Consider the following 69,888-nt stretch of genomic DNA (forward strand, 5'->3'; position numbering starts at 1 on the left):
GCTCAGCCAAATATGACCATGTGACATGTTTCCCTTTATGTCTGTGATGGTGTGTGGAAGTGAATCCTGATTCTGTTTCCCAGCGGAGGGGGTAAAAGGACCGTCGTAGACCTAAAGCTATTTTGTTATGACTGCAATTCTAGAAATACAGAAGATGATAAAACATGACGGGTGGCAATAATGACTCAAACAAATGTATATTCTTGGTAAAAGGTTTGGCTAATACGGGTTTGGTTACATTCTGGATTTTAACTAAAATAAAGATGTTCTTCTCTCTCAATTTTTCTGGACCTGATCATAAATAATCTTGGTTGAGATTATTTGAGTCATAAAACGTATTTAAGGATTATTTTAGCCTTTGGATGGGAAATAGGGCCTGTACAAGAGCTGACCACAATAAAAGAGAAATGTGCCATGTGAATCCTGAAAAAGAAGAACTAAAATTAGTCATGTTTCTTTTTCTGAATATTTCATCATAGGAAAACTTGCCAAATTCTCAAAAGACAACACAACCCCTTAGAGCAGGGGTTCCCATCCCCCGGTCCGCGGACCGGTACCGGGCCGCGAAATAGCTGTGAGTTTATCGTAATATTTGCAGAATTATAAATATATAAAAATATTTTATCATAATATTTTTGTCAAAAAGTGTTTAATTTGTGCACCTATACCAGTCATATTATTTCATCCAGTAGCCTAGTTAATCTTTCACCAGAAAACCGTTGAAAATGGCTTTTATGATGTTCCGAGGGATTCGGCGGCTCAGGGTATCAGCCTCTCGTGCGCACGAGAAAGTTACCGGTGCCGGAGACAACCATTTAATTGCAGACTGTTATGTTTATGTGGGGAAATGGCAGTGCATACATTATTTGAGATATATTTCAAACTCAGACTTCATTTTAAGGACATGTCAGGTGTAGAGCTATTTGTTTAAGCACCGGATTGGCAAAACAGGAGAGTCTGTAAACCAGTCTGCCTTGATCTATGAATTCGTGTCTGGGACTCTCACGGTCTCTGTTGCCCGCAGCTGTTTTATAGAAGGAAAACCTCCTTCACTTCATGAAATGGCTGCAGCATCAGCAGGCAGCGGGACCCGTATACTCCGCCTCTGAGTGCAGCACCAGCGCGCCGAGAGCGGTGCCTTTTTACGCACCGCCTTCGCTGAGTTTACCTTCATCAGAACAGCGAGTGACTGCAGGCTACTGTGTTAACCACACACCTCTACACACATCGAACTGCCAGATTACTCCCCCTTTTATTAGTTTTATGAAGGAGATGTCCAGTCACCAAGGCGCATGATCAACCTGATCTCACCATTACATTACATTACATTACATTGCATTTAGCTGACGCTTTTATCCAAAGCGACTTACAATAAGTACATTCGACCAGGAAGACACAACCTTGAAGAAAACAGAATCATATAAGTACATCAGGTTTCATAGAGCCAAACATTTCAAGTGCTACTCAACTGGCTTTAGGTAAGCCAGTCCTTTATTAGTATAAAAGTGCTTCGTTAATAGTTCTAACGCTCGAAGTGGAGTCGAAAGAGATGAGTTTTCAGTTTGCGCCGGAAGATGTGCAAGCTATCTGCTGTCCTGATGTCAATGGGGAGCTCATTCCACCATCTTGGAGCCAGGACAGCAAACCCACGTGTTTTCGCCGATGGGAACTTGGGTCCCCCTCGCAGCGAGGGCGCAACGAGTCGTTTGGCTGATGCAGAGCGTAGTGCACGCGCTGGGGTGTACGGTTTAACCATGTCCTGGATGTAGGAAGGGCCAGATCCATTCGCAGCATGGTAAGCAAGTACCAGTGTCTTGAAGTGGATTCTAGCAGTTACCGGAAGCCAGTGAAGGGAGCGGAGGAGCGGAGTGGTGTGGGAGAATTTAGGAAGGTTGAAGACCAGACGAGCCGCTGCATTCTGGATGAGCTGCAGAGGTCGGATGGCACATGCAGGTAGACCAGCCAGGAGGGAGTTGCAGTAGTCTAGGCGTGAGATGACGAGAGCCTGGACCAGAACCTGAGTCGCTTTCTGAGTCAGCTGGGGACGTATCTTCCTGATGTTGTAAAGCGTGTATCTGCAGCAACGGGTTGTAGCAGCGATGTTTGCAGTGAAGGACAGGTTGTTATCTAGGGTCACACCCAGATTCCTTGCAGTCTGAGTCGGGGAAACAACTGAGGTGTCGATGTTGATTGTTAGGTCAAGAGTGGGACAATCTTTTCCCGGGAGGAAGAGCAGCTCAGTCTTGTCAAGGTTGAGCTTGAGGTGGTGCGCAGACATCCACTGAGAGATGTCAGCTAGACAAGCAGAGATGCGTGCAACGACCTGGGTCTCTGAGCAGGGAAAGGACAGAATTAATTGGGTGTCATCAGCGTAGCAGTGGTAAGAAAAACCATGCGGGCTAATGACTGATCCGAGCGAGTTTGTGTACAGGGAGAAGAGGAGGGGACCAAGAACAGAGCCCTGAGGGACCCCCGTAGTTAATTGACAAGGGTCGGACTCAGACCCTCTCCAAGTCACCCTGTAGGTAGTCTTTCAGGTATGAGGTGAGGAGGGAAAGTGCAGAGCCTGAAACTCCAAGTTTTTGGAGAGTGCGAAGGAGGATCTGATGATTCACCGTGTCGAATGCAGCAGACAGGTCCAATAGGATGATGACAGAGGAGAGGGATGCAGTTTTGGCAGTGTGCAGTTCCTCCGTGACAGCAATGAGAGCAGTTTTCTGTGGAGTGACCTGCCTTGAAACCAGACTGGTGCGGATCCAGAAGGTTGTTCTGATTGAGATAACAGGAGAGTTGTTTAAAGACAGCGCGTTCAAGTGATTTAGACAGGAACGGGAGGAGAGAGACAGGCCTGTAGTTTATAACATCAGACGGGTTGAGAGTGGGTTTCTTTAGGAGAGGGTTTACTCTTGCCTCCTTGAGACTGTTTGGAAAGTGACCAGAAGTTAGAGAAGTGTTGATGAAATGGGTGAGAAACGGTAAAATATCAGGAGCGATAGTCTGAAGGAGGTTTGAAGGGATAGGGTCCAGAGGACAGGTGGTAGGGAGGGCAGAGGTAATGAGGGTAAGAACCTCACTTGGAGAGAGAGGGGAAAAGGAGGTAAGTGTGTTAGTGGAAGGAGGGTCTGGTGACCCTGCGGTGAGTAAAGGTGAGTCAGAAAAAGAAGAGCGAATATCATCAACCTTTTTTTCAAAGTGGGTAACAAAGTCGCTTGACAGAAGTGAGGAGGGGGGAGGAGCTTTTGGAGGGTCCAAGAGGGTGGAGAAGATGGAAAATAGTTTTTTAGGATTGGAATAGGAAGATTGGATCTTATCTTGAAAGAAAGTGCTTTTTGCCTGAGAGATCGAAGCAGAGAAAGAGGAGAGGAGAGCCTGATAGGTTAGGAGGTCGTCACGGTGTTTGGATTTCCACCATTTCCGCTCTGCTGCCCACCAGAATGCGTGACTCCACCACGACTCCTTAACACCGCATTGCGTGGTGGAGTCACGCATTCTGCTCCATTTACGTGTCGGCACCACGCAAAAAAACCCAATGTAAAGTGAATGAGGCTCCTTTGTCGTGGTGCACACACGCATTTCTACAACGTCCCGCAGTGAGCTTTTATTCTATAAAACATTTTTAAAATCTACTTTATAGCTTGTAGTAACTCACGGGAGGCTTTTTTTAATTTGATTTGTATTCATAATAATTTTTATTTTTCGTCAGAATGTAAAAATTACATTAGTTACGATTTTTTTTTCTCAAAAAACAGTGCATTGTGTGTAATACAACTGCGATTTTTATTAAATTAGTTAGTTTTTAAGGAAGGCCAGAGCTCATCAACTCAAAAACACCAGATTATCCTTGTTAATTACACAACATTGATTGGTTTAAATTGTGTACAATGCTTTTGTATTTTTCCCCTTCGATTAGGAGAAACGAATATTTTTTCGGAGTTTTTGTATGGCAGAAGACACTACACTACCCAGAATCCTCAGCTATCGTTTGGGACTACACCATGTGCTTAGCTTGACAAACCCCGTGATCAGTCCTCAAGCTCTGTGATTGGATGTTGGAGTGGCAGTGCGCGAATTTTACACGGAGCGTCAAAAAGCACCTTGAAATGGAATGAAACCCATCGACGGCACGCTATTCAAAACAGGAATCGAACGTGTCCTATCCCCCCCCACACCCGTGTTTTTGAGTTGATGAGTAGTTCAGATATCACTGTAAAATCAATCGACAGTAAGGAGAATACTTACTTCCGGGTGTAAAATTCTCCGTTATCCAATGGGAATGGACGCTCGTAATACAATAAAGGGGACATGATCATTATCTTTTAAATAACGTTAACTAAACGGAACAATCTATTTGACACAGGTGAAGCTCTGGCCTTCCTTAAAAACTAACTAATTTAATAAAAATCACAGTTGTATTACACACACTGTTTTTTGAAAACAAAAATTCGTAACTAATATAATTTTTACATTCTGACGAAAAATAAAAATTATTATGAATACAAATAAAATAAAAGAAGTCTCCCGTGAGTTACTACAAGCTATATAGTAGATTTTAAAAACGTTTTATAGAATAAAAGCTCACTGCGGGACGTTGTAGAATGCGTTTGTGCACCACGACAAAAGAGCCTCATTCACTTTACATTGGGGTTTTTTGCGTGGTGCCGACACGTAAATGGAGCAGAATGCGTGACTCTCCCACGCAATGCGGTGTTAAGGAGTCGTGGTGGAGTCACGCATTCTGGTGAGATCAGGTTGCGCATGATATGTGTGTGTGTGTATGTGTGTGTGTATGTACTCTGCTCAGCTCTGTGTGTTTGTGTCTGTCCGACACCGGCATTTGTTTTCAAATGACCATGAACAGTAATTTACACACATCTGGCTAACTCCATAGGTAGCATGCGGGTGTTCCCAAAATAAATTAGTTTAATCTTAATCTCGATGTAGTGCTAAATGCTGTCGGACATGCATCACCACGTCCACACCATCATAATATCTTCTGAAAACAAATGCCAGGGACACACACACACACACACACACACACACACACACACACACACACACACACACACACACACACACACACACACACACACACACACACACACACACACACACACACACACACACACACACACACACACACACACACACACACACACACCACACACACACACACACACACACACACACACACACACACACACACACACACACACACACACACACAGGCGTCCGGACACCTCCTTCATAATGCGCCTTCTCCTCGTTTCCCCAGCATTCACTGGATTATCCGTAAATCGTAAACAAAACCAAAACGTTGATTTATTTTCCCGTTTTGGTTTAAAAACTGAATAACGTCGGTTTTTTGGTTTTCCGTTTTTACGAAAAACCAAAAAACGACACCGGTTATTTTTTAAAACGTTGTTAATATGTTTTGGATGCATATTGTTCTAGTATTTGTTCAGGCTGTTACATACAATTAGCCTCTGTTGCTACCTGCTGGTGGTGAGTAAATATTAAAATCAGTTAAAATTGACAACCGGTCCGCGACTTTTTATGTATCTGCCGGTCCTTGGCACAATAAAGGTTGGGAACCCCTGCCTTAGAGCACATTGTAACAGCCCTGACATCAAATAAAAATCAGAATAAGTAAAATCATAATGCTCAGTCTTTCAGCTGGTTATTCAGTAACTGCCAATAACGGAAAACAACAAAATCATATTTTCAAAAGAAATATTTACTACATTTTCAAGGAACTACTTCAATAAAGTACTATAAACACATTTTAATTTAAAAATGAACTCTGTAGTTGACATTTCTAGCAATATTTTCCCTTGTAGTACTTGAGTTGACCTTAATGCTGTATGTGGTTTGTATGTATCACCCCCCCCCCCCTTTACCAACTTGTTGTTAGAAAGACTGAGAACATGGAAAATAGTCGTTAAGTTAAAACACATCAAGAGGCGTTTGATGTGTGCCACTCAAAAGTAATACAAAAGTTACTATTATTGTATACAGAAAGATAAATGAGCAGTACATCAGATCCTATGATACTACACATTTTGGTTGAGTGCAAATTATAAACTATATCATTGTCCTTGTCTCATCTTATCGTTCCACTTTATGACACAAACTAAACTTTTTCTAGGTGTTCTAAGAATTTTCCCATTCAAGACATGAGTTTGAAAGTAAAGACGCTGCACGGAAAGACATTTGGACTTCCATCTGAAGCGACATTTAACCTTTCTGAAGAGAAGGATCATGATTTAACACCTGAAATGTTGCATCGTGATAGAAACATTTGAAAAGAAGAACGGTCAACATACGAAGCTCCTAATGTTTGTTAAACTTCATTATTTAACGGGAAAACCAACGATACACATCGACAGCGTTTTGACAATTGCGAACCTCCTTGAGAGTGAAAACTATGATTCCTAATATAACACCCACAAATTAATACCACTCTTAAAACACACTTACATTTTTAAATTCAAAATTCAAATGAAATTCAATGACCTCATCCATTATTCAGTTGAAAAACACACACAAAGAGGAGAAAGTCCTCTATATTCACATATTACTCCTCAAAGACGAAGTTAAATACAAACTAAAATCAAATACTAAATGTACAGAGGAAGGTGTTTTTCACTTTGTGTGTGAACAGTAGAAATAGTGTTCACATTGTGACAAACAGTGCAGGTCAGTTCAGTAGCGTAGAGTTATTCCTTCCTCAGTTCTGCGTCCTCCTTCATCTTCTGCTCCTGCACGCGACTCCGAGTGGAGCCTACAGAGACCAATCATCAAGATGTTAGAGGACCAAAGATGTGATTGACAGCAAGGACACATGAAGAACATTTCATATAATATATAAAGCGGTTTGCACTCACTCAAATCTGTAAGCCTCTGTATGAGAGTAGACTCTCCTCCAGGTTTGCTGTAAATAAAATCAAAGACAGTGAGCCCTATTCATGTTTGTATGCCATGATACATTGTGCTGTAAATAAAACCCTGTTTGTGACCAACCTGCCATCGGCTTCATCTTGCCCGTCCACGTCGAAGCGTAGCCTCTTCAGGGGCTTCGGACCGGAGCCCATGTCCAGAGCCCTCTTAAAGGAGCGGTCGCTGCTGTTCACCATCTGGTTGATCTTCTGGAAGCGGTTGGACAGCTGCAGATGGAAACAGACAGATAGAGTAAGTGAGAGAAAAAATAAATGGAATTGCAGATTCATTTGAATGAAATGCTCAGTGATTTTAAAAAGAAGATGGACGCACCCCGAAAGATTCCCCGATTGAAACCAGCATTCTGTGGAGGGAAAAACACCAATGAGAGAAAGTTGTGTGAAGATCGTGTTTTTACTCCATAACTATGTCAATGATCATGCTACTTCACAAGTGCAGTTGGGATGTTATCCGGTTTGCCCTATGTGGATAATACATGTTCTGCAGTGTTTGATCCAATACATCAAAATCTAAATTATTAGAAAAAAATAAAGTATAAAATTGACTAAACTGAAAATAAATGCTTATTTTCTCATTAAAAAGAATGGTTACATGACTGTTTTATTAAAGGGTTACAATTCTGAAAAGACATGATTATATGGTAGTGAGGGAATGAAGTGATTTATCAAAGTAAAAGTGGAAACTAATTAGTAATATGTAATTTTATGGCAGTTCTTTAAAAACACTTTTTTGACTCACCTGGAGCGAGGAGTCATGATCCCCGGGGACATGCGGGGGTTTTTCAGAGGGGAGATGTACACGTTGTTGCTCCCAGGCACCCGGAGGGGGGAGTTGGGGAACTTGTAGGGGCTGCATGGTATTTGTGGGATCGGAGAGAGGGTGGGTGGCTAAAAGAAACAGAACAGCAACAATGAGAGGGTTTGTTAGCCGTGTGAGTTTATCAGATTATGAAGGTATCAAAGTCAAACTGCCGATCCAACGTGGTGGAGGGGGGGGGGCTCACCCTGGTGGAGGCGTACTGCAGGATGTTGGTTTTCAGCCTCTGCATGAACACTTGGTTGTAGAAGACAATGATGGAGTCGTAGTGGCCTTCGGAGATTAACACGTGCTTAAAGGTCTGCAACATAAAGGCAGACACAACAAATGTTCACAGAAACATTGAAATGAAGATTAAAAAAGCAACAAAAGGATAGTTATTAGCATTAAAGGTGTCACCTCCTGGTTGGTGTTGGCCATGTTCTTGTACGCTGTGACGATGGTCTTGAAGCGCAGATCAACGCTCTTCACTTTACATATGGCATACATGGCTGACATCATCAACTGCAGGAGAGAACAATGAGAGGCGGTTTAAAAAACAGAGACAAAAAAAGGCAAGAGGAAACAGACGGGTGTATTTAGGGTACAACAGACGGGTGTATTTAGGGTTACCTGGTCGAGGTGGCGGTCTCTCATCAGCTCGTGCTCGTGCTGCAGCGTGTGCTGGAACAGAGTCCATATGATGGGCTCCAGCTCGGGGTGCGAGGACAGCAGGTAGGAGCACAGGATCTTCAGCCTGCTGTAGGCCAGGCGGTACACTGCAGAGAGAGGACACCACAGAGACGGTTGGAAATGAATTCACTCGATTTTTCACCTTGTGTTGTATGTCTCCACGGGAGGTTCCCTAGATATTTGTGTGAAATAGTCATAATTAGCAGATTAACTACTGACTTCAAAAACATGCTTTGTGAGGTCACAGTGACCTCAATCTGACCAAGGGAAAACAGTTTTTCTGACAGTGATGTTGATCAATGAGAATAAATATCTTCGGTTGGAAAGTCAGCTTACATTTTTTATAGAAGAGGCTGAGAGAGTTGGACTTTGGGAGTCGTGCGTTCTGGGTCGAAGGCTGAGAGGAAACCTGAGAGCTGGGCGGGGCGGGGGAGTCAGGAGGCAAAACACGGGAGCCGGGACGCATGGGGGAGAGGTATCTGTAGGGACAATAGGGAAACCGCATGTCTTTTACATCATAAACATTAAAGATAACAATATGTTAAAATCACACAATGGGAGGTTTTAGTAAAACAGGTTCAAATCCTCAGAGAGAAAGGCTCATGGTGAGTTAGTCATGGAATTTAACAATGTCTTTTTACTAGTATGATGCATGCAAGTTGCACACTATGTGACTTGTTGTAATGACTCATAGTGGTTTCCCAACAGCTTAAGGAAGTGATAGGGTCTAATAAAGTTCTCAGAGCTGGCTGCAACTGCCAGAGAGATAAGTAGGTCGTGGTGGACTCACAGGTCGGCTGCAGTGTGGTTGTGCTGCAGCGGTTGGCTGAAACTGGCCGGGGTCTCCACCTGCTCCGCGGCGCCGCTCTCATGCTCCTGTGTTAGCAGCTCAAACAGTGGTGAGCCCTGCAGAGACACAAACAGGATTATATATAAATATATTTACAATATTTTGCAGCCTCTTTCATGGCTTACATGTTTATTCAGAAAAACATTTACATTTTACACACCTAATTTCCTTTGCAAAAACACACCTGTCAAATTATAACTAGGGGCTGCTGATATGTCTGTTCCTCATTGTAACACAATTTACCCAAGGACACTCCCTATAGCATCCTCTCTGATTTGACTGATAACCGAAAGACCCTCTAAATACCAACGTATCCAATCCTGCCTACACACTGGAAATATCCTCAACAATTCTCAAACAACATTCAACTCCAGATGAAATGACATACAGACCAGTGTAGTACTGGATTATCAGCATCTTTACACCAGGCCGAAACTCAGTGTTGAGATCATGCAGGGCAGTGGGTGCGGTTTACTACTCAGCCATTTGCACAGCGGCTGCAGGTATAAACCTGTCGTTAGCACATTCTTTGTGCAACACATGCCACACCCGGCTGTAGCGGATGACACATTTTGAAAGTACACTTGTATTCGATTGCTATGACAGCATGCATAGCGGATGCCAACACTGCAATGTTTAGGAAACTGTTTATTTAAGTACAATTTTAAGATTTGGGAGGTTGATCTAAACACACCTCTATCAGTCAAGAAGAAAATAACAATGTCAGACTACATATCCAAATGAGTGTAAAAACAAAGCAGTGATGGGAGGACTTTGACTCCGGTGGACGCTCCTCCCTGTGTGTTTACAGCCCAGTAGATCGTTGTGTAGCAGCAGCCGTGCAGTCTGCTAAGAGGATTCTGGTTTCCAGTCTGGCCGGAGCAGAGTCAAACCTCTGGAACTCAAGAGGAACAAACACCATGCCGCGCGGGGCTGCTGCAGGAACTGACAGGAAACAAAAGAAGGGAAGAACCACTCGAATGCTCACGCCGTTGAGGAGAGGCACACGATTCTACTCTCACGGGGGATCAGAGCTGTGAAAGACTGGGAAACGTTCTGAACGAGGACTTCTGACTGCAGGACTTTCACTTTCAGAACATAAGGACTTTGGATACTAATACAGGTATTTTGAGGAGTTGCCGTATACTTTCTGGTATATAACATAACCACACAAACTGAGCCTTCTTTAGTCTTCAAGGACTGCATTTCCTACCCAAATGAAGCGTAACATTTAGCTGCCTAGAGCACATGGTTGGATTAAGAGACTGGATTTTTATGACTGACACAAGTACACGATTGAGGAGCACATTTTAACTCTGTAAAAGTTACAACCCGGTATAAAAATGGATAACCACACCGCAACCACACCAAGCTCCATTCACATTTTCATGAATTGCAGCAAGAATGACGGCTTCAAGTACACACTGTACAGCTCGGTTTTCAGCGTGGTGTTTGTTGTTGGTCTTATATTTAACATGGTGGCTATTTACATTTTTGGCTGTACACTGAAGCTGCGGAACGAGACCACGACCTACATGATAAACCTTGTGGTTTCAGACTTTCTCTTTGTCCTGAGCCTGCCTTTTCGGATTGTTTACTTCATTAGACGCGATTGGCTGTTTGGAAGCGTGCTCTGCAAGATCTCTGTGGCCCTGTTCTACACCAACATGTACGGCAGCATCCTCTTCCTCACCTGCATCAGTGTCGACCGCTTCCTGGCCATCGTGCACCCGTTCCGCTCCCAGGCAATTCGTACTAAGAGGAACGCCAAACTGGCATGCTGCACAGTGTGGGTGTTGGTTCTTTCTGGAAGCATTCCCACTGGCTTTCTTTTGGACACCACTTCACCCAAAAATGCCAACTCCTCTTCCAACTTCTGCTTTGAAAACTACTCTGAAAATCAGTGGAAGGCGGAGCTGTCCAAGGTGGTGGTGTTTATTGAGACTGTGGGTTTCATCATCCCATTGTTGCTCAATGTCTTCTGCTCCATAATGGTGCTACGGACACTGAGGAAACCCCAAGTCCTCTCCCGCAGCGGGACCCTCAACAAGACAAAAATATTAAGGATGATCTTTGTGCATATTTTCGTCTTCTGCTTCTGTTTCATTCCCTACAATATTAATCTCATATTCTACGCCATGGTCCGCTCCAAAGTCCTAAAGGGATGCAACGTAGAATCTGTGGTCAGAACCATCTACCCCATAGCGCTGTGCATAGCAGTGACCAACTGCTGCTTTGATCCAGTCATTTACTACTTCACTTCAGAGACCATTCAGAGCTCCATCAAACGCAAGTCCACAGTATGGCACAACGGGGCGAGGCTATTCGAGAGACTACAGATGGACAGCTCACAAAGCAGTCCAAACACAACACCCAAAAGCCTGGCCCTGCAGTCTCCGAGAACCCAAGAGTATCACAATGAGTCCACAGTCTGATGTCGACTCCATTATGGAACATGATAAATAATGAATTGATTGCTGGTGATTTCAATCTGAGGACGTAGTTGACCTCAATAACAACACATCAACACAACGGTTACTAAGGAGTTACTCTCATCTACTGGACGCCACAGAGCAGAGACTTTAGACTTGGAGTTAAGACACTGATCCCTTTTAAGTCGATAGAAGAGTGGAACAAGTCAAGGAAGAACAGGAAGTGCGTCGCAGCATAGATACTCTTGTGTGGGCTACCAGTTCACAACACAAGTTTGAAAACAAGTGTGTATTAGTGGAAATGACAGGTGTGTGTTTTAGCCATGGTAATGTGCACTGGGCTGAAAATAAGTTTCAGCTTTTGCACAGATGACATTGTAACTGTAGTCTTATTTTCCAGAGCAGATTCTCCTTTTTAAAAAGTCTGCTTTGGCAATGCTGAACAAGTATTACAACCCTTTTTGATGTAGTGTACATTTTACAAGTATGTGTGGCCTGATTATGGCTTTGAACCACTTTATGGAGAATTGCGTCTATAGCAGCTTTTTCCCCATTCACTGAAAGCGAATAAAAGCGTTTTTAACTTAAAAGGTTTTGAGTTTGAAATTCGTAACTTGTTCGATAGTGTGGTGATATATTTGACAGTATCAGGGTATCAGTTTTTCATATGAAACACTTTGGGTGCAACCGAATGGTTTGTCGAGACTGATTAGTCATACAAGCACCAGCGACACAACCACAGGTACTGTGCGCTATGAAGGCACCTGGTACAATGAGTCAATATTTAACAGATGCACATTGCACCGGCCAGCACAGCACTAACACTGCAAATGGCCTTATCTCAATAGGTGGTTATATCTGTAGACATGCTGGGATGATGACAAAACTTGAAGCCAAATTTGATGAGAATTATTTAAAAGATCTCAGCTAGGCTGGCTACACATCGGACCATTATGTCTGTTGAAAACAGCTGAGAGAAAGTGGAATATGCTGCAGCTTGAATATTTGTTCATTCTTGGAGAAGCTGTGTGCTGCAAGACTGAGCATTGCTGCATTCCTCATGTTGCCCGAGGGTCTGCAGTGACAGGGGTAGACTCATCACTATCGCTGCTGTGGATTGTGAAACTTCAGCAGGCGAGCAACAACATGCCTCACGAGGGAGAAGTGCGTTTACAAAATAAGGCACATTAATGGTTGCTGCAATCCTGAGAAAGTTCAGGAAAATAACTTGGAATGTAAACTTTAAAAGAAGAAAAGCAGTCTTTTTTTGCCATGTTTGGGCTGTGTTGATTACATCACTTAAATAGACTTAATAGAAAGAAGCAGCTGGACCTTTTCCAATCAGCATAAAAGCAATATTTTAGTGGATAACTGGTTTTAAAGCAGGGTAGGTCGTTCAAATGAGGGTTGGTTTGATAATCACACAACCATGTTCCAGTTTCTCAATCAAGACATGTTGTCTTCCCCATATATTACTTGTACATTTCCATCTAAATGTGTCTGATAAGGACCAAGTGGTGTACAGTTAAATGGTAATGTTTTTTATTAGCCTAATATTCACCAAATCAAGATGATTCAAACAGAGCCTAACATAGCTTTAAATAAATTCAAATTTTGTTTTGGAAAATCTGATGTGAAAATGAAATAGAATCCCTTTTTACTGCATTTTGATTTGTTTGAATAATTCAGACCTACATTACATGAAAAGGCTATTATCCACTAACTCAGATCTACACACTGACTTGTTGATCCCTGCCAGACCCAAGGCTGACACACAGGACACACTTTCAGTGAATTATTGCTATTCCTTTATCTGCACAGTTAATGATTACCTCCAATCAAGCGTGTATGTTTTTAACAAGAAGCCATAAACATGACACCCACCATGACAGTCATGAAACAACCTGTGCTTGATTGTAAGGCTGATCACAAAATGCAGTCAAATATGAAAAGTCGTTTGTTGAAAATAACAAGTCTTTCCTCAAGCCAACTGTGTGATGAGTCATTTTAAAGCTCATCAAATGTTTTTATATCAGGTAAATAAAACAAACTACAAGACATGCGGCTAGGAGAGGAGGGAGAGGAGAGGGAGAGAGAGGGAGACCCTGACCTGTGAGTAGGTGTAGGCGTGAACTGCTCCCATCAGTAGCATGTGCACCGTTACAGCATCCTAACAAATGATCCAGAGTCTACAAGAATCACTTCATGACTGCGACTTCATACTGGTGAGTTTATCTTCCAATATCCTTCTCAGTTTTATATGCAAACACTAGAAAATACTTCAATATTTCAATTTAATGAAATGAAAACAGCAATTTACTGTATGAACCTATCAAGATGTAGTAGAAACTTAACAGTTGAATCCACAAAAAGTATCTAATGAGAGAGAAAATGTAATGCTTGAGAATTTCTTTGGCTTTTAGGGCTAAGGAACCACCGAATAGGATTTGATCTTAGGACACAAAACATGCTTTGCAATTCTTAAAACAGCATCACGATCATTTCAACAGCTCATCAGACACTCAGTGTGACAAGTGAAGGATTATACAGGAGTTGATTTCAGATCAATAATGCAGACAACATAAATATGAAGGGAGAAAAAGTGTTTTGAAGAAAATATGTTTCTCAATGCCTTGGGTCATAGAGAAAAGAAGTCTTGTTACTGAGGATTCAAAAGAAAATGAAAATGTAATCGAGAGGCTACCCGAGAGTTGACTGAAAGTGATGATCGATGTTCATGGACTCAAAACAGTCTCACATTGTGTATTTTAAAATGTATCTTAATAATATTATTCTTCAGTCATCGGTATTGTTTAACACAATAGTTATTTTGGGACTGGAGTGTTTAGAGAATTACGTAAAGAGGACAAGGTAGAAAAAGATCCTGATGACGTTATGTATTCCAAACGCAGGAAAAAGAGGCATTTGTAAAGAGTCCTCACAATCATACTCTTACCAATAAACACTCAAACATACTTAGCTGGATATTTGATAACGCATCGCAGACTAAAGCCTAGAACTGACTATCAAGGTAAATCAACAATCAACTTCACCAAATGTGATTTTACTGCAGGGGAACAGTGTTAGATGGTGAGGTGATTCTTTCCCCCCCCCCCCACTGCATGTAATGAAACTACATGTTTGCTTGTTTTATGAGCAGGAAGTTGCAGTCAAAACTTTATTGACAGTTAGACTATATCCTTACATATGAAATATATATATATGTTAGCTGAAGCTGTGTATTCATGTCACCTCAACATATTTACATTCCATAAAAAACAGCAGTTTAATAAGGTTTTACAAGCCACGGGTTTAACTGCCATTAAACCTGTTCTTTTCACTCACTGTATGTTCACTTTAATCTTATCTCCTCCAGGGATAGGAGTGACACTGCGTTAAGTGTGCTGGAAAAGTCAATCATTTTAAGACATGGACGTGTGGAATATGAGTGATGTGGCAGCCAAGCCTGTGTCCCCTCTGTCTAACTGCACGTTGGACACCAGCTACCGCTTCACCTTCTATCAGGTGTCCTACAGCATCATCTTCCTGCTGGGGTTGGTCACCAACAGCCTGGCTCTGCGCAGACTGTGTCTGTCTCCCTGCACCATGAACAGCACAGCCATTTACATGGTCAGCCTCTCTGCTGCTGACATGTTTTTTGTAATCTCTCTGCCTCTGAGAATATTCTACTACCACCAGAGGGCCAGAGCCAAGACAGGAGACTTGTCCAGTTGGACTTTTAGTGTGGCGTACTGCCACCTCACTTTCACCCTCAAATACATCAGCCTGTACGGGGGCATCTTCTTCCTGGTGTGCATTGCTGTGGACCGTTACTTTGCCGTAGTGCACCCGCTGGCCTCTACGCTCCGCAGGCTGCGTGTCGCACAGCTGGTGAGTGGGGGGATCTGGTGCCTGGTGCTGGGGCTCAGTGTGAGTCTGCCTCTGCTGCGCTTTGCAGCCGCTCACCAGCACCAGCCCTGTCTGCTGGACCCCTCCTCCCAACGCCACCGCAAAATCATCCTGGTAGCTCTGGGCCTAGTCTTGGGCTCATTTCTGCTGCCCGCTCTGCTTCTCCTCTGCAGCTACTGCAGGGTGCTGAGGGTGCTTCGCCATCCGAGACACCGCTCTCGCAGCCAGCGCCGAGGACGCCAGCACACTCTCACCATCATTTACTGGGTGCTCGGCATCTTCCTGCTCTGCTTCGTCCCCTATCACATCAACCTCCTGGGATACACTCTCACACACGTGGGACTGCTGCCCTATTGTGGCCTGGCAAAGGTGACCAAGGCGGTGCACCCCGTGGTGCTTTCACTAGCAAGCTCCAATTGCTGCCTAAATCCACTCATCTACTATTTCTCCAGCAGCATGTTGCACAGGGAGGCGCCCGGGGGAGGCAGTGGCAGCTAGTGACACGGATCATTGCTATCATTATCTTAAAAGCACTCGATTATGATTCATTCAATTGTCCAGGACTTTTTCTATTCTACTACTACAGCATCCTGTTGCTCCTACTGTGTCTGCAGTTCTTCAGAAGTTAAACTAAGATAACTCTGTGTGTGTTGAACATGTACTCTGTATTATTGTAAGGAATTATAATGTTTGTGTGTTTGCTTTGGTGCCATGCTACTATAAAGAAGAAGCACAATGACAGCTTAGTTATTTTGTTTTGTGTACTCCGACAGTTTAATGTGCCAGTAAAATATTGATATGTCATGACTTTTTTTATATGTAGTGAATGTAACATGTTGCCTCATTTTCCAGAATGCTGCTCGGACCTTGTAAAGTATGTTGATCTTGTTTATGTAATTCTTACAATGTAGTAATAATACCTTAGAAAAATAATTGTGTGTATTTCTTTCTTTGGCAAATGATTACAGATGTAATATTGACATGTTATGTATGCATTAACCTCTTTAACATCCTGGGAGATTATTGCTAGCATACTGTAGTGGTGATGAGAGATCAAACTCACCGGCCTCCATGCAATCCTCTCCATGATGAGGTTCTCGCTGGTCTCCAGATGTTTGACGATATCTTTGCTCAGAGTGGGCTCCGCCTTGATGAAACTCTCGATGACTTTGTAGAAGTCGAACGCAGAGAGGTTGACCACATCCAGGATCCAGGGGAAACACACGTTTGTCTCAACGGGATCACCAGAGCCCCCGTGGTTGTATCCTCCAGTCTTAAAACTGCTCTCTAATCATGAGAAGAAAACAACATTATTACAACTTGCTACAGATAACTGTAAGATGCAAGGAATTATATATTAAAGTTATTTCCCATTTAGTTTAAAAATTACCTCCATAGGTCGCCATCACTACCTCCAAAGCGCAGGCGAGCAGTGATGTGTGGAACGTGGAGTCATTGAGGAGTTTACTGGAAGTAAAACCATTTGATTTAGCTCAAGGCAAATAACCCTTAAATGCTTATCTATTCTTCACCTCAAATAAAAATATATATAAAGCATGCATGAACAAGTCATTACAATGACTGATTTCATAGTTGGGATTTAATAAAAACACATACCTGAAATTCTGCACGGAAAGTCGCTTCTCTTCCTATAAAATGGGAAGGGAACAACATGAATACGTTATTTCAGACATGTATAAAGTCTACAGATCATGGTAGTTGCCTTCATTCAGATATTCTCTTTGCTCTTTAAAGCATAGGAAGTAAAAAAAAAGGCAAAACAAGTAATTGTTAGCAAATATAAAGTAGATTTATCAATTATGGATTCCTAAGATACATTGTTTTGGGTTATACTGGGAACTGCTACATTTAAACTTACCTAAGTGTTTCAAATAAATAAAAACAATGCAAATACAAAGTAAGTAAATAAAAAACAGTTGGAAACTTAATAAGTCAAACAAATCAATTACCGATTTCAACATCGCTTCCATGACTTTGTAATACAGTCTGACGCCGAGTTTAAATCTCTGAAAGAGAAAAGAATACACACAAGTCAGTGACAAGATTATTTAAGCACTGGAGTGTTGCCATTGTTGCTCATTGTCTTCTTCGGTGTTGGTTTATACCTGCAAACCGAGAGCGACACAGTGCAGGCCGACAGCCTGGCCAAACCTCTGGCTGAACACCTGCCCGAGGGTCTCCAAGCGCTTCAGCACGCCCTGCGTCGGGTCCACGGTGCAATTCTGATCACAGGTGAGAGGAAAGCAGGTCCAATTAAGTTAGTAAAAGTGCAGTTTCATGGGGCATTTTAATCAGTGGCAACCCCTCTAGAGACTCACTTTGAAATATGTAGCCAGGTTAGTGGATGGCTGATCTCCACTGGAGGTGAGGTCCCCTCTCAACTGCTGGATGGAGTTCATCGCAGCTCTGATGGGACAAAACACAAATCAGACAGTGCTGAAGGATGGACATTAGAAGGGAAAGGAGCCGTTTTGAGCTCTGCTACTAAAAACTGATTTTTATTACGTCACATGGGGGAGCAACTTTCTCGGACTCCTTCCTTTTGCCCAATCCGCGGTAGTAGTTTGTAGTTTTGAGCGGTTGTGATTTAGTGAGCTGGTATTGTTTCGGTAATTTTACATTGCATTTCACAATTTGTAATCATGGTGAGCTTGTGTTTGTGCAGGTTGCACAAACTCCAGCCTGTCAGGACATCGAGTCCACAGTTTCCCTCACAGGAAAAGGACCGGAGCTAGCTTTCGTTCCTGGGTGCGTTGTGCGAGGTGCATCCACCTTCCTGCAGCACATACTCTCCACAGCTGAAGCCTATCAAGCAAAACGTTTATCAGCAAACCGTATTACATCCCTCTCCCCCCCTTCGCTGCTCTCTCTCTCCCCCCTCGCTGTTCTCTCTCTCCCCTCCGGTACACAGCACCGTAAGACGTAGTGTGGAGTTGCATTAGGTAACGCTGTGGTGGCTGTACTGCTCCAGCCGTCTCCTTTGTGTTTGTTTGTTTGTTTGTTTCCCCCTGTCTGTGTTGTTTTTGTGGGCGTGGTGGCTGTCACTCCTGGCTCAACCTCCACTCACCTGCTGCAATCAGCTGTGCACCCTCCCCGACTACACAACTGCTTTCCATCAAGCCATTTACAACGGCATATCAACGGAGACTACACAACCTTTCTCCGCCAGATCGTCAAGTATCAGCCGTATCTCACGTCTCCCCTCCGGTACACAGCGCCGTAAGACGTAGTGTGGAGTTGCATTAGGTAACGCGAGATACGGCTGATACTTGCGCATTAGTTTCTGTTATGGATCAGTATCAACAGTCCTGCCAGTAACGTTACTATATTATCAATACTACTTTAGTTATAGCCTGATATATGATAACTTATAGCCAGTGGCGGCCGGCCCATAGGGGCGCCGCCCACCCTCTTCCCACATGTTTGATTGTCATTAAAAATTAAACATAAATAAAAAAATATATTTAAAAAAAAATAGTTTTTATTTTATTTTTAATGAACAAGGTAAATATTATATAATTGGTATCAGTAAAATGTATAATCTACAATAAAATGTCGTCAAATTTTTTTTTACGATATCTAAAGTTACTGATAAGTCACATGTTTCCTGCCTGGCCGCAGCGTGTATCATTAGATAATTACCCTCTCTCGTCCGGGCGGTAGAAAGGAGCCCTCAGCCAGAGCAGCAGCAGCCAACAAGCTGACTGTTGCTATCTGTAAACTATGCCGCCGAAACATAATTTCAGCCAATCAGCGTCGTCAGATCTGATGCTCAAAGGGCGCCGTGTCAGCGCCCTGGCCTGTGTGTCTGTGAGTTGTTTGGACTCGTATCCAAGGTGACGCTACAGTAGTTGTCGAGGATGGCTGCGTCTCGGTGCTAGTGGATCGCCGGAGCTGTAGATTAACATTTACATGCTTATTGTAGTTGTAAGGGCAATGCCTGTAGCACCATGGAGCATATGTGTGGGCTGGACCAGAGCCCTAGAGCTAGAGCTCTGGGCTGGACCTGTATTTTACAGGAAAGGAGTGAGCAGAGGGTGGAGTTGTCGATTCTTGTTCAGTTGTCATCTTCCTCACCCTCTCAAACTTTGAGTTGCGCGCTACAATGGGAACCAAACAATGGTGTAGCTGTATTAAAGTCCGAGTGGAAACAGTCGTGAGTAAATCTGATTTTGTCAGAAATCGGGAGAAATATGACCCCGGGAGGAAACCGGGGAGAGGGCAATGAAATCGGGAGTCTCTCGCGAAAATCGGGAGGGTTGGCAAGTATGACACACACGCACGCACGCACGCACGCACGCACGCACGCACGCACGGTGGGCCCCACCCTCGGGCTCCCTTCCGGTATAAATAGGAAGGAGGCCCGACAATCTGCTCCCTCTTTTCTTCAGCACACCGTTACTGAAGCGCAAGAGACACTTCAATTGCAGAGTAAAAATGAGTAACAATTGTGTGAGAGATTGTCCCTCATGTGAATCTGGGTTCATAATGAGTTATGACCAGCACGCAGTATGCGAATCCTGCCTGGGGTCAGAGCACGCTTACGCGGCTCTAAACCAGCAGGTAGCATGCACACACTGTGCCCGTCTCCCCTCGGGCGACAGGAAGCGGAGAGCGGACGCTCTTGCTGCTGCGGCCGAGGAGGACGATTGGCCCGTCCAGGCTTACGAGCCCGCGGACGGGGGCCGAGTGTCCCTGGGGCCGAGTGCCGGGCAGGAGTCCGACAACTCCTGCCCCGCCTCCCTCCACGGTTCACCGTTCGGTTCTCCCCTCCCTCCTCTCTGCCAGCCGAACATGCTTTCCCCCTCTCCGTCACCACAGCGCTACCGGCGATAGGTGGCATCCTAGGGGAACTGCCGGAGATCATACGCAAGGCGGCCGCCTGCAGAGATCTCCCCGTTCCCCTAGCTCAGGAGAGGTGTGCTCCGGACGACATAACCAGAGTTTTTTCGCGGGTACAGACGGTCAGGAGTGACCCGATCTGGCCACGTTTCCCGGCCATCAGGAGGTTCCAGGAGGGGGCAGCGGCGAACCCGAGGACCCTGAAGGCTCCGATGGCCACATTTGTTCCCCTCAAGGTGGAGGGGTTCACAGATGCTGGTTTCCCAACCACCCCTTCTCTGGAGCCGAGCTTGACGGCGTTTTTTGGGTAAGACAGGCCAACATAATCGCCGGACGGCGCCCTACGTTGAGCTCCCCCAGGGACCAGTAGGCTATGTCGCCGCCAGGCCGACCGGGTGCACCAGTGTGCCTTTCAGGCGGCGGCGAATAACATCGCGCTGCTCTCCAACTCGGTGGTGACACTGGTAGAGCAGTCCACCACCGAGGCAGAGGAAATCAGCAAGGCGGCCAGCACGGCGCTCACTCTGTGCGCGTCTGTCGCTGTCTCCTAGGCGAGGATTTCCACGTGGGTGACACAGATCCAGCGCCACCTCTGGCTGCAGCAGGCGTCTGTTACGGAGACGGCCAGAAAAGTGCTACTGGACGCTCCAATCAGCCCGGACGGGCTGTTCGAACCCCAGTTCCACACCATGGTGGAGTCCATGAAGACGGCCGCGGAACAGGCGGACGGCATTCGCCAGCATGTACAGCTGGCTCCAGCCTGCTGAGCGCCCACAGCGGCACCAACGCCCGCAGCAGCCGCAGCATCCACGCCGGCCACAGCAAGCGCCTCGGCATCAGACTCGCCCTTCGGCGGCTGCAGGGGCTCTGTCCCACGTCTCCGCTCCCCCGCCACCCCAGAGACAGGGTCTCCCGGCGGCGAGTCTAATGGGGCGTTTCCACTGCAGCGGGTAGCTCGCTTTAAGCGTGCCGAGCCGTGCAGGGCCCGTTTTTGGTTGCGTTTCCACTTGGCCTAGTACAATGGGGATAAGTGCATCCTCCCTTGCTCGCCTGCAGATGGTGCAAAATGCAGCAGCACGGCTACTAACTGGCACACGCAAATACGAGCACATTTCCCCCATTTTTTCTTCGCTCCACTGGCTGCCCGTTCATTTGAGGATTCATTCAGGATTGTTGCTTTTATTTGCTTTCAGTGGTCTATTGTTTTTATTATATGGCTGTTATATATTTTTTAATTATTACGTTTATTCTGCTTTGTTTTGTGTTTGTATCTTGTATTTTAAATGTATTTATATTATGTTGTGTGAGCTTATCTCTCTGTACAGCACTTTGGTCTGTAGGTTTTAAAGTGCTATATAAATAAAGTTTGGATTGGATTGGATGATGACAGCCGGAGTGAAACGCAGCGTGTGGAGGCTTCCTCGCAGCCCTTTCGCCTCACGGGCAGCGGCGGCGAGGGCAATGGCGTGGCTCGTCACCATGACGACCATTACAGCACATCACAGAGAAGCCAGAACGGGGGAATGAGCAGTATTCAGGCTGAGTGCCCCCAGCGCCACGGCGTCAGGGCTCGCTGCAGAAGCCTGCTGGTTTTAACCTATCGGTTAATAAACTGCAGAGCTCGCTAATTAAGTCGGCTGCCACTAATCTGTTGATTAAGTAGACAGCAGGGCTCGCTGCAGAAGCCTGCCGGTTTTAACCTCGGTTAATAACCTGCAGAGCTCGCAGCATTCCTTTTTCCGAGATACGCCTCCTATACACGGTTGTGATGCCCCTGTGGGTGCATCAGTAGATAGGGTGTGGCTGTTCTGTCTGTGCTGCATTGGCTCCAGTGATTGCACCGATTGCAGTAACTCAGGGCACCTGGGTCTGGTGCTCTGCAGCTATTTTAAAGCCTCTCTGCTCCTGTCTGCTCTCTCTCTCTGTTTTCCTGCAGGCACCCGGCTCTGATGAGTATAACCAATGTGTTGAATTGACCAGTGTTGTGCAAATAAACACCGTTACCTACCCGTTGACATGTTGTGTCTCCTTTTTGTTGTGGCCTTTTGAGCCAGGTCGCAACAAATGGGGGCTCGTCCAACGGGTTATTTATTTAAAAAGTTTGTGTAGTGCTCATTGAGCAGCTGATTCATTGTTGTGGTCCAGCTGTGTGCTGGCTCTGCGCTGCTATTTGGGGGACACATCATGTCTTTTGGGTTTCAGGATGCTTTAGTGTGTGACATGGCATCAGGTTTTGTGTGCCAATCAGAAGGTAAGATATTGCTGTTTGTTACGCTTTTGTAAAAGAGATTTTCCCCGCTAGGCTTAAGTGGCGTTTCCCCTTGGGTTCCGTCTGTTTTGTTTTTTTCATAGTGTTGTGGCGACGTGGTTGGTGTCAGCTGTTTTCGGACAGCTGTCTCGGGGGCACAACCGCGTGATTTCTTGGTGTTACCTGCGTGCAGGTCGCTCCATAAATCCGCCGGGTTCCAGTGCGTAATTACCCGCCGCAAGCCACATGAAGACTAGGTGAGATTAGGAAGATTTTGGTAAGGCAGTTAGGGGGGAATTCTCTGTTGGGTTTTGTCTTTTCGCCCAGGCGTGTTGACAGTTGAGTACTTTGCTTTCTGATTGGGTATAGGCAATATATTATGGCTTCTTTGTTAGCGTTTGTGGATGCGCCCTCAGTATCTTTCTTGGATGGTTGCCAGAAGGCGCAGTTGATCGAAATAGCAGAGCATTATGAAATTGCTGTTGTAGGGAGCAAGCGGAAACATGACATTAAAGCTGTCATCGTGTCATCTTTGTTTGAGCGGGGAGTGTTACAGAAGAGTGAGTCTGGTGTGGCAGGGGTCGGGCCAGTAGTGGTTCAGACAGCTGGTTTGACATTCGAACAGCAAAAGGAGCTTTTGGCCATGCAGTTTAATCAGGAGAGATTGCAGTTGGAGATGAAATTGGAGCAGGAGAGATTGCAGTTGCAGTTGAAGTTGGAGCAGGAGAAGTTGCAGTTGGAAATGAGGGGTCAGCAGCAGGAGGTAGAGAAGCGTTTAGAGGTGGAGAAGGTGCTGGAGGTGGAAAAGATGAAATGTGAGGTGGAACATGCTAGATTACGGCTGATGGGAGAGGGCAAGTTTTCTCCAGGGGAGGATGGTGGTGCTAGGTTAGCATCAGGCAGTGGCGATATAATTTCTTACTTGCGATTAGTGCCGAAGTTCAATGAGCGTGACCCGGACATTTTTTTCACTCTATTTGAACACATAGCAGAGGCAAGAAACTGGTCAGATTCGGACAGAGTGCTGTTACTTCAGTGTGTACTCACTGGGCGAGCACAGGAAGCCTATTCAGCTATTTGTGGCGAAAATACTTTGGACTATGATAGAGTAAAATCAGCGGTGTTGAAATCTTACGAACTGGTTCCTGAAGCGTATCGTCAAAGGTTCAGAAGTGGGGTCAAGGGAGATAAGCAGACACATGTGGAGTTTATCCGTGATTTAACTTCTCATTTTCAGCGGTGGTGCGCGGCAGCAAAGGTTGCAAGTTTTGACGGTCTTTGTGAGCTCATTGTCTTGGAACAATTTAAAAACATTCTCCCTCAGCGTGTGGCCACATATGTGAATGAACAGAAACCTCCCACCGCGTTTAGAGCTGCTGAATTAGCGGACGATTTTGTGTTGACACATAAGGGCAGTTTTGCGGAGAAATATTCTAGGGGTGATTGGAAACGTGGAGAAGACAATGGAGATGCCCGTGCAAAGTTTTCACCGGGCTCCTCCCGTAGATTTGCAGGAACAGGGCGACCCGAGGGGGCCAAAGTGGACCAATGTCACTATTGCAAAGGTGGAGGTCATTGGAAGGAGCAGTGTCCATTGCTGGAAACGAAGGGGAAGCCTCGTTTGTCACCACATGCTCCAGCCATGTGTTGTTCTGCCATGTTGGTTAAAAAGCCACAGGGTGTAGGATCGGGCATGGTGCCTGATAAGAAGCTGGTTTGTGCCGACTTGGATGTGGGTTCTGTTTTTGGGCCGTTCATAACGGAAGCCGTTGTGTCAATAGTTGGTAGTGACAAGTATGTTCCGATTAAGGTGTTGCGTGACACAGCAGCTAGATACTCATTTATTGTTGAGTCAGTGTTGCCTTTTTCGTCAGAGACAGAGACGGGGGATTTTGTGCTGATGAGGGGAATGGAGATGGGCTTGATTCCTGTGCGACGTCATACAGTAGTGCTGGATTGTGAGCTGCTACGGGGAGTTGTGTCTATCGGCGTGCGTCCCGCATTGCCACTTGATGGGGTACAGATGATTTTGGGCAACGATCTTGCTGGTTGTGTGGTGTGGGCAGGTGTGCCACCGCCTGTGGTGGTTTCCAGACCGTTGGCATCTGTAGAGCCAGATAAGAGTGGTTTGCAATTTCCAAGTGTGTCTCCTTTTTATACTATTACGCGTGTGCAGAGCCGTAGGATGTCTACTGACCTACCTGTTTCGGAGTCTGGAAAAAGTGGCCCAACACGGTCCTTTGACTTTCAGATCGAGACAAAGGTGAAGGAGAAGAAAGAGAGGAAACGCCGCAAAGCGAAGAAGAGGAGGCCGAAGGAGGTCAGCGCGCCCAAGAGGCCGATGAGCGCCTACATGCTGTGGCTCAACGCCAGCCAACCCAAGGAGGAGTGGGACATAAAGGCAGTGGAATCGAAGAAGCAGTACGAAATCGCAAGGCAAGAGCTCGAAGACAGAGGCGGAGGAGGAGCGTCCTCCAGTCCTAAGATGGAAAGTAAAAAGCTGGAGTTAAGAAGAAGGATGTTGGGTTGTCGTGGACCCCTTTGGGGCCCCGTCTTAAGGGGGGGGCTGTGATGCCCCTGTGGGTGCATCAGTAGATAGGGTGTGGCTGTTCTGTCTGTGCTGCATTGGCTCCAGTGATTGCACCGATTGCAGTAACTCAGGGCACCTGGGTCTGGTGCTCTGCAGCTATTTTAAAGCCTCTCTGCTCCTGTCTGCTCTCTCTCTCTGTTTTCCTGCAGGCACCCGGCTCTGATGAGTATAACCAATGTGTTGAATTGACCAGTGTTGTGCAAATAAACACCGTTACCTACCCGTTGACATGTTGTGTCTCCTTTTTGTTGTGGCCTTTTGAGCCAGGTCGCAACAACGGTCATAATAAACCCATGAGCGCCGTTATAACGCCTCATGTGGGCAGCACTGCACACACCTCCATCCATCCCCTGAGCGTGTACGCGCATCATGATGAGAGTCGGAGTGAGACGCAGCGTGTGGAGGCCCCCGCGCAGCCCTTTCGGTCCAAGCCCACCTTGGGTTGCCTCACGCCCTGTGTAAACCAGCTGCCTATAACCTGTCGGTTAATAGCCAGCAGGGCTCGTTGCTAAAGCCTGGTTTTAACCTGTCGGTTAATACATTTCAGAGCACCCTAATTAAGCCGGCTGCCACTAATCTGTTGATTATAAGACAGCAGGGCTCGTTGCAGAAGCCTGGTTTTAACCTGTTGGTTAATAAACTACAGAGCTCGCAGCGTTCCTCTGTCCGAGATACGCCTCGTACACACGGCCTTAATAAACCCATGAGCGCCGTTATAACGCCTCATGTGGGCAGCACTGCACACACCTCCATCCATCTCCTGAGCGTGTACACGCCTCATGATGAGAGTCGGAGGTTCCCCTTAAACTGTTATCAGCCAAAGTAGTACTACTTTTGGCTCTATCAGAGAAAAGGGTGAGTGATTTGTCTGCTCTCTCTGTGGCTCCGTCATGTCTCCGGATCCAAGGAGATGGCAGTTCATCTGTTTTAACCCGGCTTCATGCCTAAGGTCATCACAACTCTTTTAGGTCAAGAGTGATCACCCTGGCTGGCTTATTCCCCCCTCCTCACAGGTCGGAGGAAGAAGCCACGTCTCATCTCCTCTGTCCTGTGCGCGCGCTGTCCTGCTAGTGGCGCGCACAGCTGCCTTGCGCCATTCTCAGCGCCTGTTTGTGCACTATAGAGAGCGCTCGATCGAGCAGCCTCGGTCTGCACAACGGCTGTCACACTGGCTGTGTGAGGCTGTGTCACAGGCATATGTCTCCTCTGGGGTGGATCCCCCGGAGAACATCAATGCACACTCCACCAGAGGAATGTCCTCCTCCACGGCTTTGCACGGAAGAATGTCAGTGGAAGATATTTGCACTGCTGCATCTTGGTCTTCCCCCTGTTCATTTACTCAATTGTATTTGAGGGATGTCTCCCATTCCTCTCTGACACACCCTGTACGGAGTGCCTGGTCAGAGTGAGTGACGTCAGGGATCCAGCTGGGCGCTCTCCTGCCTGTCTGCACGCAGAGAGCTGCTGTTCCCCCTCTTTTTGTCGCTGGGCAAAGTATGACCTTCGTCTCTACTTTTTCACAGCGGCAGGTATGTATTGTTCCCAGCCTTCGTCCCCTCATAGAAAATATTCATGTTTTGCTATATTCCAGGGACGGCGATGCGCCATTACGCATTGCGCAATAGGCATGGGTTGTTATTGAGCAGGTGTGTCTGTGCTTCTAGTACCGGGCGGACCCAGTGGGGCGCAGACTACATCATGCTTCGCCCTTAACCCAATAGCGATAGCCTTAGAGGGCGAAGCCATATACGAAATAGAACTGAGGTTACCTACTGTAACCCCAGCTTCTATGAGTATTGGCGTAGCCCTCTAAGTGCTGGGCCCCACTGGCTCCACGAATAGCTGAAGAAAAGTTATTTTGTATGGGAGCAGATTGTCGGGCCTCCTTCCTATTTATACCGGAAGGGAGCCCGAGGGTGAAGCCCACCTTGCGGGTGGGCGTGGACTACAAGTGTTTCAGTGCTGCGCGGGTGCGCAGGGGGATTACCCAATAGCGATAGCCTTAGAGGGCTACGCCAATACTCATAGAAGCTGGAGTTACAGTAGGTAACTTCAGTTCTCCACTGGTTCTCCTCACACCACAGCTCCATTTCTCGCCGATGGCCGTTATTTCTTCTAATCCTTGGCTGATCCTGGTCTCTTGGACGCATAGCAGGCTCATAATTATAATCATATGCATTCGAATATATATTTTCAACCTCTTCTGTGTCAAAACTAGCATTGTGATCCATGTTTAATCATACGTTAGACCGGCCGCTCTCCCCCATGTTACGTCACACGCGGGAGGTCACGTGCGGAGTCTTTTTTATGCGGAAGTAAAAATGTCTTACTAAAACGCCGCCAGATGTCACTGTAGTGTATATTTCTGTAATTTTTTTTGAAAATCTAGTGTATTGATCATTTTCCTACACATTTATTCACTGGTGTGTCCAACCTGCAAGTTGCTCTTTAAGGTTTAAAACTGAAGAGATGATACAAAACAATTACATAAATAAATGTTGCTGAAAGTGAACATGAGTACTCAGCCCTACTCCACTGTGATCACAGTAAATGATTATTTAAAAAAGGAACATGTGAGCTCACCTGATTGGAGTTTGGGGAGGGATGAGTATGCCATCTTCATCTGGGAGGTTCTTCTTTGGCGTTCTCTCCACCTGTGATCTGAAAACAGGAGCCAATTATCAAACACGTTTCTTTAAACGATTTAAAGTGATGAACCAGACTGAATGATAATGGACATTACATCTCGACTTTAGGTGGCACAACAGTCTCATCTCTGTCAAAAAACAGCCGCCCATCGATGTCTCTGCTCTTGAGGTAGTGCTCTTCATATTGTTGGTTGATGTCATTTGCCTGTTGAAAAAGAAAAGGTTTACATTACTCTGCCTTCTGCCATTCTTTTGAACGGTTCTGCAGAACACAATGAATTGAAGAGAACTCCATTCAAAGTTATATTTTTGACAGTGTTAAATTATTGCTGCATTATCCATGCAGAAAACCACGACCTGCTGTATAAGACAATTCACTGTGGTAGAATTCCTAACTACTCTTTATTTTTTGATTGTTATCTTGAGTTCCCCAAAAGCATTACATTTCATTACCTAAATTAATGTTACAAATGGCCCAACTTTCAATTTATGTTTCCAATAATCCAGAACTATCATCGATCAGATTGATAACAGGATATGATTATTTGCATAAGACTCTAAATATTGCGCGCCACCTGTTAGTTACTGGGGTAATGTACCAGTAGAATAAATATATCTAATAACCATGATAGGAGGAGTGTGTTGGTGTGAGTAAACAGTAGCATCCTGTCTCCTTTGTTTTACAGCAGCATTATATGACACTGAGACAATATGAAAGGATCCCCCGTTTGAGTACACATTTTCCTGACACTATGTATGCGAAACCAAACATGTATGAGCCGTAAATAGAACCACCACCAGCTGTCAGACACTTACACGTTCAACACAGCGAGAGGGACAAGAGATAACAAATAGAAACAGTACATGAAAAGCAATTGCCCCTACCTGAGGAAAATCTGGAGATCTGGAAAGATCCAGAGAGTCCAGGAAAGCCGAGAAACTGGTCTGGTATACATTCTTCACCTGGGGATAGAATTAGAATAAAAAGGGGCAAATGAGAATAAATACACCCAGATCGAGGGACAAAGAAAGAAATGTGCCTGATGACTGTAAGGACAATACAAAGAGGGGGCTCTGACCTCTTCTGCGTTGCATTCATTCTCTTCGCACAAGGTTTTGAGGAGCTGAAAATCCACCTCTGGCTCCGGAGGTCGGGTTTTGACTTTGCTCTGGTTGCGGCGAGATGTTCGTGTCGGAGGGCTCTGAACTTTGCTGAGAGCCGATTCTGAGAGAAAAACATTGAAGGGCTTAGTAACTCCCTAGGGGCTGTACAAAAACAAGTCCTTTCATATCACAGAATGTCCAAAGTACAGTTTATGTTTTCCATTTTCTAAGGCCCAAAACCTTGAATAACAGAGATAATATTCTAAACAGATAAACTACTTCATTGTTAAACTATAGTATGATTTGCACATGCTTATAAGCAAACACCGAATTGGTATCACATGTCCATCCTTGGTACTAAGAGGAGGGATAATTATTTGACGTTTTTCTTTTCTGACTTTAAGACCGGTTTGTACGATGAGAAGTCAGAACAGATGATGACAAAAGACAAGAGGCTTAAGATGTGAATGAAGCTCACTGTAAAGAGGCTGCAGGAGGTCTGAAGGGCAGCGCTTGATGAATAACTCCAGTGTACAAAGCAGCAGCTGGAACGATATGACCAGGTCATCCTCCATCTGCAAGGCTCTTCCTGGAAACAGCAGAGATGCAGCACATGAGAAGCTGCATCACAATACTACCACTACCAATGAAAACAGACAGTGAGGAGAAACATTTTCACTTGAGCTCTACGGCTGAGCACAGACAGGAAGGAAGGATGGAAAGGAGAGGATGGAACACTTTGAAAAGTATTAAGTGTGGTAACAGCTTGATGCTACTTGTTTTTGTTGTTGTTAATGTGTTAACCTACCTTTGGCCAAAAGAAACATGGTCCAGCAACTCCGCGTGGTCTCCCTCTCCCTTTGAAAAGAGACACTTAACCATTAATCATAAACCTGAGTTACATCGTATTAACGCTGCAACAATTAATCTACTATTAATTTATCTCTAAAGTAAATTTTCATGCAAAAAAATGCAGCTTTCAGACCGTCAAATATGGAGATTTACTGTTTTTCCCTGTTTTATATTATATTTAACTGAATGTCTTATTAGGCCATATTAAACATGATGATCTTCAATTTTTCTGACATTTTACAAAATGATTCGTTAATAATAGATACAATCTTTAAGAAAAACAACGACAACACAAGAACAGACTAAACATGAAGTGTTATAAGTACACTTTACTCATGTGGGAAAGCAGTGTCAAACTTACTGGTCATCAGAAACCAAAGCAAAGATGTTCTTGCATGTTCTGAAAAACAGGGGGAAAAGGATGTTATCGATAACAACTCTCAACAGTTGGATCAGGCAGTTGTACTTTAAGTTTACTCACTTCTCGAACCGCTGGTAGAGAGCCAGCGTCACATCGTACTTTTTCTCCACTCGCGTTAGTGCTGAGTTCACTTTGGTGCTTATGGTATCCATGTTCACATCCAACTTCCTCACCAGATCCACAAACTGCTTTACACTACAAAAGAGAGTGAGAACAATTCATTGTATAAAACTGAACACAAAATTAGGAAGGAAAGTCTAAATATCAAACAAAGGGTTCAGATTTACTGCAAATCAATGAGAACAAATAAATAAATCTTCAGCATCGCGCCTCAGCTTCATCACAGCTTGCATTTGGACCATTGTGCAAAAAGCAACCATGCGTTATCCATTTACAGATTGCCATTTAAATGACTGATATAACATGCATTAATGTGTGTGAGTATTTGTCAACAACATGCATGTTGAGTACTTACTTCAGAATGACTGCTTTCAGAACCTGAGTTAAGGTGAAACAGGAGACATCCACGTCGATCCCCGACACAAACAGACAAGCTCCCCACACCCTTTTCTGAGTGTCCTGAAGTTATGTGAAAAAAGAACATTGTTAGAACTTATGTATAACGAAAAGCAATATTATTTGTATCACAGACACCATGCCATCCTATTCATATCATCCCGTCCTATTATCAGTGGGGTATTTCATCTGTTAGAACAAAGCAACCTCACCTTATATGTTATAATTCTATTAAGCAAAAACATCTTTGTTAAAGACTGTTTAAATGTACTGGTTAGAAATTAAACTGAAATAGAACTTGGACTGCGATAGTACCTTCATGTCTGATACTGTATTCAGATACTGTTTGAAAGGCAATACAATACAGTACCGTTTTTGAGTAGTACCACAGTTACTGTGGATAATCATAAACTTTTGTTTAAACATATTTGTAATGGTAAGGATCATTTGAGAGAGCTTTTGAATCAGTGACATCAAGAGGGGTTTGGTTGTGATGGCATGTTCATTTATCACTGCTGCAGTCTGAATGCTATAGTGGCCATTTCAATCTGACCAAACAGCATAGTACGCAGGATATTTGCTAATGTGTATTTTTCATCCAAAGTAATACATATCCACCTATGCCCATTACATCGCCTCAAAAGGACAACAGGATTATATCTTTACAAATCTGTCATATACATATATTACATTACATTACATTACATTTAGCTGACGCTTTTGTCCAAAGCGACTTACAATAAGTACATTCGACCAGGAAGACACAACCTTGAAGAAAACAGAATCATATAATCATATATCATATATAAATACATACAGCGATTTCCGCCATGGAGTCTTCAACAGATTTCCACAGCTTCCAGGCATGGTCACACAGCAGGTCTGTCACATGAAGGCTCTTACAAAGAGTAACAAATTCAGCGTCCTTGTCTCTGTGTCTGGAGGAGGAAGAAAACAAAATCACAGTTTCAGCATCATGCTGCCCATATGCAGAAGTGGAAGACGTATTCCTATCTTGTACTCTAGTGAAAGTGGAAATACCACATTCTAGGAATACTCTGTTATTGTAAAAATCTTGCATTGCAAATGTTACTCGAGTGAAAGTACAATGAAAGTAAAGTTAAAAGTACTCATTATGCAGATTGGCCCATTGTACTATAAATATATTATATGTTTCGATTATAGTTATTGATGCATTAATGGGTTTATCACAGCTGGTAAACATGGAGCTAATTGTACTTGCTTTGTATATGGCAGGGTAGCATGTGGATTCGCTCCAGTTGTAAATGATGTCTAATTGAAGTGCTGATTATAACAGCGGTCAAGCCAGCCTCCACTCGGGAAAACCTGGTCAAGCCAGCCGGCATGTGATATTGCGGTGCACGAATATCCTATGCATTACGGTAGTCCTGGAAAAACTGCCTTCTAAATAAAAGCGCTTACTCGGTCAATAACAAATACACCTCAATAACATAACAAACATATTCAATTAAGAAATATGTACTTTATAATGTGATCAATAATTATTTAAAACAAACTACGTATAACTACCACATTATAAATGAGTGAATGTAAAACTTAAGGAGTTTCAAAAATAAAAGACCTTTGAAATCTCTATTGTATGAGCCATCATCCCTCTGTTTTTAGATAAGAATAAAACAAAAACTCTCCAGTATCAAAGACTAATTTCACTTCAGGGTGATAGCAGGACACCCCATCCAGTCACTCAGAAGAAATCAGGACATTCTGATGTAGAGTTTCAAAATGAAAGACCTTTGAAGTCTCATATATGAGCTATCATCCCTCTGTTTTTAGATAAGAATAAAACAAAAACTGTCCAGTATCACATACTAATATTACTCCAGGGTGCTAGTCACTCAGAGGAAATCAGGACAATCTGATGTACAATTTCAAAATAAGATCTTTTTAAAACAGAGGGATGATAGCTCATATATGAGACTTCAAAGGTATTTCATTTTGAAACTCTACATCAGATTGTCCTGATTTCCTCTGAGTGACTAGATGGGGTGTCCTGCTATCACCCTGAAGTGAAATAAGTACTTGATACTGGAGGGTTTTTGTTTTATTCTTATCTAAAAACAGAGGGATGATAGCTAAAATGAGACTTCAAAGGTCTTTTATTTTGAAACTGTACATCAGATTGTCCCGATATTCTCTGAGTGACGAGATGGGGTGTCATGCTATCGCCCTGAAGTGAAATAAGTATTTGATACTGGAGGGTTTTTGTTTTATTCTTATCTAAAAACAGAGGGATGATAGCTCATATATGAGACTTCAAAGGTCTTTTATTTTGAAACTCTCTAAGTTTTACATTCACTCAGTTATAATCTGGTAGTTATACGTAGTTTGTCTTACATTATTATTGACCACATTAGGCCTATATAGTACATATTTTAATATGTTTGGTATAATTGTTATTGACCGAGTAAGCACTTTTATTTTGAAGGCAGTTTTTCCAAGCCGCTACCGTAATGCATAGGATATTCGCGCACCGCAAAACAACGCGGATGCTGGCTTGACTGTGTTTTCCGAAGTGGAGGTTGGCTTGACCGCAGTTGATTATATATTAAAAATCTTTAAACCCAATATGCAAAGTAGTTAAAGGTACAACATACATGTAGTGGAGTAAAAGTACACTTTTAACCTCTGAATTGTAGTGCAGTAGAAGTACAAAGTAGCACACAATTAAAATAATAGCATATCTAAATTGTACTTAAGTAGTATATTTGAGCGAATGAATTTAGTGACTTTACACCACTGCTGATATGACAACAACATCCCTGACTGCTAGTCCAACTCTGTCCCAGACTCAGATGTGTGTGTGTTTGTAGTAACTGTTATATCTCATTTCTCACGTGTGACTGTAGAGTCTTTGTGTATCAAAACAAAGACGTTAAAGCTGTACATGCATGACTTTGTTTGAAGGAGCTAGCTAGTGAGCTGACGGTTAATAACACTTAAGCTAGCTAGCAAGGGTAAAACACAAACAGCCTAACATTAAGATACAATGTAAACAAATGTAACTTAATGAACAATTAATTCGCGGTCTGTTGAATAACTCAAAACAACTTCTCTTACTTTTTAACAGATAACTCTGGGCTGTCCTTCTTGTCAGGAGAGACACTTTCAGCACTCTTCAGCTCCTTGCTATGTGTCGTCCCCGTGTTGCGTTTTTTAGGTGGCATCTTTGTGTCCGTTTTACGAACAGACTAATATAATATATATATTTTTTAAATAATAATTTCTTAAAGGCAACAAATGAGCTTCACTACGTTTAAAGCCCACTGCACAAGTTCCGTGGCAACAATACAACAATACCCACAGGCTGACTGGCTTCCTGAAACCGTGGTGAAGAGGGTGTTCGTTTTGTTTCACCGGAGTGCGCGGCGGTGTGCCATGGCGGGCGGGGTCTTAAGGTTTAGGAGCCCTCCACAGTCAATGTTCACAATCCCGTGTATGCTAACCGGTTATCTAAGCATTTATGATCGTTTGTGTATTTTAAATAGATTTTTATTTCTCTTAAATTGTCTAAAATGTGAATGTGTACGAAGCGTGCGCTCAGTGGGATCACGTGATAACGTTAAACGAACTCACCCAAACTCACAAGAGGAAAACGCGGGAAAGTATATACGCAACATCCGTCCATTAGCATTTATCCCGCCATACAGAGGAGTTACAAAGGGTTGTCCGCTGCCCCATACTGTAGATAAAACATAGGCGACTCATCATTTCAGGCAGTAGATTGTTATTATATTATCAGTACAATGACGTAGATCGTTAATATTCGTTTCTTTACATTGCCCATTTCAATTTGTTTGTCGTTTGTTTTCCCCTTACTTGTTATTAGGTTATTACGCAGTGTCTTGACTTGTTGTCATTCCCCAGAGGAGCATATTATAATTATCACATAGGCTATAATAAAATACATTCTGTCTTTTCCTCCTGTTATACTGCTAAAGTGAGGTTTCATCAGGAGAACTTGGATTACATGTTTAAACCTTGCTCACTTTGTGCAACTATTGCCCTCTTGTGGTAATATTCACACATTGTTCAATACTGAGTTGTTTAAATGCAATGTTGCTATTAAGACATTTAGAAAACAGCCTCTCTTGCCTAAATTATACCGTATAACACAATCATTTATCGTTACAAAACTAATATTATGGAGGGAACTCTGAAAACTCAGATAAAACTGATCTTAACTCACAGTCTTAAATAGTTTCATCAGCCACCTTTCAAAGAAAGTAGTATCCAACAGGTCACAAAAAAGGAATGAAAGATATTAAGGCAATAACAATATTTATTCACTGTGTAGTGCACAGCAATATGCAACAGAATGGCAACACAGTGTACAAAGGCAAACATATGTTAAAATTAAAGAAATAAACATGAGTTACAATCCTAAAATAAAGGATAATAAAATGTTCAAACATTTCAAAGTTTGCTTGAAAGATGCTTTAAGAGAAAGTACTATTTTCCTTCAAAAAAATACACACGACTTAGTATGCTGGAATTGCAACAGGACACGAGGGCCATAAACACAGTTTAGGAATATACAGCCTGATTCATGCGACTGATGTGTCAAAGTGAGCTGTCTCCCCTGATTCCTTATCATAGGATTGTCTATATGTCCAGAGTTTGATATCATTGGCCTTAGGGTCTTAAAAACAGTATTTGTTAAATAATTGTCCAACATAAAATGTAAATAATAAATTAAGCAGCGTGGCCACTTTGCCAATAAATAACATTCAAACTGATTTTGAAGTCTTCCCTAAAAAAGGCCCGGAAATCCAATTAACATTTGTGCCCTCAGAAAGTTGTCAAGTATAGTGATTTAGTGACAATAATCGTGTGCTAGAGGGAGTATTACATTAATGTCTGCAGCTAATACATTTATGTAATTAGATGCAATCTACCATTAAGAACTGTCGAGGTTAAGTTCCAGTAAACACTAAAAACTAAATGCCTACTAACTGCAATCTATTTTCTTCTTGAAGTAGTAAAGTTGGTTCGACTTAAAGCCTGCATACAATACTACTATAGAATATTTGTAAACTTGATAATATCAATATATACGGAGCAAGAGAAAAAAAGTTAACTGATTTCTACATTTTCTGCAGGAACTGTCAGAACTGCAGATGATCACACATGGACATTACTTAATAACTTAATAGTTGATTTGGCAAGTTCTATTTACAAATTTATTTATTTATTGTAGCCATAATTCTAGAAATCATTCATTTAAAAAGTTAAATGTGTTAAAAGTATTCCTGACTCAGTGCAGTTTGTATTCTGGCAGGCCGATGATTTGTGGTCACTTTTCCAGCTTGCTGAAGTTAAGCTTCAAGAGTCACTGCACTTTTTTTGTCCCTTCTATTCGTACATGACTCAATCTGTTCCCTCAGCTGCTGTCGAGTGTTGTCAGTGATTATTCATTGCACTTTGCTACTATGATTATAAATAAATCTGATATTATGCTACATTATCATCATCCAAATGTCTCATTATGCCATCTAAGGTGAAGCCGATCCCAACTCTAGCTGCAAACTTACATTTTACACAATGTTTAACAAAAGAGTTTGAAAATGAAATTAAAACATACAGTACATAGTGATATAAAAAAGCAATAGTCCACACTGCCCTGCAGGACACACAGGCTGTCAGACACAGCCTAGCTGGGACGAATAACATAGATACAAAAAATTGACAACCTAGTTTGCTTATCACTCTGCATTGATCAGTGCTCTCACGCCTCAGTTCCCGCATCCCACGTCATCGCAGTAAAGTCCATGTCTGTGAGTGTGACGGTGAACGGAGCCTCCACCCTCTCCGGCTCCATGTGCTGCTCTACTCTTATGGAGCTGTTCAAGTTTACCCTCCAGGAATTCAGGGGTCGGATCGATTTCTGGAAACGCTGCAAAAAGGGAAGCAAAGGACATATTTAAACAGATACTCTTCGTCAGTTTAATCATGAAATAGTGACATGGTGCTGATACTGACATCTCTCAGTGTTCCAGTTTCTTTGCACAGGGCCACAATTGCCCAGATGGGGATCTGCATACAGCAGGTCGCTCCGATGCAAACGCCCAGCGCTTTACCCCACCGTGGATACACATAGGGCCCGTAGTGGAGTGATGTGTTGTACATCTCCATGAAGATATAAATCAGGATGAGCTACAGCCACAAAGGGAAATGGCAACAGAAGAAGAGTGAATGAGAAGGACAGCAGAGAAATGCTACAGGGGGGGGGGGGGATCAGATTGAATGTCAGTTTCTCCTCTTGAATTATTCACAACTGCTGTTTTTCAGAACAGTGGGCTACATTTCAAAGTAGTGGTGTACTTTATTTTCTTAGTTGGAGCAGTTTGTTAATAGACTTATAATACTTGGTTCTCCCTCAGTTTACAAATAACTCTTTAGTCATTTATTGGGATGATTTTAACTCACTGGGACAGTACATTCTGTCACCCATCATCAAATTACCCTTTGACTGTAAGTGCAACATTTCTATATCAAGTAGCCTCACTGTAAATGCTTATTTTGCTTTAGGTGACAAGAGCAGCAGAAATAACAGGGACTGATGTAACATGGATTTTGCTACGTATGCAAACCGACAATACTGTAAAGGATCAAATAACATTTAATAACCTTTCAGCTGGCAGTGAAGGTCATTGCCTTGATATGGCCACGTTTAAGTAGGTTTTTGTATAATTATTTCTATTACATTTAATCAGTGTTGGGACTAACGCGTTACAAGTAACACGTTACTGTAACGCCGTTATTTTTGGCAGTAACTAGTACTCTAACGCATTACTTTTTAAATTCAGTAACTCAGTTACCGTTACTACATGGTGCGTTACTCCGTTAGTTTTTTTATATAGTCAACAGCCAGGCGAACAGAGATGAGAACTGTACTTAAGTACAGTACTTGAGTAAATGTACTTAGATACTTCCTGTGTCACATGCGGAGACGGGCTGTGGGCGTGTTTGTGTTGTTTACTAACAAGACTATCATGGCGGCGGCGGAGCTCAAGTCTAGTTTCTCCACCTGGAGATATTCTCACTATTTCACTTTTGTCGAGCACAAAGAAAAGAACGTTTTTAGTTAAATGTAAGTTGTGTCTTGGCGGGTCAAAGATCCTATCTACTGCCCAAACCAGTAATTCAAATCTCTTAAAACATCTGCAAAAACAACATGCTGGGACGAAGCTAGTAGCTAAGACCACAGAGACTCAGCCGACGCCACTCCACCTCCACCTAAGCAACAGCGGCTGGATTTTAACCAAGGGACTGCTAGCCAGGGAAAAGTCGATAAGCCATTGCACGGTATGTTGTAGAACACATGCAGGCTATTGCTACAGTGGAGTCACCCGCTTTCAGGGAGCTAGTTAGCATGATAGCATGTCCGGGCGGCACACGGCATATGGGACGGAAAACTTTTTCCAACTACCTGGAGAAAGAATATACAGAAATGGAAAGCCAGCTAATATCGATGCAATCCAGATTGCATATAATGCATGTCAAGTTGATCAACAGATTGTATTATTCTCCAATGCAATAACAGTACTGAAAGGAAGGCTATAAGGGCATTAATGGGAGCCCTATTTACAAGTAACGGAAACGTTACTTTTCACAGTAACGCATTACTTTTGTTTGCAAGTAACTAGTAAAGTAACTGAGTTACTTTGGACATGAAGTAACTAGTAATGGTAACTAGTTACTGGTTTTCAGTAACTAGCACAACACTGCATTTAATGCATTTGGATTATACAGAGGATAACACTTACTTTATGTGATAACACAATAAACCAGCTGCATTTATGGAAGTTTAAAAAAGGGCCCTAGTATCCTCATTTTAAAGTTCATATTTGTATTGTGTCCCTCTACTGTGACATGGTTTTGCATGTTGTCAACTAACAACACAACAACAACAACAACAACAGTACAGAGGCCTCTACTACGAAGCCGGATTTTTGCTTAGCGAGCTAACTTCAGGGAAATCTCTGGGTTTCCGGTCCTATGACGCTGGTTCACTTCTTAGCGGGCAAGATCTCCATGGTAACTTATGCTGAACGGCTAGCCTGGTCCGGAGCAGGTTAGGTTGCAGGCTAAGGGATCAACTCGGTGAAGCAGCCACGCCTGCTGACCAATCAGAGCTCAGTGTGCGGAGTTTAAAGCGATCAAGTCATATTACAGGAGAAAGGAAATACAGAAAAACTGCCGTTGCAGGAAAGACGGCCGGCAAAAATCTACTGACTGTGTGAACGTGAAAATAGAATAGAATATCACCTCCCATCTTCAGAGCAATCTGACTATTATAACATTAGCTTTAAGAAAGCTCAATTAAATATCTGCCACAACATAAGTAACCGGATCAAAGTAACATTACGCACAGTCCGCGGCACTGTGAGCGCAGACGTCGATGTGTCCCATTATCATTCATATCACATCATAATGTATCATATATTTCCTTATCTGAGTCAGCTTCTTGAGTTACCGAGTTGATAACCAGCATCGTAGGACCGTTTAGCGAGAGCGTGTTTGTTTTGGATTAGGTAAGCCGGGTAACTCAAACATATCCAGGGTATGTTGAACTGGATTCGTAGTACAGGCCTCTGGTGTGTTTACTCACCAGCAGTAGAAATGGAGTGCAGAAAACCCAGCACGCTTTGAAGTAATACAGCACTTTAGTGCACCAGGGGGGACAATGGCGGATCATATCAATAATGTCCTGACAAAACTGGTTCACTCCTAAAAGACAAGTTCATAAAGACATGCATATTAGGAACACTGGAACAACCAAGATATCATCAAAACAACAGTGTTCACAAAATGCTGAAAACCTTAGGAAGCACACATCGAAATGTCCATGCTCAAACAATAAACATCATGCAGCCCTACTATGAACATTCACAATACAGAAAGTCAAGGATCTCCTTCTTTACAACTTGCTAAGAATCACGTGTCCTGAATTATTATGAATGATAGGAGTTTGACATGAAGGTTAGGGGTGTTGGATGGGCTACCGTAGAAGAAGGAGATGCCCATGCACATGAAGAGGGTGATGATGATGAGGCCAAAACTAGTGCTGAAGGAGTCAATGAGAGTGAACCAGTAAATTCCTCCCTATGAAGACACAGACAGCATGGGAAATGTGAGTCTGATCACAGAGCAGAGGCATTTGAACCCACATTCATCACTTCCTAAAGTTAAACACACTCACATCTGTCACCAACAGGAGACCCATCAGGTAAAAGCAGAAACACAGAGTGCCTAAGAACAAGGACTTGTGCAGCGTGTTTGTTCGGAGGTGCGGGAACTCATCCAGCACGGCCGTGGTGATGCCCTCCATGTTGCCAAACTGTGGAGCATCACAGCAGAAGGTGTCAAACATACAGAGGGGGACTCATTGGTCTTTATTCCTGCTCGGGTATGTGGCCTTACCAGCGTATCGATCCCCATCATGAAGAGCATGAGGAAGAACATAATGGACCAGAAAGCCGAGCCCGGCAGCAGAGCAAGGGCCTCTGGGTAAGCAACAAAGGCCAACCCAGGACCTGAAGGCAAATTAGAAAATGTGTAAAGTTTGAAAAGGTAATTCATGCATAACACAGTTTGATAGAATATACTCTTTTCATTGATCAGTAATTAAGTAAACAAACCCTAAGGCTACTTTACACAAAGAAAAAGGAGTCCTGTTATATTTATTCAAGTTATATTCAGAAATAAATATTATCATATGGAAACAAAACCGACCCCAAAAGATAAAATACAGATTTGTCCTCTCACTTGCTTTGCTATTTATTCATCTGTTATGTTTTGGTGTTAGTTGCTTACTATAAGATATATCAGCCAAAGTCATATCTGCCTAATTTCCAATAAAATAGAACTAGATGGCACTTCTCATAGTTTTTGGATAAATAAACATCAATCTTTATTTCTGCCATTTAATTTGATTATACTGGAAAAAACGCAGACATCTCTAGAACAATATGCCCAACACCTGGCAACTCACACCAAATCAATCTAGAATGATAAATAGCACTTCAGGTAAAAGATAAAGTGTAAGGTGAAATGTACCTTTAAGATTCATCTTTTGATAAACATGTGTTATTTAATCTGTATGGATTTCCGGATTAAAGAAGGACCCAAGGATTACTAAACAGTATCTACCTGTATCAGCCACCTCTCCGACAGGGACTCCCTTCTTCCACGCCATGTGACCCAGGATTGAGAATATAGCAAACCCTGCAAAGAAGCTGGTGCAGCAGTTTCCTCCGGTGATAATCAAAGTGTCCCTGAAAGAAAAAAAATGCGAGTTAGAGACCGAACCTTTAATGACTGCAACAATGTAGCAGTTGGAGCAGAAGAGCACACACTCACCTGATTACATTGTTGTCGAACTTATTGTAAGATGCCATAGAAAGCAGTCCTCCAACTCCAATGCCCAAAGAGTAGAAGACCTGCGAGGCTGCGTCATTCCACACCTGTAATGTATCAGACCAAAATACGCCTTGAAAAAATGAAAATATCTAGATAATTTTAACACAGCAATGAAATCACCGTACCCACATGAGTTCCAGTCTAACATCAGAAGTACCTGTGCGTTAGCTAATCGGCTCCAGTCTGGTGTGAGGTAGAAAGCAATGCCCTGAAGAGAGCCTTCCAGTGTAGCCCCTCTGATGATCAAAACAATGAGCACAAAGTATGGGAAGGTAGCTGTTACATAAACCACCTGAAAACACAGACAGCACACAATAACATTAAACAAGATGTGCCAGCAAAGGGCAGGACGGTCTGCGTGTGTTTGTGTGTGTTTTGTGAGAGCTGACAATAACAACAATGTGTAAATTCACCTTGCCAGAGCTTCGGATGCCCTTGAGCATACACAGGAAGATTATGATCCAGGCGACCAGGAGGCACAGGGCCAGGGGCCAGCGGACAGGGCCCGGGTCATGGAGGCCCTCACTGTTCACTACACCCAGCACACGCTCGCTGCAACACACACAAGGCAAGGCAAGGCAAGTTTATTTATATAGCACTTTTCAACACAAGGCAATTCAAAGTGCTTTACAAAAAATGAAAGACATTAAGAAAATGGCATTTAAAATCAGTCATTAAAAAGAAAAGCTAATAAAATAAACATTAAAAGAAAAAAATACATGGATAAAAGTTACAGTGCAGTCTAAGATATGAATAGTTCAATTAAACATTAAAAGAAAAAGTACATGGATAAAAGTTACAGTGCAGTCGAAGATATGAATAGTTCAATTAAAAGCAGCGACAAAAAGAAAAGTCTTCAGCCTGGATTTAAAAGTAGTCAGAGTTGCAGCGGACCTGCAGGTTTCTGGCAGTTTGTTCCAGATATTTGGAGCATAATAACTGAACGCTGCTTTACCATGTTTAGTTCTGACTCTGGGGACAGAAAGCTGACCAGTCCCTGAAGACCTGAGAGATCTGGATGGTTCATAATTTAGCAGTAGATCAGAAATGTATTTTGGGCCTAAACCATTCAGTGCTTTATAAACCAGCAGCAGTATTTTGAAATCTATTCTTTGACACACAGGAAGCCAGTGTAAAGACTTCAGAACAGGAGTGATGTGATCCACTTTCTTAGTGTTAGTGACGACTCGAGCAGCGGCGTTCTGAATCAGCTGCAGCTTCCTAATAGATTTTTTAGTGAGACCTGTGAAGACACCATTGCAGTAGTCGAGTCTACTGAAGATAAAAGCATGGACAAGTTTTTCCAAATCCTGCTGTGACATTAGTCTTTTAATCCTAGATATGTTCTTTAGGTGATAGTAGGCTGATTTAGTAACTGTTTTAATGTGACTGTTGAAACTCAGGACAGAGTCCATGACTACACCTAGATTTCTGGCTTTATCTGTTGTTTTGAACATTGTAGACTGAAGCTCAGCGCTAACTTTCACAAGTCAAACATAAATGGATAAAATGACTCGCCTCTTTCCTTAGCTAGTGGTGCTACTCTTATTACGCATCAAAGCAAACAACAATGCAGTGCTACAAGCCAAAGCAAGCCTTAGAGTTGTTCTAACAACATTGTTGTCATTGTCATTGTTGTCATTTCTTCCTCTTTCTGCTCCGACTCTTCTTTTCAATTCAGTTCCCCAGAGAATTCTAAATGCCTCTGAATGCTATGCTTTTTGCGAGTAGTCCCCATTACAGGGGTCAACAAACTCACCTAGATATTGTATCTTGCCTCAGTCTCTGAACCCTTTGGTTTGTTTGCTGCATATCAATAACATCTAACATTTACTGAGACAGAGACACAGCCTTTCATACAAGATGTATTGAAAGAGCTGCGGAGTAACTGTTATAAAGTATTACAGTCATGAAGTTTAACAACTGTTGTTTGAAAACATCATAGGAATGTATATTGGCATATTGAAATGTATTATGTAGATGAGTTGTATTTCCAGCAACACATAAAAGCTTGTTGCAAGGTCCTGAGTCATATTAGCTCAAAGGGTGACAGTTGAACCAGTTTGAAGAGTCCAGTCATTGTGAAGAATATTTGTGTTTGTTCAAGAAAAACAAATAGTTAACAAGTTTTGTGTGCAGCATTACTGCCAGGTCCATTTAAAAAAAACGGCCAAATATTGACTATAAATAACACTTGTGGAGTCTGCTTAACATGCTGCATTACGTTTTGTAAAGAACAAGGATCACTCTCACATTTACATTTTTAGGATGGTTCCAGAGGACAAAAATACGTGTAGCTATTTATTGCCACAGTTTTGTTTACATGTATCTCCAGACTTTCATTGTTTCATACCAGCAACAAGGTGCAATCAGAGCTTTCTAAAACAGTATTGTAAGCAGCATGGGTGTGGAATATGATTACTCTAAACATACTCCAGTCTTTTACAAAATGCACTGTACATAATCCATGGCTCAGTGTAATGTTTTATGGATTGCTCCTGAACGCCTCTCTTCCTTAACTATTTATATCGTGGTGTCTTTATGTGTTTGAAATTGTTTTGATCTGAAACTGGTTATGTTACCCTTTGGACCATGGCTCCCTGGAAGAAGGGAGTTTGTATTGTGAAGGAACCTTCTGGCTGAAGATGCATGGAGATGTATAGTAGACTTTAAAGCAGTCCACGCTAATGAAACATTTAAGGTTATTTGTTTCAAAACAGCCTGTAGAATTTTTTTAAGCATTTTATTTTTAAATGATAAAAAAACAACTTACTTCCAGAATTTTTCCGTGGGGCTGAGGCCTCTACCAGCAGAGCTGTTGGTGGTGATGTTTCCACAGAGGCCTACATTGGCAATAGCATCACAGGACCAGGGCAGGGGGCTCTGTAACGAGCTAGCCAGGTAGTAAAACGTCCAAGCTATAATGACGTTATAGTAGAGACACACCAGACAGGACACACAGAGCATCCCAATACCAATACCTACAAGAAAGAGACACAGAAAAACAAGATGTACACAAGAATGTCTTATATCCTGTTTTTTCTGGCTATATTTGTGAAGTCTGAAGGCTAAATGATGCACTGCGTGCTAATAGAACCGTCCTTAGGGCAGCAGAGCGGAAACGGTGGAAATCCAAACACCGTGACGACCTCCTAACCTATCAGGCTCTCCTCTCCTCTTTCTCTGCTTCGATCTCTCAGGCAAAAAGCACTTTCTTTCAAGATAAGATCTAATCTTCCTATTCCAATCCTAAAAAACTATTTTCCATCTTCTCCACCCTCTTGGACCCTCCAAAAGCCCCTCCCCCCTCCTCACTTCTGTCAAGCGACTTTGTTACCCACTTTGAAAAAAAGGTTGATGATATTTGCTCTTCTTTTTCTGACTCACCTTTACTCACTGCAGGGTCACCAGACCTTCCTTCCACCAACACACTAACCTCCTTTTCCCCTCTCTCTCCAAGTGAGGTTCTTACCCTCATTACCTCTGCCCGCCCTACCACCTGTCCTCTGGACCCTATCCCTTCAAACCTCCTTCAGACTATCGCTCCTGATATTCTACCGTTTCTCACCCATTTCATCAACACTTCTCTAACTTCTGGTCACTTTCCAAACAGTCTCAAGGAGGCAAGAGTAAACCCTCTCCTAAAGAAACCCACTCTCAACCCGTCTGATGTTATAAACTACAGGCCTGTCTCTCTCCTCCCGTTCCTGTCTAAATCACTTGAACGCGCTGTCTTTAAACAACTCTCCTGTTATCTCAATCAGAACAACCTTCTGGATCCGCACCAGTCTGGTTTCAAGGCAGGTCACTCCACAGAAACTGCTCTCATTGCTGTCACTGAGGAACTGCACACTGCCAAAACTGCATCCCTCTCCTCTGTCATCATCCTGTTGGACCTGTCTGCTGCATTCGACACGGTGAATCATCAGATCCTCCTTCGCACTCTCAAAAAAAAAACAACTGGTCGTCTGGTCTTCAACCTTCCTACATTTTCCCACACCACTCCGCTCCTCCGTTCCCTTCACTGGCTTCCGGTAACTGCTAGAATCCACTTCAAGACACTGGTATTTGCTTACCATGCTGCGAATGGATCTGGCCCTTCGTACATCCAGGACATGGTTAAACCGTACACCCCAGCGCGTGCACTACGCTCTGCATCAGCCAAACGACTCGCTGCACCCTCGCTGCGAGGGGGACCCAAGTTCCCATCGGCGAAAACACGTGGGTTTGCTGTCCTGACTCCAGGATGGTGGAATGAGCTCCCCATTGACATCAGGACGGCAGATAGCTTGCACATCTTCCGGCGCAAACTGAAAACTCATCTCTTTCAACTCCACTTCGAGCGATAGAACTATTAACGAAGCACTTTTATACTAATAAAGGACTGGCTTATCTAAAGCCAGTTGAGTAGCACTTGAAATGTTTGGCTCTATGAAACCTGATGTACTTATATGATTCTGTTTTCTTCAAGTATGTATTTTGTTGGTCGAACGCACTTATTGTAAGTCGCTTTGGATAAAAGCGTCAGCTAAATGCAATGCAATGTAATGTAATGTTTCTTTATTATTGATTATATTTAGAAAGTGAGCAACAGAGCTCTCAGGAATTTTCAGGGTTTGCCACATGACGTATGCTAGTGAGGTGGCAAACTGATGTGAGTCAGCTGGTTATTTTCCTTGTCGGGGCTGACTGATGACACAAGCATTTGCATGTCAACTTGAGATCCTGCTTACTCAAGTCATTGCACATGGTTCAAACTGGATGCTCAAGATTCCTGGAGATTTAATATAGAACTGCGATTTAACACTCTTTAACTAATTATGTTATAAGTCCCCACCCTGACATAACTATCTCTTAGCGTCAGTGAATTACGGTGTATGTAAGTGTCCTGGGATAAAAAGCATGGTGCAGGAGGTTGTTACCTTTGAGCAGAGGGCAGCATTTCCACACAGTGATGGGGCCGGCGGCTCCGTACTGGCCTAAGCTCAGCTCCATGAGGAACAAGGGCACACCCGTAACGAAGAGCATAATGAAGTAGGGGATGAGAAACACACCTGTGAAGAATAGGAATACAGCAGTTTGAGAAAGTGTGGTGCTGGGGGGAGACTTCCACATCGCTACATGTAGACGGCCTGTAAAGGCAGGTTCATTTATATAATCTCTATCTAGGTGGCAGCTTCACAGACCAATGATGTCATCGCGCTTTACTGTTAGTCAAGTCTAAACAGGTTGGATTTCAGATGGAGATGTATTAGTGTGGGTTGGACAGGCAGACCTTGTGTCTAGTGTGTAATAAAGGAAAACTTATAGGATTAGTCAATGTTTGGTGTGTTAGTACTAAAGGCTGCCATGGAGACCGCTGGACTGAGGGTGGAAAAAATAAGCCAGCGTGGTGAGGAGGACGGTGCACACCCATTGGCAGGGGGGAGAGGGCCTCTTGCCCAAATGGGTGTAACAAATCAGTACAGATGTACGGTACACCCAGGCATTTAAAGCATTTGAGACTTCAGAGGGCATTGAACATGCTTGTTGAGAGTGTGTTGTGTAGACCGCTCACCTCCTCCATTGCGATAACAAAGGTATGGGAACCTCCACACGTTCCCCAGCCCAACACAGTATCCGATACAGGAGAGCAGGAACTCGTACTTCCCTCCCCACTGCTCTCTTGGGATAACTGGAACTGGAGAGGGTGTAGGACTCGGGGCTCCTGAGCCAAACTGTGGCTGCGGTGTAGCTGTCGTGTTGTGGCCATTTTGATTGATATTATGCCCGTTTAAGTGTAATGAATTCTAGAGAAAGAACAATTACAGTCAGAGAGGACATTCATATACAGGTATTAATATAACTCTGAAATTAACTAATTCCATTTTCCTTTCATGACAAGGTAGTCAAGTTGTTCATATGTGGAAAAATAATAATGCAAAATATGTGGCAAAATATATTTTTCATTAAGTCAAGCAGAAAAACATGAATCAATTACCTTTCTTATAATTCTTTATTAAGTACATAACCAAACATTTGCTGGTTACGATGTTAATATGACATTTTGACTGAGTCGAAAATAACCACCATAGGTTTGGCTGAAAAACTAAATGAAAACAACCCTAATACTCAGCCATAAAAAGGGTGTGATTGTTGACCCTGTGGTTCTTATGCTCATATACCAAGTAACAGACATGATGCTAGCTTGAACCACTGGGTACCAAAATGTACTCAAATTGGGTTCAATATTACAGAGTTTGTCTTAGTGTGTAGATGATCTTTAATTTCTAATGTCAAACAAGCTACGTGTAAAGTCTCCCCATTCTGTCTACTCTTGAAATGTTAAAAACCACTTCGAACAAGAGAGGAACTATCTATATCTCTGACCATCTCATGTCAGGTAGCAGAGAGGAAGTCTAACAGAATAATATAGCAGCCAGGCTTCTGCTTTTTTTACGGCCATAGTTATGTGTTTAAAGAGGAATAATTAACCTTTTATTTAAATGACACCCACACAATAACCACAGTTTCATTAAATAAGTTCTTAGTCATTTGAAATGTAATGTCTTTTGAGATGTATGGTCTCCCCAAGTAGAACAAATAATCCTTTATTTTAATTGCTGGTGATTACTGTCTTCTTCTCCATTGACTAATTGCTTATTAAATTAGATTGAAGACTATGTGTGATCATTCCAGCTCTCAAAATCAGAATAAGAAATATCTATTTGCTGAGGACTTTCCCAAATGGCTTTTTAAAAAAAAGCACCAATGTAAATGTTAGCTAGATCACATACATGAAAAAAGTCCGGAATATTGTATCACAACAAAATAAAAGTTTCACCTCAGAGAAAAACAATGATTGGGGAAATAATTGTAATGCCAAAGTGCTTTAATTACGTTGAATAACGGGATATACCATCATTAAACCACCACAACCATCATCTGTGTGTGTGGTCGTGTAAAAACTTGGGAAATGTCTGGGCACACACATCTGTTGAGTACACACGCTTTATCTCTACGGTCTGCAGTGTGAAGTTGAAGGCAAGCCTGAGGTGAGAGCGATGTGGACAGACAGGTTAGACTGCTTCATCTAAACAAATGTTACTGCCACGAACTCTGTACACGACAGGGGACCTGGGGTAAACTAATGAGTGACCCACGTTTCCTTTGGAGTCAAACAAAGTGATGTGGTTGGAGTGTGAATAACAAACATACCTGCGCTGTGGTTGCTCTTGCTACTGCGGGGCTGCCGAGTGCCGCTTTGCCGCTTTCGTCCTGCATTTCCCTCCCCCGTTGCAGGTGGTGCTTCACTATTTGATTTGTACCCTGTTAATCCATATTTTACACGCTAGAGTCCTCTGAGAAGTACGCCACGTTGCTGTAGTTTTAGAGGTAGTTGAAGAAGTCCTGTCGCTCGGTGTTAACCGAAGCGGCAGCGGCAGGGAGACATCCGCGGTGACGACGAGGAGGAAACAGCAGGCCGGTGAGGTGAAGGGCAGGGAGGCAGAGCGCAAGTGCAGGAGGGGGAGACACCTCCTCCAACCTGTTCTGCTTTGTGTGAGAGGAGGCCAGGGTGTATTCAGAGATGTTAGTCATGGGAGGGACATAGTTTAATAAAAACAAAAAATATATCTGGAAATCTTTGTCATTATGTGGTTCTCTCTCTGTCTGTCCTGTACATGAGATCAACGCACGGACTAGAGTGTATGTGGGTGTGTAGGCCTACTCAGTGAAAGTTTCGAGTTTTAAAAGTTTTAAAGGAATACCTATATGGAAGCCCATTTCCGCCACTTAAAAAAAAAAAAACCTCATAAAAAGTCATAATTATGAGATAAAAAAAGTCATAATTATGGGATAGGAAAGTCGAAATAATGAGATAAAAAGTCATTATGAGATGATTGCAATTGTCAGAATTATAATATACTTTAACCTGTGATGAATTTAAATATAATTGTAGCTGTTTGAGACACGTCAAAGATGTACCAAATATTCTCAGTAGCCTACATATATTTGTAAGTACACACAAAGTAATGTGTTGCCCTTAGATTGACTAAGAACAGGATACAAATGCAAAATACACACATGTATTAATTGAATTATTTATTGAATTATTTAAACAAATAGCATACAAAATTGCTGTTTTCATTTTGACTGCATTTTAATCTAATTTGCTACAGCATCAGCAGCCTTTAATCGTAATCCATCGATACGTTTATGAGTGGTTTAAATGCCAAGCTGTTTTTTGGTAAATAACAAGAACAGCGCCTGAATAGAATAGTGCTTAAAAAAGGATTATGTCAACATATTGGACTATTATGTGACATCTCTTGTTTTTGTAATAAATCACTGATTTCCCAACATGTTAATGGGTGAACCTGATGTCAAGTGGTGTTTCTTCAGAAAGAACAGTGGGGCTGGTTATTTGGTGCATGTGTTCTGGAGGTTAGATGAACGTCAAATGCTTTTCATTTTCAATAAACACAAGTTGTAAATATAACATATGAAACACAGAGTAAGGTTGTTCCATTTGTCTTTCATATCCCAAATGACCCTAGACATTACCACATATAAACCATGTAATAATCATAACAGTATGTTGTCTGAAATAACTGATTTAGACTCAGGTTATTAGTGAAGTCTAGCAATATAAACCATCAATCTTAAACTACTTCCTTAACTGAGGTATTCACAGAAAGTTCTCTGCATTGAAATGTAAACATGTTCTTAAACTGAAAACAATGTTCAACAAAAGTGGCTAAAAGCAGTAAAGAAATATTGACAAGATGCACACTTTTTATCTCATAATTATGACTTTTTATCTCGTAATTTCGACTTTTTTATCTCATTATGACTTTTCATGGGGATTTCTTTTTTTTAAGTGGCGGAAATGGGCTTCCATATACCTACATTATTGTACATCATTAAAACAAACACCATATACACATGTGTACATGGATTAAAAACTCAACTTGAATATGAAATAACTTGAATTTCATATTTAAGTTATGTACACTGTTCCAAATCCAAGTTGGTTAACTAGTCCTCCTAGTTCCCAGGTAGCTGCATGCTAGCTAACTGGGACATGCCCTAATTGTCAAATGCACAATGCAACCTGAACTTTTCACAGTTTAACTAATTTTTACGTTTTATGTTTTTATAAGTTGAGCCAATGTCATGCTACATATAGTAATTGCAGCCCATTTAACCCTCATGTTCATTTAAATCAGTCTTGGTGGCTTCAATTTAACATCACTTAAAGTAGCCCGATTTAACATAATTTAAAGTAGCTGATTAAATGGTCTTCATATCTGATTTGATTTACATTTATTTCCTTTGAGCCATAAAGAACAAAGAAGCACTTTGCCGCTGGTTTGGGTGAGAAAGAAAGATAATCTTATGTTTCACATGGCTCTAAGAGAAGCTCTCATTCTTGTGTTAATCTGCATGTGTGTGTGTGTGTGTGTGTGTGTGTGTGTGTGTGTGTGTGTGTGTGTGTGTGTGTGTGTGTGTGTGTGTGTGTGTGTGTGTGTGTGTGTGTGTGTGTGTGTGTACACTACAAACATTCAGCAAACGCTCCAAACGCCACATGAACGAAAAGTGACATGGTTCTGGAAAACATGTCTTATCTTATACTACAGTGAGAGTGCGCACCTGAGAAGCGGACTATTAGGTGTGAATGCACCATTGTGACATATTGTATCACTCAACCAAGGCTATAACCTATAGGTTTACCATATTAGTTTGTGATGGTATATAAATTGGGTGTCTCTTTTTCTTTTCTTGGTAGCAACTCCTCGACTCTTTAATCCACATAAGCTCATGATGCTTCTTAAATCCAGCCAATCTGTTAGGTGTCTAAACTTAACAGCGCCCTAATCAACAAATCTGGGTCAATAGTTGCTATGGTGAAGCTAAACACAGTTCAGCTCCTGCAGAGCAAAAGAACCATAGTTGGAACTGTAAAGAATCACATTGTTGAGGATGAAGATTTAGCCCAATTTTGTCTGATTCTGGTCCACCTAACATCGTTAAAATGGAGGAGTAAGGACAAGAATTTAAAGGACATTTGAGGATTTGGATGAGAAAAATGGAACTCCAAAACCAACTCCAGGGTGATTGGAGCCCGTATATCTGCAATCAACCACCAGAGGAGTTTGATACAAGACCAAACCATCATCATCTCTGCAATGAGTTAACAAACAACTCTGTGCAGCTGAGGGGTAATTCAGATCCATACTGCAGCATTTGGAAGGACACTGAGCAAACAGAAGTCAAGAATTGTAACAATCGGTCATTTGCCATGGATGCTAGAATAAGACTAGATCATTTGAAGTCAGGGTGCCATTCACCCTGTTCCACGGATGGGATGTTGTACAAGTATAACTGTCAAAATGACAGCTGGGACAGTGAAGACTCCCGGGAAGAAGACTCGGCTTTGGACTCAGTAGAGCTTCTTGAGGTAGAGGAGGGTGAGCAGGATGAAGAGAGCTGGTAGGTGCCATCAGACCTTCAGCAGTATTCTCTCTGAGAGTGGGGCTTAATTCAATCATTATTTCTCATTTAAGGGTGGGACAATGTTAATGGACACTTCATGTAAAAAAAAGAGGAACTAATAGACATTACAATTCATATTTTCAGTTGATTACTTGCATCAAGAAAATGTTATGCATTACATGTGTTATGAAATATTATTTTCAAACATGCAAATTAGGCTTTATCTAATGTGTCTTTGGTCAAATAGACAAAGTGTAGTAAAAACAAACAGCATATGGTGCAAAAAATCCAAACAGCATGATTCTCCCTGTAATGTATCTCCTTAAACTTTAAATAAGACACGGACCCAGGTTTGATTGATTGTCCTTGTCCCCATGCAGTTGAAAAGATGTTAGGATGCTATTGGTTCTTGGTATTTGACAAGACAACTCATCCAAACAGGTCCACCTTGACATAGAGCTGTAGTGAGATATGTTCAGTGTCAGATAATTGCGTATTCCTCACAGGTTATATGAGTCTCCAAAGAAGCAGGAGTTAGAGGAGAGGAGTGAGTCTGCCCTCAGATGGTGTCGACACGTCTTGGATAACCCCAGTCCTGAGATGGAGGCGGCATGTCGTTCACTGATAAATTGGCTGAATCAAAGTAAGCATCAGCACTTATTGTCTGCCTAATATTTTTGATTTTAAGATTTATTTTGGTTGATTAATTTGGTCACATTTATCTTATCTTATCTTATTTATCTTTATCTTTCTGTATTGTCAGGATCAGGCAGTTTTTACTACAGACATCCTGCAGTTTTTCATCATAATATGGGCTCCTCTATGTACAAAACATCTGTCAGTTCAGGTAACACAAAAGGGAGAGTTTAAGGATCCAACTCTATCTTAATGTAATATATTCTATTAGCCCTTATTTTATATGTATTATTCTAATCAGATCATAATGAGCTGAGCATCTCGCGCGACACGATATATACAAACTACAGACTGCAGGACATCACAGACGTCCACATCATGGCCCGTATACAGGAAGCCAGTGAGTACAGAGCAGTGTTTTTATGATTTAGTGTACACTGCATACTACATTTTGGTTGGATTGTGATAACCTTGGTTTATCATTTTCAGATTTAAGACAAGCCTATGTTTCCACACCTACCAGGACGAGAAGCCCTGAGCCATCAGTAATGTTTCTGTCTTGTCTTAACACCACTGTTGAACATAGTAATAACTTACCTGCATCAAATAAAACTAAGATTTGTTCTTCCTCTTGTTGGCAGCCTGGTCTCTCGTCACTGAGCTCTTCCCCTCGCCGCTCACCAACAGTTGCTAACCAGGGCTGCCAAAGTCCGAAACTGGCCAGACTACACCAGCAAGTCATCCAGTTCAAGCTGCTGAAACAGAATCAAGGTACACATAGCATATGTATAGGTATAATACATTTGTGTTTATGTATTTGAGTGTGACCCTTGTGTCTTCTGCAGCCACATCACCAGACAGGACGCGGACACCTCTGCGGACCAGCCTCCGCTCCCTTCAGGCTGTGAGGAACAGCAGAAGTTTGGACACAGAGGACTGCCAATTTCTTGACCATATCACTTCCACAGCATCAGGTTTGGATATTTTTTCTCACATAAAAATAAAAAAACACAAGAAAACCACATACCTTACACCCAGCAGTGAAAATTGGTCCTAATGTTTTCTCAGGTGCATCATCTGTCAGCAATGTGTCGGGCTGCTGGACTCCTTCACTTTCTTCAGCGGCCATGATCTCCAACAGCTCGCTGCGCGCAGTGAGAGCCTCCGAGCGGCTGCTGAGGTCTCATTCTCTCAGCCCCAGCAGGATCCCTCACCCCGCTAAAGGACACCTCTCTGATCATGGACGCATTTCCGCCTCACCTGACAGGTCAACCAGCATGGCTTGGGGCAGAAATGTGCCGTCCACTCAATGGTGAATCCCTGATAGTAGCCTAACATTTTGATAGGGTAGAATAAAAACAGATGTTTATGTCATATCCAATATGTATTTACTTGAATGCCTGCCTTCATAATCATTTAAACAGTGCTGGGGAGTGACTAGTTCAAAGAAACAGTGTAACGTGATCAAAATACAAAATAACTTTAATTGCTACAGATACAGAGAAAAAATATGTAATTTACAAATTAGTGTACATATATCTTTTACTTTTAAGCTTTCTTGCACAAAAGTAATCAAAAAGTAACCAAATGATAAAGGTAACATTGCTTTGAAAAAGTAATTGAAATGTTACTTTCTACATTTTAACAAAGTATTCTCTCTCATCTATATTTAAAAACAAGCAGATATGAGAAGTAGATTGTGGAAATAATCTTTCATAAAGGCATGTTACATGTTGAGGTATCCATCCGATTGACAGGGTCATCTTTATCTGATACAGGTTGTAGATTAAGATCTCAGAATGTGTAATTGGCAATTCTCTGAGCAACACCTGACAGAAGCATCCTTGTGGTTGGGACTTCATACGACCAAACATCCTGTGTGCTGAAATGAAACAAGGTTGTTTAAACGATAAACTGTGTGATGTGTAATATTGTAATATAAGGAATTCAAATGTTATCAGTGTTTGTTACAGAAGTGGTTTTTCTATGCTGATTTGAATGTGAAATACCAGCATTGTTAAAAGTGAAGTTTGACCTAATATGAAAGTCAAATTTCACGCTGTGGACAATTGCAGAATAAGCTTTTCTGCAGAATTGACACAACAGGAAGTGTGCCGTTTGCCATCAAGCACTGTGAGAACAACACAAAAGGTAACCTCATGCTCAATAGGAAGTGGTCTTGTTACCGAGAAATAGATGGAGGTGTGCAATTTTATTTTGTGACAACATACTGTGGATAGTCTTTCCACCATAAACGATACCAGGGCCCTGGAGCCAGCTCATCTAAATGTTATGCAGCTATTACTGTACTTACATTAAAGTGACTTAAATCTGTGCTTTTCCTGTGATGACAGTCATATATCAATAAAGTCAAACCAAATCCAGTGAAGTTGTAATCATTTTCTTTTGTTGGCATGCAGTGGCCTTGTGGTTTGTTACCCCAACTGCACACACAGCATCCATCAAAGTTGACTTCAAATGTAATCAAACCAAGTTCATCTCTGGTGTGGGTGTGGTCTTTAGATTAAACATGTCAATATGGAAGAACAAGAGGATGTTTGTTTTTAAAACCAGATTTAAACCACTTTATTTCACAAAGCTTCATTCTTTTTAAGCACTTGGAGAGTTAAAACAGAATACTAAATACAAACGATGCTCATTCTATACATTTCCTGGGCAAATTTAAACAGAGGAAGAAGTTAATGTTTAATGATCTCTAACGGCAGCTTAATGTCTTTTAGAAGTACATGAATTTGTGTTTTTCAAAGAGCTGTCTAATAACCTACAGTGTGTTTATTCTATGTTTTAATCAGGAAGTGGGATAGAAAAGTCGCTTCTTAACAATTTGAAAGCGCGGTATATGATTGAGTTTAAACGGTACAAAACAAATGTACATAGATGTCAAGATACAACTTATAAAAGGCAAAGTGAAATGTACAATATGCTGTGTGTCTCTTAACTGTAGGTGCAGCAGAACTTACAGTAGAGGAGCAAGCTACAAACGATAATTTACAAAAGTATGTACAACATTTTCTCCACATAAAACTGTGATTATAAACAATGTTTTCCGAATACTGCGGGTAGAAAGAAAAGAAAATGTCACTAGGTTTCAGAGTCCATGTCGCTGTCTCCTCCTATTGATCTGAATTCTTCGCTCTCCTCGTCTTCACTGAGCTGGACCTTGGAGAGCACAGCTGGGGCTCTCCTCTGTGCTTCATCTTCTTCATCTTCCTCCTCCTCTTCACTGATGCCGTATTCTTCTCCGTTTCCCAGACTGGAGGGCTGCAACTGACTCCGGATCTCTGGCTCCTCATAGCTGCCGTAACTGAGACAGAAGAGAGGGGAGTCAAACAAGAGGTGTTTTAAGTAATAATCTTAAGATCTTCATCAAATCAAACCCTGTTTTCAAAACTATTCATATACAGTATGTCGTTATTAAGCAATGTATTTACCTCTAATATAATCACATCTCTGTATTAGTTTTATTGTTATAGAAGCTAAGAAAATATAATCAATTGCTTTTTGTCAATGAAGAAAAATTCCTAAAAGAGTGACTTAAACAAGTTGCTTGTAAACATAATGGCGCATTTCCACTACAGCGCGGAGCGCGGTTTAAGCGGGCCGTGCCGTGCCCGTTTTTGGTCACGTTTCCACTAGGGGTAGTTCCGGCTAGGGGTACTTTTTCACAGTTTTCTGGCTCTCCAAAATCGAGGTTCTTTCCGGGCCAACAACCGGGCTGAGTATGCTAAACTAGTGAGAGAATCGCTGGCAACTACAACAAAATGAACATATTTTTACCGTGATTTTATTGTAATACACGTTTCAAAATGATGCCGAAGTGATAACATACTGATACCGGTTAGTAAAACCATGAATTAATGCTTTGACAAGTCTGCTGACAGATGGCAGGCAAAAAACCTTTTAAAATGTAGGGGGTGAGGAGCTCGACGTGAACTGTCAACAGGAGGGCGGGGTAGGGGTAGACATTAAGGGTAAAATTCCACTGGCCCCACCATTGTAACCACTGGCCCGGAGCATTCGTCCAAAAAAAAATCGACTAATAATGAAGAAAATAGTAATTTATGCACTAACTACATTACAACTTGTACTACAACATTTGAATAATCAGTTCTTCCTTATTTTCCTCAATTGTTCACATTTGGTTTATTAAAATAATGATATTGTGGTCATTGCTAAAAAATGTCTGCTATTATGAGTATTATTATTTGTATAATGCACTTTCTGCCTTCCTGTCATTAGGAGTTAGAAAAGTAAACTGCTGGGACATTTCCCTATAGCCAATACCTTTATATTGTCTACTCTTCACTTACTTGTCAGCATAGGTCGGCATTGATGTACAGAGCCGACAGAAGACCTTGTTTATATTGGCATCATATTGAGAGGTGCCGCCAGTGACGCATCCTAAAACCAGGAAGTAAGCTGCTGGTTCCCTCGACAAAAAGCAATGGGATTTCTCCACAGGGTTTTGGAAAATAGCTGGAAATAAGGTCTGTGGAAAACAAACCTGTTTGATAAATGCACGTTTTGTTCAGCTGGATAATCTCCACAGGTCTACCCTACTTTTATAATGTTCGAATCATAAATCTAATCGATAGATTATAAAAAGGGTTTTAGGACGCGTCACTGCACCACTCTATAGAAGCCAACTCCATCGATCAAGCTGGCTGAAACTTTCTCTCCCTCTTCTTCTCATGCTCCCTGTCACTGTCCTTTAACTCCTCCGGTGACTTTCTTTTATTTGAAGATTGTTTTTTGCCCGGCGCTTGGCCGGTTACCACTGGTATTAAAAACATTTTTGGCGAATGGTTAGGTGGCGCAATAGTCTGTAGTGAACTCCCGCTCACGGGAGCCTGCTCGCGCTGCGCTCCGCAGCAAACAGCTGTTTGCTTTTCACCCAACAACGACAACCGACTCACGAAACGCTATGTTGTAGCGTTAATAAACAAAACAATTTAACAAAATTGCTTGTCAAAATACCAATACCACAGGACCATTTTTTTTTTTTTAAAGCAATATTTTTAGTGGCACGAGCGGGCAAGTGGAAAGTACGTTATGCTGGCCCGGGGTGTCTAAATAGTGCTTCCGGGCCAGCGGGCCATTTATAATGTCGAGCCCTGCGGGGGGAGCCTCGCTGCGGGAAAGCAGTGTGTGGACCTGTCAGCGCAACTTACATGATGCCGAATTTAACAAACATATTTTAATAATTGGTTTAAACGGCATAATAATAAGGACGATCGTCCGTTCTGTGATTCTCCAGAACACACAGATGGCCAGTCCGCCCCTTTGTAGCATATTATTTCGATGAGAGATGAGCTGGGCTTTCAACTAAAGATACAGCCACGCAAAAACTGCGGCATTTGTACAGCTCCTTATGGGTACTGCAATTTGTGAAGTGCTTTCCTCTGTGGTGAAACGATCAGCACTGCACCACGGAGGAAAGCGGCAGAAAGTCACCTGGAGTTAAAGAGAGCGGGGCTGCGTTGCGTGCATGGCTTCCTTCTGCAGGTAACGGGGAGACGCGCTCTGGCGGCGGTCTCGTTCAGGATCCGAAAATAGAATTTAAATATTTTGCACACTTATTCCACTTATTCCTAGTGTGCCACTGGTTACGGTGCCGCGTGCCAGGGGTTGCCGAGCCCTGCTATAGTGACTACCCCAGTTCCTAAACTGTAATGGAAACGCAGCATAAAGTGAGCCTGGCCTACCAAGGCCTAACTATACCGTACTAAGCCGTGCGAGGCCCTGCAGTGGAAATGCGCCATTATAAGCCTCTTCATTCCTCAGTACAGTTACAGAGAATGATGGGCTTCTGGGCCAGTTGTACCTGACGTTGCTGTCTTCCATGTGAGGAACATCAGGCCCGTCCCCTTCATATGACATCATGCTCTCGTCCTGCTCCATAGTGGCTCGGGCCGTCTCTTGAGTTCTCCGTGGAGGAGTGGGTCGCACGTACAACTCTCGGTCAGAGTCACTGCCACTCTCCGACAGCTGTATGGCTGGAGGGGAAACACAAGGCATCAGGACAAATGACACGCAACTCAAAACAACATGAGAGGCTACACATGGTTTTCACAAAGGATTCATTATTATTATTATGCCATTAAAAGGTCCCCTATTATGCAAAATGCACTTTTTGATGTCTTTTATACATAAATATGTGTCCCCGGTGTTGGGGAAATATTTTCCTAGGCCCATTCCTTTGACCCAGTTTATCAGTTTGTTGTTTATTTATTTTTAAAGCTACGGACCCAGAATAATCCATTCTCTAACAGGGCTGAAACAGAGGGGTATGAGGCAGGGCTAGAATGGGTGATCTGTTTGGTATTTTGAGCAAAACACTTCATAGACATGTTTTTTATATATCTGAGACCTATAATATATGCCTAAATAATATAATAGGAGACCTTTAAGTGTAAATGTGCAGCACAATACTGCTGTCATGAGGATTTTTCTATTTCTAAATAACTTTTTTTTAGCACAGCTGTGACCATTTTCTGCTGCCTCCCCAGGACTTACAGGAGAAGGGGTTGTCGCCCTCCTCTTCGCTGGCGTCGTCCTCTCCGTCAGACATGAGCAGGTCCTGGTACAGGACGCTGGCCTGTGCCGGGCGGATAGATAGTCCGTCGTCTTCCTCCTCCTCCTCCTCCTCTTCTTCATGGTCGAGCATCTGTCTGCGAGGGGGCAGCAACATGTCCTCTTCGTCATCGTCGTCCTCGAGATCTCCGTCTGCGTCCTCGGCCTCAAAAGACAGGGCAGACAAATATGTTATAAACACTTAACCAAGAAGAAAGCAAGCTGAAGCGTTAGTAAATGTGGAGGTACATACAAATCAAGAAAATAAATCATTCAAATAGTATGATTAAATAGCACAAAGAGAATGTTTGAAAAGTGCCAGTCTGACAAAGAAAGAGATGAGTACAATTCCCAAAGCGTGAAAATATTAACCCCATTTCACCTCAACCAGGCCATCCAACTGCAAATATTAGAAATAGAAGAATAGTTTGTTTATTCTTGAATTTTGCTGGATTCGAATATTAGGCCTCAGAAAAGGCTTGAACCGAATTTGAAGTGATTTAGTAACTCGCATGAATATGTGAGCGTACTTGGTGGCAAATGTTCTTTTGTGTCTGAATGTACTGTAGCGGTGACCTCAAATCTACATAATCTGTCAATAAATCTGTCTTTCTTACAGGAGCAGGAGTTTTGGGATTGCCATCATCTTCCTCCTCAAAGCCTTCAAAGTCCACATCTGACTCTTCCTGCCCGGGTCTCCTGCCGTGGCGACCATGCGGGGCAGTACGTTAAAAGTCTATTGAGATCTCTTGTCAAAAGACAGAGATGGTCTTATAACTACACTGATTCTAGTCTGTTATGTTGTCTGTAATGTTGTGTTGGTTCAAAGATTGCCGGTGATCAAGCTGTTTGCTCTGAGGATAGTTTGAGGAGAGGTGGCATGTGGTTGCGAGCCGTTTTTCTGTCTCTCTCCATACCTGCCCCCCTCTCTTCTCTGGAGCAACCACTAGCGGTCCCTCAGAGAACAGGCTGCTGTTGTCTCTGGGCAGACTCCCTGACGCCCCGCTGTCAAACAGATCAGCAGGCTGGCCGACACCACACACAGCGACACACACAAAGGGAGAGGCAGGGCGAGACAGCAGGAGAAACACAGGGTGGGAGAAAGGAGAAACTACAGTAAGGAAACTAGAGTGAAACATTCTGGAAAGGAGGGTTAGTGCAGAGACTAAGGAAGAAATTAAATGGTTGGAATCACTACAAGGAGTGGAAAGGAGACTAGTGCCCAAAGAAAAGTATAGACTACCAGAAGTGGCACGTTATAAATAGCTGAAAGTCTAGAGTCTATGGTCAAAGAAGGAAGATACCCAAGAATCCACCAATCACTGAGCTGCTCTCCTACCTGCGGTGTGTACGGCCCGGGCGTCATCGGGTCCAGACACTCCAGGTCTGCTGCATCCAGAGCCGCCTCTTTAGCCGTAGAGATGTCTTTCTCCAGCTGCGTCAGGTGCTCATCGTACTGGAGGAACAATGTCGGTATTACAGCAATGATTTATGTTTTTACTCCTGTCTTAAATCATAAAAAAGTTGTGGTCTCCCATAGCGACTACACAGAAAACCACCTGTGCACATGATTCATCATTTCATTTTAATGGCCAAGCAATTAGCAATGAGTTTAAACAAGATGTGAATTCAGCACAACACTCTGTTAAACAAGAAACAATGAAAACACTAACAGCTTCACTCTGTTACACACGCGTGTTAAAATAATTATTTGTCTTTCTTTTATCGTGTTCCCTAGTGCACATTTTGAGTGCTTGCAAGATATATTTGGAGAGATCAAGGGCAATCTAATATTAGATGCACAGTATGATTTATTGTTTAGCTTCTTTGTTACATAATTCTACACAATGTCAATATTATATATATATATAGTTGTAACTATTATATACGACAATAGGGGTTGTAAATATCTGGAGGGATAACTACTCATTAGATGGAGAAGGTTCTTTATAAATGTTCATCTTGTACACCCTTTTAGATTGTTAGCATCATTGCTTTCCAGCTGCTCTGGTCAGATGGTAAAGCCCAGCCCGATGTGAATGACTGCATACATAACTCATTAACATGCCACTTCCTCCTTCCATGGCTAAAAGACTCAACGTACCTCTGCCAAGGTTTGCTTGCACACACTGATAATATCCAGAGCCGTCCTAGTGTAAGGACTCTCTGCGCCTGTGGAAGAAAAAAGAGAGGAAATGGAGCTTAAAACAACATCTTTACCTCAATATGGGACTGTAAATAATCACGGCGATGTTAACTCAATTACCATTGTACTTGATACTGTTGGCGTGGATGAGACTGACGTCAAAAAGGAACACATCCCGGTTCTGGTATTTGTGTTTGGAAATGTTCTGTTGAAGCAGGAAACACAAATCAATAAAGGAGGCACAGTTTCTGCATGGCTGATTTTTTAAATATTCAATGAGTTGTTCTTTTTGAAGATGACACCTTGTGTGACTCTTACCTTGCGGACGTTCTCCAGATCCATGGGGCATACGATGACTTTGTAATAATCGGGGACAAACTTCTTGTTGACAGGATGGTGGAACGGCCATGACTGTAGTGAAGGGAGGAGTTCAGACATGAGGTCATCAACTCATTCTGCATGTGAACTGATTAAGATAAAATAATAAAAAGTTAAGGAGGGATGACTCACATCGGGAACAACCATCATCTTCTGGGTCACGATGTTGTCCAGGATGAAGGAGAAGGCCACCTGATCGTCATCATCCAGCAACGGGTTGATGGCTTTCTCCAGCCTCACCAGCCTGTCCTCCTTCTGCACACACACAAACACACACATTGGGTTTTATGGTTAATGTGAACATTGACAAAAAAAATGCTGCAAGACAAAACATTAACATTAAAGGTCTCCTATTATTCTATTTGTAGGCATATATTGGGTCTCAGATATATAAAAATATATTAAAAACATATCTATGATGTGTTTTGCTCAAAATACCAAACAGATCATGCATTTTAGACTTCCCTCATATCCCTCTGTTTAAGCACTGTAAGAGAATGGCTGATCTGGGTCCTTAGCTAATGCCTGCTCAGTATTCTACGAGATACTCAGCTAAACGCTGCCGTGATTAAACGCCAACGTCATGTGCCAAACCACATCAAGGATTATTTCTGAAACAGTATGGAGCTCAAATGCTTTTTCTCTTGCGGGTTTACCACAAGGTGAGTTCCTTTTTCTATTTCCTGCTTTTTTACACATGCTCTCTCCAGTACAGGTTAGCTCTGAGTGTTAGCGATGCTTGCTAACGTAAACAAAGACCATATTACGTCCAAAACAGTCGGGCATTTTTTCTGATAGAAACGTTTCTGATAGTGCCGTGGGTCCGCATTTCCTATACTACGTCATATCGGACGCAAATCTGGATCAGCTCTGTTGTACCCCCGTTTTTAGAGAGTTGGTTACGGAGGAAAAGAGAGAGGGTTTTATTTTCTTACACTTTGTGAGTTCCCTGACGCACCGGGGACACATATTTATGTTTAAAAGACATCAAAAAGTGCATTTTGCATGATAGGTCCCCTTTAACACTCACCTCTTTCAGCTTAGCATCACACAGGTCCAGCATGGACTGGGCCACCTGCGTTATGGGATGTTTTGCGCCTGGGGGAACAAAAACAGAAACCTGCTTTTAAACTTTGATGCAAGTTTAAATTGAAAGTAAAAAAACAGTAACACTTGTGTGTGTTTTCAGAAGAGGTGGTTAAACACTCTACCGTTGTAGGTGGCGCTGTTTTTGACGACAACTTCCACGGCTTCACGGAACTCGTCCCTCGACGGGTAGAGTCTCTTGCGCACATTCTCCCTCAGCGTCTGCAGGTCCATGGGCCGCGTGATGATCTTATAGTAGTCCTTCACAACCTTGGCATTCACTGGTGTGTGGAACGGATACGTCTGCAAGGGAGAGAAAGAAGAAGTCAAGAGGAGAAAGGCCTTTATTCAAAAATAATATTTTGTTTATAATTTGTGGGATATGCGAATGTTTTTCAGGTTTTAGGAGCATTTTCGGGATATATGACGTGTTCGCAATATGCTTCTATGTTGGGGTTCTTATCTCCGTATGCGACATACAACCTCCTGCCGGTTTACCATCCATAATACTGTGTTGTATACAAACCAATTAGAGGTGCATACCCAAAATACATGCCCACATTTCTAGTCAAATTGACACGCACAGCTAATTTGAAATATTATGGATGATTTTGATTGAACGAATAAAACAAAGCGGCTGTGTTTGCACACTCAAACAAGTCTGCCACTAGTAGAAAAAAGTCTTAACATGACAATAGCATGTAAGTGGGAATATGAGTGGAATATCATTAGCCATAAAAACACCGGACACATTTCGGAATGGAGGTGAAAGCAGTCAATGACATTTTGTCGAGGAGAATGCAGATCTTACATTAGGGTGGTCCCGCATGTCATTGATGACGCTCTCCAGCACAGAAGACAAGGTCACCATGGGGTCAGTGCGTCTGCGGTGGATGGCCTTGTGTGGTTTCTGTGAATGTAATGAAACAAAAACAGTGTAAAGTGTAAACTTTAGTAACTCCCAGATTAAAATGTGTTAGAAGAAGCTGTGAAACATAGCTTACGTTAAGGTAGTCGCAGTGCACCGCGTTGCCTACGCGTCGCTTCTTCTTTTGGGGAAGCTGTTGTTTGGGGAACTTGAGCACTAAAGACTTTCTGCGCACCTCATCAGCACTGCAGGAGAAAATAAAAACATGAGGAACAACAGGGGATACAGGTGACACAACATTTATAAACACTATATAAGCGTGACTCAAATTTTGAAAAATGCTGCAGTAATTGATTAATTAAACTGGAAGAATTTCACAATTATTTTCAATGGTAAGAGAGGAGGAAGGAGGCGAATCCCTTACCTCTCGATGAGCTGTTTGCCCAGCACGATCTTGGTGCCCTCCACCTTGATCAGTTCCTCGTTGTCGTTGTGGATGACGGTCTTCTCCAGCTCCTCCTCCTGCTCCTCTGTCATGGCAACAGGGTTGGAAGGCGGCGCGTTGGTCTGATAGTAGAGCGGGCAGAACTTGTTGGTCCTCATGTGTCCGATGGCTCCACATGCTCCACACTTTAACTGGGGAAAAGAGGAATAACATTACAGATCATCTGACTGTGCACTGTGATCATAATACAGAGAGAACTACATTACACCAATGCAAGCCTGGCGAGGAAAAGCAAAGTGACAGAGGAGAGTAGTAATGATCCGTTTACTTACTTTGACCTTGAGGTCTGGCCTCTCTTTGAGTTTCTTGGCCTTCTTCTCTGGAGGTCCCTTAATCTTGTCCTTCTCCTGGTTTCTCTTCAGCCTCCTCAGCTGCTCCTGAATACGCCGCCTCTCCTTCCTCATCTCTTCTCTGTGCTGCTCATCGAAGACGGCAAACTTCTTTCTGCAACAACAAAGACACACAATGACAGCTGTTTTAAATTCACTGGTACAATCGGGATGAGGCGTCGAGTGTAATCTACAATTTAAGGCTTTATTTTTATGTATACTTTTTTTGTACGCTTTTGAACATCAATGGTTTTTTACTCTTCCTCCGTACAGTCGTTAATTTACTGTTATAAATGTTCCAAAAAAGACACAACCCGAAGTAAAAAAAGGCAAAGATGAGCTTGATATCCTAAATTATTTTGAATCGTGACTAACCTAAAATAAGGAAATTGTATGTTGTTGCAAACAACAACTAATTGTATAATATAAAACTTCATACGTAAAGGGCAGACTTTTTAACAAAATCAAAGCACCAATAGAAACACACTCACATGAAGTCCTCGTCCTTGGTGGTTCTGATCCTGGTGTAGGCGTCGATGACGGAGGCCTTGCGCACCGTCTCGCAGCGGACATAATCCTTGCCGTCCTCATCCCTGAAGGTGCGGTAGATCTTGAGTCTCCGCCCTGTGGCCGCGGAGTTCAGGCTGGTGACGGAGGAGGTGTCGTCATCCTTGTGGGAGCTGGTGGATAGGGAGCTGGCTGCAGAGTGAAGGAAAGGAACAATTACAGTAAGAGACCAACTGTTTTGAACCCAGCACAGCTGATAGAGATGTCCTCGGTGCACCATGTGACTTTTAGGAACAGAGACTCACACAAGCCTTTGCGTCGCTCCTTGCGTCCCTTGTGATCACGATCGCTCTCCTCCCCCATCAGCATCCTCTGCAGCTCCTTCCTCTCCTGCTCCTCCCTCTCGCGGGAAAGCTGGGAGCTGGTCTTCTTGTTCTGCAGCATGTTCTCGATGTTCTTCCCCATCTCCTCAAAGTCACTGTCCTCCGCCGAGCTGCTGTCTGTGTCTGTAGAGAGCACCTCCCCCGACTCCAACACCCTGTGGTGGATGTGCAACAGGAAAAGGGACTTAAGGTGAGCTCAGACCGAATCCAGAATGATACATACAAAATAAGATTCTAAATTAGAGTGTCACTTGTTCTGCAGGTCAAAGATCCTCTGGCACTCTTCCTTGTAGCGCTCCTGGTGTTCCGCAACGGAGAAACGAGAGCCTCTGGCGAACTTGCTCATTGGCCCCTCGCCTGAACGCGCCTGCTCTGTGGACATCGTCCTCACCACGTCAATCACCTCCCAGCGGGAGAGCTTCTTGATCTAAATCACACAAAGGAAACAAAAGTTTAAAAAGACAGGTAGGTAAGAATAAAAAAAGAGTTTAAAATAAAGTTAATATGCAATTTCAGTGCACACCATTCAACAGAGAGCAATTTCAGAACACTTGAACATGAATGGCTTTCTTTTAAAAGTGGTTACAGTTGTTGAAAATCTGAGGTAGCTTGATCGAGAAGTAGACAGCAGATTTGTTTTGTTCAGACTGAGAGTTAAATCACTAGGCTGTCCCACTTCAGCTTTAGCTCTTACCTCTTCCTCTGGAACTCCAAACTTGCGCAGCAGCTGCTTGGCGTTCTTCAGCGAGAGTCTCCTCAAATCAGCGTCTGTCCCCGTCACTGTCTTCTTGGCAGGCGTCGGCTCTTTGTCGTCCTGAAAAACCAAACTAGGTCAAAGTTTGTCTTTATATTTACACAAGGCAGAATATTGGGTTAGCACAATTTAGCTTTAAGCAGTCTGACCTTCTGTTGAGTGGGCTTGTTGGGCACTTTGACGTAGGAGAAGCCCTCTCCACAGCCTGTAGGATCTGCCACGCCCGACACCTCCAGCAGGCATTTCCCCTTCATGGCCGAAATGAAGGCTCTCGTTGTGTTCCAAGGAGCTGTCCGCACCTAAGATGTGTCACACAGGGTCAGCACTGTGTAAATCTGAAATGTTTTTTTGTATTTCAAATGACAAAGACACAACTTCATTAAGAAGGAACACATACCTCATCATCAATCTTCATCTGAAAGTCCTCTTCGTTCTCCTCGTCTGGAGCAAAGAAGGATTTCTCACCATATCCAGCATCCTGATGGGGTAAAATAAGTTATAGTAAACCGTGCCCAGACACTCACCTGTGTTTACCGTTCTGAGAGGCGGATACTGTTACCTTGAGTCTCTGCTCTGCCACCAGCATGCTGTAGTAAGCGCAGCACTGCTCTGGAGACACCATGGCCCTGATCTCCTCCTCTGTGGGCAGTCTGAAGTCCGGCTTCAGCACCCACCAGTTAGAGTCCATCCCTGGCGTGACGACAAGATACCGTTAGGGGTTTTCTCATATCTACAACCTTAACCTTTGAACACATAGTGTAGTATTAGTACGGGTTCAACAGAAGGTCATATCAATTGTATCTGTGCATCGCCACATTATTGTACACATTGAATCTGAACAAATTATACTTTTAAATCTGTGAGTAGTGCATGACATTTTGTAGTAAAAAAAAGAGATTTGCTCAAAATGTTTCCAATGTGTGAGCGCATGAAACATATTTTTTGCAAAGGTTTGCTGTTATTCATTGAAATGTACCTGTGTAAATCTTTTTTTTGTTTCCATCGGATGTACAAAATGTCATGCAAAGCTACACAGCTCCTTGTGAATTAAAAAGATGTAATCAATATGTTCAGACATTTTTTACATATATAAATGAATTTGATTGAAATATTGATATGTTTGAATGTATTCATACAAAACCCTTTTCATATATTCAGATATGGTTATACAGAGATACATTATTTGACCCTTTAATGACTCCATATATTAAAGGCAACAAACAAGTTCAGGAACAAGTATGTTAGACTTATGAAATTAAAAGCATTACACAAAACCATAACTTGCTTATTTAAAGACTTGGCATGTTTTACCATGTGACCTCATACTGTCCTTATACTAAATCTTACCTTTCGTGTAATATCCATAGTAGTTGTAACAAGCTCTTTCCCTGCTTAGATCCCTGTCTGTCAATTCAAGGCACACACTGCTGAGTTCAACTTCATAACCTCAATACGGCCCTGACATAGCACAACTGGATTAGGTTAGTCCAACACATGATAATGATCACTGAATGGTGGGTGGACGGGGTTAGTGCTGAGCGTGGTCTACCTGTACGTTTGAAGTCAGCACAGAGCTTCAGCCGCTTCCTGATGCTGCTTTCTGAGTGTGAGGGAAACGCTTTCTTTATATCCTCCATGCGGATCCTCCGGGGCCGGTCCTTGCTCTTCCAGAACAGGCGGTAAATAAACACCTGCAGAGTGTGGACATGTGACAAGTGAGAATTTGGAACAATCAGCAGCGCAAGTATCTAGGAGAGTTCAGGCAATCAAGCGCACCTGTAGGAAGTCTCTGATGTGAGTGTTTGCTCGCTTTGAGTTGGGCCCTTGAACCTCAAATAAGGGGCACTGCTGACCAACAACAAATATGTCAACAATCTCTCTAATGTAGTAGCCGTGTCGAGTTCTCAGAACCAAGAAGTCGGTCTCGGGCATCTTGTGCAGGTAGATAGGAGCACGGAAGAGGTTGTTCTCAAAAGCCTGAAAGAAACAAAGATGTACCATCACACTGTTTGCAATGATAACAGAATAGTGAGGTTCTGCATATATTTGACTCTAATCTGAAAACGGAATCGTTGACTGTGATGGTGCTGACCGGCAGGAGCTGTCCAGGATGGAGGGAACCCAGGAAAGGGGATGTGTGGCAGTACACGGTCTCTCCATATTTACAGTCGGGGGCTCCAGGATCCTTTCCAGGTTTCTGAAGAGTACAAATAACAACGCCATAAAGATGATTGTTCAATGTTAAACATGATGTGGAATATCTTCAATTAAAAGATTGAGTTGGGTAAGAAATGTATATTTACAAAGATTGCATTTTTTTGGTGTTTTATTCCACCTGTATTTAAATATGTAGTTTGCAATTGTCGTTTAAATTAATTATATATATATTAACACCATAATAACATAGAAAACTATTTTGCAAATGGAAAAAATTGACAATCAAAATGCTGACAATTTTAAACAAGTTGGCAAGTCTTGGCTAAAAGAAAATCGCAACGTCATGAGGCGAAAAACTAAAATAGACTCACCCTCTTGTAGTAGTTTTTGATCTTAGTGGCCAAGCCGACTTGCATGATGAGAGGCGGGTACTCTTCACTGTACTCTGCCAGGATCAGATCTCCATCTTTACCCGTCAGGTCCTGCGGGGTTCGCATGAAGAACATGTCTCCTCCTCCTGCTGCCTGTCGCTCCTGCTCTCGCATCTATACAAAACAAATATATTTAACACATACACTCGGTTAATGAACAAAAGTACAAAAAGGTTATCTGAATGCTCTGAATACAAAGTGCTTGTTTTGCCTCACCTTGGCCTTCTTCTTAATGTGTTTGAGCAGCGGCTGCACAGCGTGAGGACCCGGCTGAGCCACAGATCCGAACGAGTATTTCTTCAGAGTCGGGCGATGGAACTGCCGCAGCTTCATGGGCCCCATGTGAGTGGGGAAGAAGGGCTGCCTCAGCTCCAGGGCCGAGATGGAGTGCTGTTTGACATATTCACTCAAATGATAAGACATCGACACTTCAAATTACAACAATTTAAAGCATTCCCAATTTGATCATGCTCTGTTGGCTCCATCTTTATTTCTGTGGGCTCCACTGACCTGAATGATGTTGCCACCGAACGTCCCCCTCAGGCCCTGCTGTTTGGGATAGTAGAACTCATCATTGGAGAGGTTCCAAGGGTCCTTCACTTCAGGCTGGGACATGTTCTGAGTGGAGAGAAACCATATTTCCCAATCAAAGTAATGTTGATGTTTTTTTAGAAATGTTATAGTTGCTCCTCACACTTGATGGTGCTAAACAACATGTGAATCCTCAGGGGCAAGTGTCCTGTCTACAGCTGTACCAAATGTAATTTTTTAAAGATAAAAACATAAAATGACATCCAACTTTTTCAATCATTTCAGACTTTTGGACTACTGCGTTCTTGAAAATGTTTGGATGACAAAAGTTGGAAACAATCCTACAGCCACGACTGGAATCCAATTGTACAAATAGTCTATGATTGATAGAGGATAGGAACTATCAAATAAAGTCTTAATTCTGTCAATTTATTTGTATCTAGTTTGCATTTTCTGATACAAATGACACATCTTCACTAAAGCAGCAGACCTTGTGATCTGCCATCTCATAAAATCCAACATGTTCCTTCCTCTGCCCTGAGGAGGCAGCTTACCTGCTGTGGCTCATCTTTGATCACCCCTGTCTTTCCCAGCAGGATGCGGCTCTTTTTGATTGCCGTCTCCTTCTTATTTTCTTTTGACGGGGAGTGGGAAGTCATCTCCTCTTTTTCATTTGGCATTTCTACAGGGGACAGCAGTTTGTCAAAATAAGCCAACTATCCGCCTCAGTGCTCGGACAAACTGTAGTTAAAGTTTGTAGAATAG

General features: G+C 42.7%; 5 protein-coding genes and 1 pseudogene across 7 annotated transcripts in view; 3 read left to right on the forward strand and 3 right to left on the reverse strand.

Annotated features, from left to right (window-relative positions):
• Positions 1 to 5,716: 5,716 nt before the first annotated feature.
• On the reverse strand, positions 5,717 to 34,267 carry rb1 (retinoblastoma 1). Its single transcript, XM_034204124.1, has 27 exons — positions 33,978 to 34,267; positions 31,696 to 31,816; positions 30,838 to 30,941; positions 30,423 to 30,557; positions 30,303 to 30,341; positions 29,898 to 29,947; positions 29,568 to 29,678; positions 29,065 to 29,210; positions 28,871 to 28,948; positions 28,081 to 28,190; positions 27,921 to 27,998; positions 17,976 to 18,063; positions 17,763 to 17,879; positions 17,607 to 17,663; positions 17,254 to 17,285; positions 17,027 to 17,103; positions 16,700 to 16,923; positions 9,236 to 9,351; positions 8,782 to 8,924; positions 8,386 to 8,531; positions 8,173 to 8,277; positions 7,961 to 8,074; positions 7,696 to 7,844; positions 7,270 to 7,300; positions 7,021 to 7,163; positions 6,885 to 6,931; positions 5,717 to 6,781 (listed from the first exon to the last, which is right to left on the reverse strand). Exons 1-27 carry the CDS (start codon positions 34,082 to 34,084, stop codon positions 6,717 to 6,719), a joined length of 2,733 nt encoding a protein of 910 aa, XP_034060015.1. The 5' UTR covers positions 34,085 to 34,267; the 3' UTR covers positions 5,717 to 6,716.
• On the forward strand, positions 9,841 to 12,317 carry LOC117538440 (lysophosphatidic acid receptor 6-like). The gene has a single exon (XM_034204125.1). It carries the CDS (start codon positions 10,639 to 10,641, stop codon positions 11,728 to 11,730), a length of 1,092 nt encoding a protein of 363 aa, XP_034060016.1. The 5' UTR covers positions 9,841 to 10,638; the 3' UTR covers positions 11,731 to 12,317.
• LOC117538442 (lysophosphatidic acid receptor 6-like) lies at positions 12,572 to 16,603 on the forward strand. The gene is made up of 2 exons (XM_034204126.1): positions 12,572 to 13,952; positions 15,104 to 16,603. The coding sequence occupies exon 2, from the start codon at positions 15,157 to 15,159 to the stop codon at positions 16,132 to 16,134; it is 978 nt and encodes a 325-aa protein (XP_034060017.1). The 5' UTR covers positions 12,572 to 13,952; positions 15,104 to 15,156; the 3' UTR covers positions 16,135 to 16,603.
• A 912-nt stretch (positions 34,268 to 35,179) lies between the features above and the next one.
• slc6a7 (solute carrier family 6 member 7) lies at positions 35,180 to 48,879 on the reverse strand. Its single transcript, XM_034204127.1, has 14 exons — positions 48,540 to 48,879; positions 46,900 to 47,131; positions 46,265 to 46,396; positions 44,116 to 44,323; positions 41,756 to 41,894; positions 41,500 to 41,634; positions 41,283 to 41,386; positions 41,073 to 41,197; positions 40,344 to 40,456; positions 40,123 to 40,260; positions 39,926 to 40,025; positions 39,532 to 39,650; positions 36,900 to 37,073; positions 35,180 to 36,813 (listed from the first exon to the last, which is right to left on the reverse strand). Exons 1-14 carry the CDS (start codon positions 48,603 to 48,605, stop codon positions 36,646 to 36,648), a joined length of 1,953 nt encoding a protein of 650 aa, XP_034060018.1. The 5' UTR covers positions 48,606 to 48,879; the 3' UTR covers positions 35,180 to 36,645.
• Positions 48,880 to 51,411: 2,532 nt separating this feature from the next.
• LOC117538445 lies at positions 51,412 to 54,823 on the forward strand (annotated as a pseudogene).
• Positions 54,824 to 55,009: 186 nt separating this feature from the next.
• taf1 (TAF1 RNA polymerase II, TATA box binding protein (TBP)-associated factor) overlaps positions 55,010 to 69,888 on the reverse strand; it is a 22,509-nt gene continuing 7,630 nt past the window's right edge. The window contains exons 12-41 of one of the 3 annotated variants that reach the window (XM_034204131.1): positions 69,678 to 69,805; positions 69,103 to 69,210; positions 68,809 to 68,982; positions 68,533 to 68,706; positions 68,097 to 68,201; positions 67,781 to 67,981; positions 67,554 to 67,695; positions 66,564 to 66,694; positions 66,402 to 66,482; positions 66,154 to 66,303; positions 65,945 to 66,064; positions 65,502 to 65,677; positions 65,173 to 65,405; positions 64,852 to 65,059; positions 64,304 to 64,475; positions 63,951 to 64,162; positions 63,663 to 63,771; positions 63,470 to 63,568; positions 62,784 to 62,961; positions 62,603 to 62,670; positions 61,705 to 61,827; positions 61,513 to 61,605; positions 61,315 to 61,399; positions 61,153 to 61,220; positions 60,388 to 60,504; positions 59,966 to 60,073; positions 59,666 to 59,761; positions 58,992 to 59,214; positions 58,300 to 58,471; positions 55,010 to 55,779 (exon numbers count right to left, since the gene is read on the reverse strand). In XM_034204131.1, the coding sequence (XP_034060022.1) occupies positions 55,557 to 55,779; positions 58,300 to 58,471; positions 58,992 to 59,214; positions 59,666 to 59,761; positions 59,966 to 60,073; positions 60,388 to 60,504; positions 61,153 to 61,220; positions 61,315 to 61,399; positions 61,513 to 61,605; positions 61,705 to 61,827; positions 62,603 to 62,670; positions 62,784 to 62,961; positions 63,470 to 63,568; positions 63,663 to 63,771; positions 63,951 to 64,162; positions 64,304 to 64,475; positions 64,852 to 65,059; positions 65,173 to 65,405; positions 65,502 to 65,677; positions 65,945 to 66,064; positions 66,154 to 66,303; positions 66,402 to 66,482; positions 66,564 to 66,694; positions 67,554 to 67,695; positions 67,781 to 67,981; positions 68,097 to 68,201; positions 68,533 to 68,706; positions 68,809 to 68,982; positions 69,103 to 69,210; positions 69,678 to 69,805 (4,277 nt within the window). In that variant the 3' untranslated portion in view covers positions 55,010 to 55,556. The remainder of the gene's footprint in view (positions 55,780 to 58,299; positions 58,472 to 58,991; positions 59,215 to 59,665; positions 59,762 to 59,965; positions 60,074 to 60,387; positions 60,505 to 61,152; positions 61,221 to 61,314; positions 61,400 to 61,512; positions 61,606 to 61,704; positions 61,828 to 62,602; positions 62,671 to 62,783; positions 62,962 to 63,469; positions 63,569 to 63,662; positions 63,772 to 63,950; positions 64,163 to 64,303; positions 64,476 to 64,851; positions 65,060 to 65,172; positions 65,406 to 65,501; positions 65,678 to 65,944; positions 66,065 to 66,153; positions 66,304 to 66,401; positions 66,483 to 66,563; positions 66,695 to 67,553; positions 67,696 to 67,780; positions 67,982 to 68,096; positions 68,202 to 68,532; positions 68,707 to 68,808; positions 68,983 to 69,102; positions 69,211 to 69,677; positions 69,806 to 69,888) is intronic. The other 2 variants (XM_034204128.1, XM_034204130.1) reach the window with 2 other exon arrangements.

Source organism: Gymnodraco acuticeps, unplaced genomic scaffold, assembly GCF_902827175.1.
Source record: "Gymnodraco acuticeps unplaced genomic scaffold, fGymAcu1.1, whole genome shotgun sequence".
Lineage (NCBI taxonomy): Eukaryota > Metazoa > Chordata > Actinopteri > Perciformes > Bathydraconidae > Gymnodraco > Gymnodraco acuticeps.

What these genes read in the sequence shown, in the direction of transcription:
- LOC117538440 (XM_034204125.1), top strand. Translation starts at nt 10,639, where the DNA reads ATGGATAACCACACCGCAACCACACCAAGCTCCATTCACATTTTCATG.
- rb1 (XM_034204124.1), bottom strand. Translation starts at nt 34,084, where the DNA reads ATGCCACCTAAAAAACGCAACACGGGGACGACACATAGCAAGGAGCTG. An exon ending in CTTTCCGTGCAGAATTTCAG is followed by an intron (nt 17,104 to 17,253) that starts GTATGTGTTTTT and finishes TTTTACTTCCAG; the next exon opens with TAAACTCCTCAATGACTCCA. An exon ending in ACAGAGGCTTACAGATTTGA is followed by an intron (nt 6,782 to 6,884) that starts GTGAGTGCAAAC and finishes TGGTCTCTGTAG; the next exon opens with GCTCCACTCGGAGTCGCGTG.
- LOC117538442 (XM_034204126.1), top strand. Translation starts at nt 15,157, where the DNA reads ATGGACGTGTGGAATATGAGTGATGTGGCAGCCAAGCCTGTGTCCCCT.
- slc6a7 (XM_034204127.1), bottom strand. Translation starts at nt 48,605, where the DNA reads ATGCAGGACGAAAGCGGCAAAGCGGCACTCGGCAGCCCCGCAGTAGCA. An exon ending in CAAGAGCAACCACAGCGCAG is followed by an intron (nt 47,132 to 48,539) that starts GTATGTTTGTTA and finishes TTCTTTCTCTAG; the next exon opens with AATTCATTACACTTAAACGG. An exon ending in CGGAGAGGTGGCTGATACAG is followed by an intron (nt 40,457 to 41,072) that starts GTAGATACTGTT and finishes ATTTGCCTTCAG; the next exon opens with GTCCTGGGTTGGCCTTTGTT.